At 45.0% G+C, this 68,331-nt stretch overlaps 9 protein-coding genes and 1 pseudogene across 12 annotated transcripts; 8 read left to right on the plus strand and 2 right to left on the minus strand.

Annotated features, from left to right (window-relative positions):
- Window positions 1–12,000: 12,000 nt before the first annotated feature.
- Window positions 12,001–16,055, plus strand: LOC120663866 (probable carboxylesterase 16). The gene is made up of 2 exons (XM_039942808.1): window positions 12,001–12,924; window positions 15,113–16,055. Exons 1-2 carry the CDS (start codon window positions 12,146–12,148, stop codon window positions 15,648–15,650), a joined length of 1,317 nt encoding a protein of 438 aa, XP_039798742.1. The 5' UTR covers window positions 12,001–12,145; the 3' UTR covers window positions 15,651–16,055.
- Window positions 16,056–16,639: 584 nt separating this feature from the next.
- On the plus strand, window positions 16,640–22,377 carry LOC120663867 (pre-mRNA-splicing factor CWC22 homolog). The gene is made up of 8 exons (XM_039942809.1): window positions 16,640–17,754; window positions 18,463–18,585; window positions 18,673–18,739; window positions 19,713–19,816; window positions 19,901–20,003; window positions 20,123–20,421; window positions 21,131–21,436; window positions 21,524–22,377. Exons 1-8 carry the CDS (start codon window positions 16,705–16,707, stop codon window positions 21,878–21,880), a joined length of 2,409 nt encoding a protein of 802 aa, XP_039798743.1. The 5' UTR covers window positions 16,640–16,704; the 3' UTR covers window positions 21,881–22,377.
- A 3,804-nt stretch (window positions 22,378–26,181) lies between these two features.
- Window positions 26,182–30,272, plus strand: LOC120667470 (dirigent protein 22-like). The gene is made up of 4 exons (XM_039947538.1): window positions 26,182–26,300; window positions 27,059–27,560; window positions 29,546–29,738; window positions 30,051–30,272. The coding sequence occupies exons 2-4, from the start codon at window positions 27,262–27,264 to the stop codon at window positions 30,099–30,101; spliced, it is 543 nt and encodes a 180-aa protein (XP_039803472.1). The 5' UTR covers window positions 26,182–26,300; window positions 27,059–27,261; the 3' UTR covers window positions 30,102–30,272.
- A 2,848-nt stretch (window positions 30,273–33,120) lies between these two features.
- LOC120663868 (pentatricopeptide repeat-containing protein At1g18485-like) lies at window positions 33,121–35,736 on the minus strand. The gene has a single exon (XM_039942810.1). The coding sequence runs from the start codon at window positions 35,734–35,736 to the stop codon at window positions 33,394–33,396; it is 2,343 nt and encodes a 780-aa protein (XP_039798744.1). The 3' UTR covers window positions 33,121–33,393.
- Window positions 35,737–38,133: 2,397 nt separating this feature from the next.
- Window positions 38,134–41,439, plus strand: LOC120663869 (trifunctional UDP-glucose 4,6-dehydratase/UDP-4-keto-6-deoxy-D-glucose 3,5-epimerase/UDP-4-keto-L-rhamnose-reductase RHM1-like). 2 transcript variants are annotated; one of them, XM_039942812.1, is made up of 3 exons: window positions 38,134–38,280; window positions 39,032–40,609; window positions 40,731–41,439. In XM_039942812.1, exons 2-3 carry the CDS (start codon window positions 39,062–39,064, stop codon window positions 41,181–41,183), a joined length of 2,001 nt encoding a protein of 666 aa, XP_039798746.1. In that variant the 5' UTR covers window positions 38,134–38,280; window positions 39,032–39,061; the 3' UTR covers window positions 41,184–41,439. The 2 variants fall into 2 exon arrangements, with proteins under 2 accessions (XP_039798746.1, XP_039798745.1); XM_039942811.1 differs by having other exon boundaries at window positions 38,159–38,280; window positions 39,035–40,609.
- A 1,773-nt stretch (window positions 41,440–43,212) lies between these two features.
- LOC120663871 (protein kish-like) lies at window positions 43,213–46,537 on the minus strand. The gene is made up of 4 exons (XM_039942815.1): window positions 46,312–46,537; window positions 46,123–46,229; window positions 45,206–45,240; window positions 43,213–43,603 (listed from the first exon to the last, which is right to left on the minus strand). Exons 1-4 carry the CDS (start codon window positions 46,312–46,314, stop codon window positions 43,536–43,538), a joined length of 213 nt encoding a protein of 70 aa, XP_039798749.1. The 5' UTR covers window positions 46,315–46,537; the 3' UTR covers window positions 43,213–43,535.
- A 2,337-nt stretch (window positions 46,538–48,874) lies between these two features.
- On the plus strand, window positions 48,875–53,281 carry LOC120663872 (protein NLP3-like). Its single transcript, XM_039942816.1, has 5 exons — window positions 48,875–49,207; window positions 50,052–50,608; window positions 50,753–50,800; window positions 50,890–51,844; window positions 52,036–53,281. The coding sequence occupies exons 1-5, from the start codon at window positions 49,027–49,029 to the stop codon at window positions 52,968–52,970; spliced, it is 2,676 nt and encodes an 891-aa protein (XP_039798750.1). The 5' UTR covers window positions 48,875–49,026; the 3' UTR covers window positions 52,971–53,281.
- Window positions 53,282–54,042: 761 nt separating this feature from the next.
- Window positions 54,043–55,371, plus strand: LOC120663873 (CASP-like protein 1C1). Its single transcript, XM_039942817.1, has 3 exons — window positions 54,043–54,504; window positions 54,658–54,760; window positions 54,869–55,371. Exons 1-3 carry the CDS (start codon window positions 54,350–54,352, stop codon window positions 55,097–55,099), a joined length of 489 nt encoding a protein of 162 aa, XP_039798751.1. The 5' UTR covers window positions 54,043–54,349; the 3' UTR covers window positions 55,100–55,371.
- A 1,909-nt stretch (window positions 55,372–57,280) lies between these two features.
- LOC120663876 lies at window positions 57,281–60,615 on the plus strand (annotated as a pseudogene).
- A 3,174-nt stretch (window positions 60,616–63,789) lies between these two features.
- On the plus strand, window positions 63,790–67,394 carry LOC120663877 (probable glucan 1,3-beta-glucosidase A). Of its 3 annotated transcripts, XM_039942820.1 has the most exons (9): window positions 63,891–63,923; window positions 63,962–64,220; window positions 64,357–64,476; window positions 64,591–64,782; window positions 64,947–65,108; window positions 65,883–66,052; window positions 66,209–66,364; window positions 66,472–66,821; window positions 66,962–67,394. In XM_039942820.1, exons 2-9 carry the CDS (start codon window positions 63,963–63,965, stop codon window positions 67,147–67,149), a joined length of 1,596 nt encoding a protein of 531 aa, XP_039798754.1. In that variant the 5' UTR covers window positions 63,891–63,923; window position 63,962; the 3' UTR covers window positions 67,150–67,394. The 3 variants fall into 3 exon arrangements, with proteins under 3 accessions (XP_039798753.1, XP_039798755.1, XP_039798754.1); XM_039942819.1 differs by having other exon boundaries at window positions 63,790–64,220; XM_039942821.1 differs by having other exon boundaries at window positions 63,837–64,220; window positions 66,977–67,394.
- The last annotated feature ends 937 nt before the right edge of the window (window positions 67,395–68,331 follow it).

The following is a 68,331-nucleotide window of genomic DNA, read 5'->3' on the forward strand; positions in this document are numbered from 1 at the left end:
ACACCTTGTCTTTTTTAGAGATATCCAAGTGAATACCAACCGTCAGTCATCTCACAAAAAAAAACTCGAAATACTTTTTAAATCTAGCAGTGATTGTCGAAATTGTTTGACATACAGGTGTGCTGATATCCAGCTGGTGGACCCTACTAATAACTGTCCTGTGCGCCCATCTTCATCCGATGCCACCGCTCGTCGGCGAGCAGTATCGTAGTCTATTATAGTTTTATTGATTATAAATATCTACCAGCTCTATTAGCTGAGCATGCTGGTTCACTCGTTAATAAAATTCATGATTCCTTCAACTCGTGTGTACTTGTCAATACCCTCTTCTGTCTATGTATACACATCTACATAATTTGCCATCAGTCTCCCAATTCCACAACGGTTCTTCGCGGGATAGAAGGATCAGTAGCTAGTAGGAACATTGGCAATCTGTCATTAATCATGCCCTGCTGACATTATCAACGTTGAAGCTTTGTCCATTAGATTTGTCCGGTACATATGCATGTATACACTTTTTTTTTGCTTTTGCTTTTGATTCGGAATGAGTGGCGTCGGGAAAGAGAGACACAGTACCTGGCCTATTCCACGCAGCAGTAGCATCTCGCTCACGCGTGGCAGCATCAGGCGGAGCGCAAACTGCAGTGATGTTAATTAGTACCAAGTCCTGAAAACCATGTGCCACGACCAAAGGCGAGCATGCTATGCGTGGAGCAATGCGCGGTGCCTCGTGTGACACATGAAGTTACCAAGAAAGTCAAGAGGAGCGCCTTGTTCTATCTTGTGACAAGTGAGCCTAATAAATGCAGTGCCGATCAGCGGAGACGGGAAAGTTTGGAGCTACCAGGAATCAAAGACGGGTGTGTTGCCAAGAAAACTGAACGTTTTCTGAATGAAACCCGTACGATTCACTAATTTCACTCATTCCAAAAACATTTTTGATTATGTGTGGTATTATGTGGTTATGCCAAAATTCACCTTATGCTAGGTAAACAGTGTAAAACTTTTTTATTATAATGCAGGCCGCTAGAAGCCACAATGAAATGAATCAGGTGGGATGCTCTCCCCCATTGACCCTAAAAAAAATAGAATCGATGCTCCACCTTAAGATATGTTCCCTTTTTCTCATTATTACGTGGAAATTGAGCTGCCTCTCATAGAAAATTCTGGCATTCCAAGTAGCTTAAATTCATTTTAGTTTGTCCAGTCAAATTTATAAAGCATACTTTATTTAATGTCCTATAAATCTCTCGATATGAGATTTTCAATTTTCTTTTCTTCGCACCTTAATCTGCTTAATTAGGTTCGGCTTTGATTTGGTACTGGCAGAGAAACAGTAATGTTGATTTTAATCCAATAAACTAGTGCCAAGTTGATGTAAAACTCCAACAACCGCACATGAGAACTTGTCGAGAAATTGATTTACTGTCAGGCAAAGCACCATTATTGCACAGGATACAGTACTAAGTCGGATTCACTCCACTGTACCACGCATGGCATTGTTGATGACTTGATGATGTCCTCACATTTTATCTACCATATCTGTTTCATTCATGTGTGTTTGTTGTTTCATTCACATAATATATATGCTCTAGCTAGCTGCACCTGTGTATATATACACATCGCCATCTGCTATCAACCTTATTCACCTTCACATTGCGTTGGTCCGTCTCGATCTTATTTTCCAATCAAAAGCATATATACTCACAAACAAATTAAATCTAGTCCTGTCAATTCATTTGAGCCTCAGTTATGAAACCATATCCATTAGATTCATATGACAACACTTCAGGAATGAGTGGCATCAGGAACAACGACATGGGTTTCAACCGATGCTTTAGCAGCGTAAATCATGGTTCTTGCACAACTGCGACCAGCCCATCCCAGGACATTGGTGATCATAGGACTAAATTGCATTGACTTGGTACGACAGGCCATGGGGATGGGGCACCTTGCTCAATGAGCGAGGACAAGCGAGAGGACGGATTGGCGTGGCGCGGCGACTGAAATTGGCATTCACTCTGCGGCTGCCGCGTGTGAGCTGAACACCTTGGAAACCCTGCTGCTCCCTGTCCGGCTCAACCAAACGCGCGACGCCAGCAGCCTCAAGAGTGCTCCCGCCGAGCAGTTCAGTTTCTGGCAGGCGTATGTTGATCTCCACATGCCTACCGTGCTCAATCCCACCTCGGCTGCGATCTGGGCTACCCGCCTTCCTACTAAAATTAAGTTTTTCGGGTGGCTCGTGAGCAAAGGCAGTCTCAACTCTCGTGCTAACCTCCTCTACAAAAACATTCGTTCTCGCAGTGAATCCAACTGTGAGTGTTGTCCTGGGATCCTTGAAACCGAAGACCTAGACTGCCTGCTTGTTGTCTCCCTTTGGACAAGGCTGCAGATCACTTGGAACGGGGGCGACATCCGGGTTCCTTGGAGTGCCAAGCATCCAGACTCCCTCCCAGCCAGTGTCTGGAAAGATGTAATTCTGATCGTTCTTTGGCAAGTTTGGAAGGCGTGGAACAGTCTGATTTTTGAATTAGTGGATCGCTCCCTGAGCAATGTAATTCGACTTATTGTCCATGAGATTGATTGTTGGAGCCACCGCTATGTAAAACACCGCCAGCAGATGTGGGCTTGGCGTGATTTCTTTGGCTCCTGTCTATGACTCATGTAATCTCTCCCCGGTATGCCGGGTTTGTAATGTAATCGCTTTCACCAATGCGATTTGCAAAATATATTGAGTAGGTGGTGATACCACCCCCCCCCCCCCCGAATTCCTCAAAAAAAAAATTGGCATTCACCTATACCAATGTCGATGCATTGTAGCAGAACTTGGGGCTGTCTTTGCTTTACAAGAAAATGCAAAGATGACTCAGAATTGTTGCGGATTGTGTCGATGTCACAATCGATCGATATATAGTTGAGTTAGGTTGAGCATATATTGATGTCACAATCCAACCTGCTTGTATTTTTTTTTCTTCCATTTGTTGTTTTGCCCACCTGAGTTTCATCTTTTTTTATTATAATCGGTAGTTCTCCTGCCTGGTTTGTTTCAAAAAAAATCAGACCAAACACCCCAAAAAAGACTCAAATAAAACTAGTTATGCTGAAATCGAAAAGATATAAAAACCTAAGCATCATATCCGTCGCTCTCCTGCCTGGTTGTTCCATGGCAGTTCTCCCCGACATGGAAGAAGTGGAGTGACTCGTCGGTGCCAGGAGGGGTCACATTGTTTCAATTAACTGGTAGACAGGAAGTGAATAAGTGATGAACCGTGGTGAAGTAGGCCGCTGTTAACCTATGTGCAAATTTGGCGATGCCGTTTTTATAATAAGTAAACTATCCATCAGGACACCATCAAGAGGTGTGCTAATAAGTACTCAGTATAGATCGTATAGGATTGTACAGTCCTATGATGGTGACGACTCCTGCCTGAGTTTTGCTGGCGCATCATCAGGTGGAAAAAAAACTTTTCAGGACAGGTGTTTGCTGGCTTCATCTTGGAAGACATTATGCTTTGCGCAAAGAGGTCTGTGGTACTCCGGAGCTAGTTAGATGCCGTATTGCTGTTTTTGTTTTAATTTATCATGAGTTTCGAATTTACGCGGCTAGTATTGAAAATTCAAAAATTTGCATGTCATTGTATCCTTAATTAAAGATTATATTTTTTTAACCATACATCGCCCTATTCATTATCATAAATTATGTCTTATTGTTGGTTAAAATAATTCATATATGATCTACCTATAATAACAATTTGATTTGTTGAGCTTTATTAATATTATGCATATAACTATTCTTATTTTTGTTTTATTTTGATCGATTGTTGTTAACTTTAATTTTTATTAATAGTATATGTTTGTAACTGATACATAGCTAAATGATATTTTATATTTAATTTTTCATAATGTCATTGGTAGGTGATTTTTAATTAGTCACAGAGGTATTTTAGGCTAATTTTTATTATAATGGCAGTGGTGAGTATATATGTTTGTAACTGATACATAGCTAAATGATATTTTATATTTAATGTTTCATAATGCATTGGTGGGTGATTTTTAATTAGGCATAGGGGTATTTTGGGCTAATTTTATTATAATGGCAGTGGTGGGTAATTTTAATTTTTCTATTTTTCTCCGATTACCGTGGGAATTTCTAGGCTTGAGAGCGAACGTGGAGGCTCCGTTTGTTGGCCAAATAATAAGATAATAGATTTATCATGAGTTTTATCATGTGGTACTCAGGACAACTTTCACACAACTATTGTAAGACTTGCTTGCTTCCTTATATGATCTAGTAGTGCTCCTGCTTTCCTTTAATATTCCTCTAATTAATTTTCTGATCGTCCTCCCTCCCATTAATATTTCGCACGTTTCCTTTACATGTCATGCGTGTGTCATGCTGCTGCTATGAAATGTGTCCAATATATACACACATCCATATGGGATAGGAGGATCCGTGTAGGCACAGCACAGAATATTCAACATATAATCAGCCAATTTGATGCTGATCTCGTTCTATATATTCTCAACCGGCTGCTAGCTATATATCCAGCTAGTTAATCAGATATCCATGATGAAATTCCTAGGGAAAATTCCCTGGAAGGCCCTGGAACAAATCACGCTCCCTTCTATGGCCCTGAAGAGTTGAAACTTCCATCTTTGACCTGGTTTTTATGTTGCATCCCTTGTATGGCCTTGTCGTGACCTCCGTGACTGCTCCGTTAGGCGGCACGCCAACGCCGTCCTTCCAACGCGGCCACAGGGCTCTCGGCGCCCAACTGACAGGTGGGACCCGCCCCTTTCCCAACCTCCGGCCAGGGGAGCCCCGGCCCCGTGCCGCGCGCCGGCCCCGGCGAGCTCGCTCCCGCTTTGCTCACGCGCGCCCGGCGGAGGGGCCACTACGGGCTGGCGGAGCGGCCACGGCGGCAGCGAGCAGCAGACCGAGTGCGCCGCGAGCTGTGGCGGTGGGCTGGCTGAGCGGCCCTGGCACTCGACGACGCGCGGGCCGGCGACGGTGGCGGGCGGCCGCGCGCAAGGGAGCCATGCCGGCGGTGGCTCGGCGAGGCAGAGCGCGTACCACACTCGGTCTGCTCAGCCAGCCCACCGCCACAGCTCGCGGCGCACTCGGTCTGCTGCTCGCTGCCGCCGTGGCCGCTCCGCCAGCCCGTAGTGGCCCCTCCGCCGGGCGCGCGTGAGCAAAGCGGGAGCGAGCTCGCCGGGGCCGGCGCGCGGCACGGGGCCGGGGCTCCCCTGGCGGGAGGTTGGGAAAGGGGCGGGTCCCACCTGTCAGTTGGGCGCCGAGAGCCCTGTGGCCGCGTTGGAAGGACGGCGTTGGCGTGCCGCCTAACGGAGTAGTCACGGAGGTCACGGCAAGGCCATACAAGGGATGCAACATAAAAACCAGGTCAAAGAGGGAAGTTTCAACTCTTCAGGGCCATAGAAGGGAGCGTGATTTGTTCCAGGGCCTTCCTGGGAATTTTCCCAAATTCCTACCCATTAGCATTAAGGTTTCTTTATACGACGTCCTTTTGCTTGCGAATGAGCGGCGTCAGGAACAAAGGCGCGGCGCGGCGCGCCGGTGCCTAGTGCTTTCTGAATACTGCAGTAGCTTCATTCGGGTGCTCCGTACCGCAGCAATAACACAAAGAGCAGCCTAGAGCACAACCTCATCGATCAGATCCGCACGCATGGATATGTACGGAGCCCCCTGATAACTTGAGCTACAACCAAGACCTATAGGCGATGGATCATGGTGGGTGGAGCTGGCAATGGGGTAAAACGATCTAGGATCTAGCAGAGCATAAATTAATGCTTGAGGCAGCGGTGGGCGCTGAGCCCGTCGATGAAGCCGCGTGCACTCTCTCCGAGCTAGCATGGTCGTCCTGTTGGTACGAACTCACATCGCTGTATCTCTTGCTTATATCAAGATGAGAATGGGCCGGGTCGCTGGCCCAACCCACAATAGCAATGTCAATGGGCCACCGGGTCGGCCTCAAATGAGAAACAGTCCATTTAGAGACGAAACCTATTGACCCGATGGGTGGATAGGGTCGACCCGTGGCGTAACACTTCCCCCACGCGACCCTATCCACAAGTGCGCCGCCAGACTCCGCTTTGGCACGGAGACGAGTGAGCAGGTGGCTGCGGGCGCGCTGTCCTCCCCTCGGCAGCTCGCTCACCCCTCCGGCGGATCACCCCTCCGATAAGCTTCTCGTCTCTCCACTAATAGTTTACTTACTAGTGCAAATTGGGCTTCACATGCTTTCTCCCACTTTGATTCAATAGTACGCTTTCTGTGGGACTTTTGTTTCTTAAATGCCACAATTGCACTCTTTTAGGGCGGACGGAAGGAAGGAGTACTCTCTTTTATTATCTACCAGCTCCATTAGGTGAGCAGGTTGACTCATTAAAATTTTTCATGTTTCATTCACAAGTCATATGTATTTCTGCTGATGAATATTCATGATGTATATATACATATATCTATTGCCTCAGTCTCCCAAAGAGTCCATACTGGTTCATCCCTCATATATATGTCCTATCTATGGAGTTTTATACTACGTGGAATAGAAGGATCAGTAGTAGGAACACTGTCAATCAGTCAGTAATCATGTTCTGTTGACATTTTTCTGGATGAAGCCTTGTCCCCTAGATTTGTGCATGCATACATAGTTACATACTGTGTTCTGCTGTAGAGTTGAGAATGAGCGGCGTCAGGAACAAAGGCAGGGTGCCTGGACCTTGCTGCAGTAGCAACAGTGGCCTACCCGGCGGCATCATCGGGTGCCAAAGTGCATCCATGCCATCCAGCACAGATAAGGGCTAGCACACCTAGACCTCCACCCATGACGATCGAGCTGCCGTTTTTCAACAACAGCTCAAGCTTTCTTTTCTTTTCCTTAGTATTTGAGATGCCCATGGGGCTAGGACCTTGTGATGAGTGATTGAACAACACGGTGTGTGTGACGTTTCTCTTGGTTGGTGTCGTTGCAAGTGATAGGTGGAGACTGAACATGCGGCGTTGCAGGTGATAGGTGGAGACTGAACATGCGGCGACGTGTGAAGAATGAAGATATGATGCCACGCCGATGGACTGAGAGCGGTGAAGGGTGGATCAAGACTTGCGTTCGAGGGATTTGAGATCGTGCGGTGTATGTCTACTGTACCTGACGACACAACGAGAGAATGTTGGTGGACGATTTCTTGGTTAAGCCACAAAACTAAGATCCCGGACGTTCGTTGCGGCGGACGTGGCCGAAGACGGGGACAATTGTCGATCGCGAGAAGATTCCGGATCGTCGTGCGGCGAGATCACGGGACGCCATGGTGCTAGATGGAAGGATTGCGGACATCGAGATTGTTTGCCGTGGAGGATGATATTGCGTGATACGCGCCGATTACGTTAATTTGATTTACGTAATGGCAAATTTGTAATTTAGGTAGTGCCACCCTATGGGTTATAAATATGTGGCACCTAGGATTAGCGGTACGCGGTTTTTGGGTTTTTGGGGGCGTTGCTACAGTAGTCACGGTGAACAGTTCCTCGCTGCAGTAGCCGCCTCCCTGAAGCTCTTCTTGCGTGCACTCCTCTCTCCAGTCTAGCCTAGGATTTAATTCCTAGTGAGGGATTTTTGTTGATCTCTCTAATCAAGAGAGGGAGGACGATCTGGCATAGGCTAGATGTAATTTTATAAGAACAAGTACTTGGTTTAATACTTTATCATTAAGTATTGTTCTTCGTTTCGTTGCATCGCGTTTTGTTCTTCGTCAGGTTTATCGTCAGTTTCAATCTAGGTTTTCTTGATCCGCATTTTATACTTAATTTCCTTGCATAATATTTTTGGAATAGCTTTCTAGTGATCTTGTGAACCTACCTTTCGAGTTTCGTCGCGTTTGGATCTAATTTGGGAGTTTGACCAGTTTGCTTCCGTGCGAATTTATTTTGAGTTGCTCCCATTCACCCCCTCTGGTCGCATTTTTCGGTCCTACACTATTGGATGGACAATTTAACAGCATGGTAAATAGGGAAAGAAAAAAATATAAATAATGGCAGCCAACGGAAGAGATGCATAGACATTCTAATAATTCTAATAGCATTGAGGAAATTTTCTCAAATGGATTGGTGCCCCATATTTTTTTCGTATCGAGGCTTTACTCCATTTTCATTTTACAACGGAAATACATGAGTTCAGTACTGCTCATCCGGGCATAGAAAAGAGCAAAAGGGTAACAAGAGGGGAAAACCTCGATCCGTGCCCCAGCCTAACCTGCTTAGCCAGACTACGAGGGCTGAACTGGACCCCGGGCTTTCCAAGGACCAGCCCAGAAAGCGAACACTTGCAAACATCAACAATCAGAGTCAAACTTAAAGTATCTACCAGAATAGGACTATCCAAACGACAGAAACTAAAAGGACAGTCCGCCAGAACCAGGTTGCATCTTCACTGCTCAGCATCCTCCTGATCGCTGGCTTCCTCCTCCATCGAAGATAGATGAACAAAGCTTGTGTGTTGCTCTCCAGAACCGTAGTTGTCACTTGAGTCTTGCAGTCGATGTATGACGGCATGGCGTGCCTGGTGAGCCAAAACACGATGAGCACAAGAGAGGATGATCTTCACGCCATCAATCAAGGCACCCTGGAGTTCAGGATTGTACAGACCTGCTCAAAATTCTATTAAAGCACAAGCATGAATTAAAATTTCAGCAGGGTTTTTATTATCTTTTTGTCAAAGCACGTCTTATTCCGGCTTTTCCAGATTGCCCAACAAATTTCCGCAAAACCCAAAGTGTGCACAAAGGCACCCTCAGAAAACCAAACACCAATCCAGGTTTTGTATTGCTCCAGAACTCTAGGGATATTATTAGCCCCAAATCATGTGGCAATGATACCCCACACGACCTTGGCTACAGAGCACTGGAAAAAAAAGATGACCAATGGTTTCAATATCATTACAGAAATAGCAGGTAGGATCACCAACCCAACGCCTCTTTATCATATTATCTTTGGTAAGAATGGCTTTTTCTTCCAATAGCCAGCAAAAGATTTTGATTTTGTATGGAATCTTAGCTTTCTAGATGTGGTTAAAACAAAAAATTTCACCTGTATCAGTTAAACGGTCATAGACTGACTTAGATGTAAAACCCATTTTGCCCCATTTCCAAAGAATGTCATCAGATTGATTATTGAAAGTGTACGAATAGATGGAATCAATTACCCCAACCATTCCTCAAAAAGAAAGGGTGAGAGCCATCTAGAGAAATTGAGTTGTCCATTCTTAGCTAGGAACTATAGGACAGTGCATTTTTTGTTTTCGCATAGATCAAAAAGAACAAAGTGTAGGACATATAAAGGTTGTTGTGTGAGCTAGGCATCCTGCCATAGAAAGAGTTTTGTCTCCTTTTTGGATTTTAACTCCCCCCCTTCAAGTAAATATGCCTTACTTGTAGCAGATCTTTTCAAATGGGAGAATCATCAATTCTTCCTTTAACATTAGAAGGCAAATCATTCATGACATATTTCTTATGAACTAATGATGCCACAGACCATCTTCATTTTCCAACTTCCACCATCATTTGCATCGTTCCATATTGATTGAGATGGCGGTTATTACAAGCATCGTTCCAAAAAGGCAAAAGCACTTGTTTTTGTTTTTGAGATTTCCAAAAAAAAATCTCTCTTTCCAAAAACTCAGAGAATCGGAGAAGGCCCAAGATGCCCAGAAACACAAATAAATTCAGTATCAGAACGAACCAATGGCAGTGGGCCACATGCCCCTCCCCAACCCTGTTGGTGGCAGTGGGCTCACGCGCGCGCGGTTCCCCGTTCGTCCCCGACACGGGCCGGCTCGTCGGTGACAGGGCCTGCCTAGCATCGAAGTAATTAACCTTTGTGCAAATTTAGTTCATTAATACTATCCTATCAACGCCCAACAAAGCCCACGGACGCGATCATGTGGCACTGTGGCAGCATCCAGGGTGTACTCATCGTGCTGTCTGAGGACCATGGAACCACCGCAAAGTGCACAGACGAAAGCTACCCAGAGGTGTCACTGTCCGGTGCCTGTGCAAGATCCCTTTCTTGAATGGTGACTAGACCATTGCGCGGCAACGCCGCGCAGAAATATACCCTCCAGTTCAGTTTTATTTTAAAAATTGAACTACAAAAAGTCCGAGGGGATTTTCGTAAAATTGGTAGACTGCGGGGGCTATTTGGTAAATTTGGCGTCGACGGAGTACCGGTCGATTACTGAAAAGTTCAAGAGGTTTTTCATAAAATTGATGGACTTCATAATCATTTTAACAAAGTCTAGGGTTTTTTTACAAAATTCACGGAGTACGGCACGATTACTAAAAGTTTAGGGTTTTTTTGTAAAGTAAGGTTCCACAAAGTTCGAGGGGTTTTCCATTAATTTGATAGACTCCGTGTTCATTTTAATAAAGCTCGGGATTTTTTTTGCAAAATTTATGTCCCTATCTATTTCTGACCGTCGGATCGCGATCCGACGGCCGATATTTTCCGGCCTATGTGGCCCATCTCCCTGGCCAGGACCGCGATGCGGTTTCAGTAAAGAAAGATTTGTCAGGTTTTTCTTGGCACAATCGCATGTTTATCCTTTAGATTTGGTGTTGGAAGATAAATAAATCAAAGAGACCGGTGGAGAAATCTTCTTTGAGAAAAGTTTATCTTTAGTGTAAGAATACACAAGATGTAAAACACAAACAACCACACATGGAATTTTTTTACAATTAATATATATTGTCAAGCAATGTTGCACTATTGCACCTTTTAATGTGAGCCAACTCCTTCATATAACTTGCTATCATTTTTCGTGGCAAATGATGCACATCGTTTCCTTAAGATCATGGAAGCCATTTTATATAGTCTGGCCTTGTTAGCTCTTAAATGTAAAGGGCTCCTTTGATTAGAGATATATTCATACATTATTGTGTTATTATGTGGAAAAGGAACCGCATCTATTAAACTTCACATGTCCGGTGTCCCACCTACTAGCTTAAACTCATTCTGATGTATGTAGTTAAATTTATAGTCTATTAGCCAGTCATTGATTAGTGCCCTTTTCACTTATCATAATATGAGAACTTAATTATAAGAATGGCTCAATTTAGCAAAATACCTTAAATTAGGTAGAAAATACAATGCCTTGTTACAGTCAAGTTAAATTAACAGCTTGCATAATTTTGGCGGTAGTACAATATACAAATGTCATATTTTGGCAAGTTTAGAGGATAAATTTGAGCTCCTCATATAACTCTTTTCTAAAAGAATTTGCTCATATAGTCTGCCATAGACTTTAAGAGGGTGTCAACCCCAAGAAGCTTACCTTTTGTGCAAAAAATAAACATGAGAAGACATAGTAATGAAAGCAGAATTGCACACAAAGAGAAGGATGCATAAAGGAAAAGGGAGATAATTTTTTCTTCAATTATCCTACTAGCTTACCAAGATATTGTATCGTCGTGTCATGCCAACCCGATCCAAAGTTTTTTGTGTCATGCCATACATGTGAAAAGACCGCCCCTCAAGCGAATTGAAACAACATAGCCCAACTATCATCTATAGGAAAACGGATGGCAATGATACCTTAGAAGAACCTTCTGGTTGCTTGTATCCTAAGCATGTTGATTGTTCTTTCACATATGTACCATGTAAACTCTCATGATCTCAGCGGAAAAGGCTGAGCTTTTTGTCATTTAGAAATCCAAATAAAATAATTTTGCTTATTTGCTTTCAAACTTTTATTTTTTCTTCTTAAATAGCCTTTACAAAAAAAACACCATTTTACCCACATTTAACTCCAATGCCATGCTCATAAAAAGAATCCCAACTATGAAGCCTCTTCTTTGGTACACTCACTAGTACACCAAGCAAGGCCGTACAGTATTATCTACTTCCACTCCTCTATCCTGCCTAGCTAATCATCCCTATCAACACACCAAATCCCAAAAAAGGACAGAAAGAAAAAGGCGAAAAAGAAAGCCAAGCCACCATCCAAACTCCAAAGCAAATGCCACCTCCCCTCCTGCCAGCCATCCATGGCAGCAAGGCCTCCCCCTGACACTCATCACTGATCTGGCCCACCACCACCACCACCTTCCCTTCCTCCCCCCCGGCGAGGCGCCGACGGCCATGCCCCCCGTCGCCGTCCAGCTCCACAGCCTCCTCTTCAAGTTCCTCCTCCGCCGCCGCCTCTCCACCCTCTCCGCGCCCGCGCCCGCCCCCGCGGCGCCGTTCGGCGTCTCCTCCCGCCCCGCCGACCAGCGCCCCTCGCCGCCCTCCAACCCGTCCTTCTCGCCCGCCTCCCCCGACGGCGTCGCCACCAAGGACCTCCACCCGGACCCACTCTCCTCCCTCCACCTCCGCCTTTTCCTCCCCAACCCCAACCACCACGCCGCCGCCCCTGTTCCGCGCCCCCTCCGCCGCAACTCATTCCCCCAGCGCGATCCCGCGCCGGGCCCGGACCAGCTCTCCCGACGTGCCAGCGCCAGCTTCCACGCCGTCGGCGTCTCGCCCGAGCCCGAGCCCGCGCCCGCGACGCGCGACTACGGCGGGTACCTACCGACCGCCGGCGCCGCGCGGTCCGCCGTGAGGCGGAGGCTGCCGGTGATCGTGCAGTTCCACGGGGGCGCATTCGTGACGGGCGCCGCGGACAGCGCAGCCAACGACGCCTTCTGCCGCCGCGTCGCCCGACTCTGCGACGCCATCGTGGTGGCCGTCGGGTACCGCCTCGCGCCCGAGAGCAGGTACCCCGCGGCGTTCGAGGACGGGGTCGCCGTGCTGCGATGGATCGCCAAGCAGGCCAACCTTGCCGCGTGCGGGCGGACGATGATGGGTAAGGGTACCGGCGCCGACTCGTTCGGCGCCGCGATGGTCGAACCGTGGCTCGCCGCGCACGCCGATCCGTCCAGGTGCGGTTTCTTCTTTCATGGTCCTCATCTGTTTACTGTTTTCCAGGATTTTCGTCAAGAGATTATAAATGCAGTAATTGGATGCTGAGAATCGAGCATTCGTCCTAAGCATTGTACGATGTGTTTGTTCTATGCCTTATTGATGCGTCGCGTTTGGTAGCCTGGTTGGTGATGATGTTGACTGTGTTCAATGAATTTTTGAAATAAGCTGTGTTCAATGAATGAGTGGGCGCAATATAGCTTATGCCTTTTTTTTTGGGGCTGTTGCATTTGGGAACCTTCAATGCGTGAGATCAACTTCAGGAAATACCTTGTCTTTTGGTGGAGCAATGAATGCATGGATCTGCTTATTTTAAGATATGTTTTGCTTCAAGTTGATATGGCACTCTCGGCCAACCTTGGCATTTTGTCTGAATTAGTTGAACTACTTGAACATGACCAGCTCAATTGCATGGTGCTGCATTCCTGCATTCTCATTGGATTCTAGAGTGTAGAGACATCAATAACATGGCCAACTCATCTATGATTGAATATAATAAGATGTGTGGTCCATCAAACCATCTGAATGTAGGTGTGAGCAATACAAACTTATGAATGATCCTGACCAAATTTAAAATATTCTTTAAACTGGTAATGGTTTATTTCGATATCATAACAAGTTGGTATTGTTAAACCACAGATTTTACATTTGAATCCTGTTCTAATGTGAAAATTTGATTGTTCTAAATCTATGCATTTGAAATCATTATATACAGCAATTTGATCACTGTGGTGCACATTTTTCAAATATTTTCCGCATCAATGCCACAGAGTCTCAGGGTCATTGCAGATGCAGGCTGGCTAAGGTGATTTCGATCTTGATACAATTGGTGTTCGTGCATGTGCGACATTGGCAACAACCAAAGAACATGGATGCAGTAGGTTTATGGGAAGGCCATCAGGCCGCTTTCGATATGGCTGCTGCTCTTGTAGAGATCTGGAAAGCCATCAGGTTTAGATAGGGTTGTAGGAAAGGAAGTGGGCCCTTGCCAGATGTGACATGTGGTTTGATATGATCATATGAGGGAGTAAGAAATGTGAGTTGGATGTGTGAGGAAAATAATACACTGAAGCTTGAAAAGACAGTGAGAAAGAAGGGGGGTTGTAGGACGGGGATATGCATTATCGAGAAGCATGCGAGCTAAGAAGGGAGGAGATGAGATTTATTCAACCCCTTTCTAACCATGTGACTGCCTTATTAATTGTGTCATGTGTCTTCTGTGTCTGCATTGTTGAATGCCTGATCTTTAGTGTGCTTGAATTTATTTTTCTGAACTTATTTTTTAGTTAGGAAACATAATTTCGTAATGTAAAGTTTTTCTGGTAACTGAAGCTCATGCCATAAATTTTAGATCCAGCGGGAAACAGCTGATGTCTGCATTGTAGGACATGGTGCCAAATATATATTCTGTCATGACATTAACAAAGGTAGACATGAATGGATGAACCATAATTTTCTTAGAAGGAAAATTTACTCGCACAAGCTGAAAGCAAAATTTCATTGTCACCCAATCCATTTGTGAAAAGAAAAGCTTCAACAAAGTAGTCCCTATATTTAGCAACCTATTTAGTTGCATTGAGAAAGGTTATATATATCACATTTTAATTCTCATTTTTTTGGCTGCCAGCATATAAGGTCAATGCTGTTTGCTAGTATTCATCAAATTATTCATTTGTAATCTCTTCTATCTAATGCATCCATCCCTCATCCAATGATCCACATGCATAGCATTGTTGTATTGTTTTTAGATAAAGGAGTAAAATGTTCCGGCCTCTGCACTCACACGTGAGTGTATATAGCCAAACGATACAGAACACAAGGCACTTAGGCCACCGGACAGCCTATGGTGGGAAAGTTCAAAACACATAGTAAAAGGAGAGATAGCTAAGCTCCAATCCTGTTACTAAGCTTCCAACCAAGACGATTAAAGAGATTCATGATGGTAGTCTCCATTTTCATGCAACCCTGACTTCAACACCTCTCTCTCTTCCTCTTTAAATAGCAGCCACCAACTTCTTATCCAATAGGCCCCCCTAATAGATGTTGCTGTCATCAGGTTCCACTCCATGTATTTCATCTTTTTAAACTACATCAGCAGCTGATGCTACTAAGCTAGTACTTTACATGTATGTCCTTTTGTGGTAACAGGTGTGTTCTACTTGGCGTCAGTTGTGGAGCAAATATTGCTGACTATGTGGCCCGAAAAGCTGTTGAGGCTGGGAAACTCCTGGACCCTGTGAAAGTTGTTGCACAAGTTCTGATGTACCCATTCTTCATGGGAAGTGCACCCACTCGATCAGAACTGAAGCTGGCAAACTCCTACTTCTATGACAAGTCATCGTGTTTACTGGCCTGGAAACTCTTCTTACCTGAGGGTGAATTCAGCTTGGATCACCCAGCTGCAAACCCTCTTGTGCCTGGAAGAGGCCCTCCGTTGAAGCTTATGCCTCCAACCCTGACAGTCGTTGCAGAGCTTGACTGGATGAAGGATCGTGCAATCGCGTACTCAGAGGAGCTCCGCAAGGTAAATGTGGATGCCCCTGTTCTTGAGTACAAGGATGCAGTCCATGAGTTCGCCACGCTAGACGTCCTGCTGAAGACCCCGCAGGCTCAGGCTTGTGCTGAGGATATAGCTATCTGGATTAAGAAGTACATATCACTGCGCGGCCATGAATTATCATATTGACCCACAGCATGGTGTTTTCATCTGGCCTCGCATACATCAAGTCATCAAGCTGCTACTACATGCTCTTCACCAGGCTGTACGGAGGTAACCATTTGATGATCATGCCTTGATGGGTGATAGTCGATTGGCCGGCTGTAACATAGCGGGAAGCGGAAGAGAGGGAGAATCACTCGTTGAAGCAGGCTTCGACAGTTGTGAGGTCCGCGACTCTGTCTTTGTTCCGTGGCAATTCAAGCTGTCCGGGGTAATCTGCAACCAGTCTGAGATTGTACATTTCCACGTCAGATGTCAATTGATGCTTTTGTGTGTTCAATTCCGCAGCTTTGTACAAAACTTAGTACAAAACTAGTACAAAACTTTGTCCACGTCAGATCTCATCTTGAAAAGTTACCACAAAATTTTAAACTAAAGAAGGTTGGAGGTGCAGTCACCGATTAACATCCCTATGTGCTGGTGGCGCAAACAATATGAATTATGGTCGAAAATTTGCTTAAAAACTTCAAAAATTAAAATCTGTAAGGAAAATTTAATTTAGAAGATTCAAACTGTAATACGATAGGAATTTTATAGCAGTCACCTATGTACCGGGACCTCTACAAGATCCACAAGAAAGAAATTGGCTATGTGAGTGTTTGGTGCGTGAATTATCTGGCCCCTAATATTTCGATGCTAGCTCTGTCCCTGCAGTGATGGTTCAAAACTAGTAGGAATTTCAAATTCAGTTGTAACATTCAACTAGAGTTTCAAATCATCGGTTTATACGGAACCAACCGAACCGACTTCAATTTGAATTTGGGTCAGTTGGATCCATGCCACTCCAATTTCTTGAAATTGGATCTCATGTTGAAAATCATGCCATTAAGTGGCATGATTTTCAACATTAATGGCATGATTTTCAACATGACACCTAATTTCACGGAGTTGTGGTGGCATGAATCGAATTTTGCCAATGAATTTTGCTATCCATCTTCCCTTCACTCTCTCACGGAGACAACCCCGCTTCCACCGAAATATCCCCCACAGAACCCGCAACCCCTCCACCTCTCGCGGCTCGATGGCCGCCTCCGCCTCTCCTGCCGCATCCCCGCCCCGCCGCCGCCACAGCCACCGCGACGACGACTCCCCGCGCCGCCGCAAGCGCCGCGCGTCCCCATCCCCGCCCCGCTCGCCATCCCCAGGCGCCGACGTGGATCGCCGCCGCAGATCTAGAGCTTCACCGCCCGGTCCCGACCGCCGCGGCGGCGGCGGCGGCGACGCCAAGCCCTCCGAGGAGAAGGAGAACGGCCACGCCAAGCCCGGAAGGGATGAGGAGAGCGACGACCGCCCTCCCCAGCGTGCTAGGGTTTCGGATGGGGAAGAGGATGGCGACCACCGGAGGCGGCGCGCTAGGGTTTCCGACGACGAGAAGGAGGATGGCCGGCGGCGGAGGCGGGCTAGGGATTCGGATGAGGAGAGGGACGACCGCCGCGGCAAGCGCGACCGGGAGAGGGACAGCCGGCGCCACCGCCGCCGGAGCCCCAGCACGGAGTCGGGATCCTCACCCGACGAGCGCCGCCGGCGCCGCCACCGACGAGATGAGGGCTCTAGGCGGCGGGATGACCGAAGGCGCCGGGATGACGACCGTGGCGAGCGCCGGAGGAGCCCTGAGAAGAGGGAGCGGAGAAGCCCTGAGAAGAGGGAGCCGACGCCACCCCTGCCCCCACCTCCGCCGCTGCTGCCGGAGATGATCCCTGGGCGCACGGGAGGGATCTACATCCCGCCATTCCGCATGGCCCAGATGCTGCGGGAGGTAGAGGACAAGTCGAGCCCTGAGTACCAGCGGCTCACATGGGATGCTCTCAAGAAGAGCATAAACGGGTTGGTCAATAAGGTCAATGCTACCAATATCAAGAATATAGTGCCAGAGCTCTTTGCTGAGAACCTTGTTCGCGGGCGGGGGCTCTTCTGCCAATCGTGCATAAAGTCACAGATGGCCTCACCTGGGTTCACCGACGTTTTTGCTGCACTTGTTGCGGTCGTCAATACCAAGTTCCCTGAGATCGGACGGTTGCTTCTTGTTCGTGTTGTGCTCCAGCTCAAGAGGGCGTATAAGCGAAATGACAAGGTTCGCTTCTCTCCACTGTCCTTCAACCAGTATCGGTAAAAGAATCCTTTTCAGGTTAAGTGTGACTCATTTAGAAACTGTAAATGCTTAGTGTCAATTTGCATCTCATGGTGATTGCACAGAAATATTTTGTAGTAATATATTGTAGTTTACCTGATCCTAAATTCCTAATCAAAATATATGCTATTGTTTGAATTTATCTACTTACAAAATGGGTTATCCTATTTCGAGAAATATGATTTTGAGCAGTACTCCAATACTTCTACTGAGTCTGGAAAATGAAATTGGCTAATGCAGTCCGCAACTGAAGCAGAACTACGAATGAAACGATGGCTCAAACCCATATGTTAGATGTTTAATAGCAAAGGGCTAACTTTACTTTGTAAAACACTTGAATATAACATTGACTGCCATTTGTAGCTGGGTTCATGAATTCGAATCTATACAAGTTTGGAAGTTTATATAGGCTATACCTTTGCTTGGATTCAGAAATTCAAGGATACAAAATTACAAACTAAAAATGCTGTTTGTACGGGGGGGGGGGGGGGGGCACTGGGTTATGTACCCCATTCTTTTGCTGGTTATATGTACGTCTTAGGTTGAATTTTTAATTTGCATATCGAATTATTAAGATATTTGAGTACAAAGAATTGCATGTGCATGATTGTCTGTTTCTGCATACATATCTTACTTGCTTCTTCATTGCAGCCCCAATTGCTTGCAGCAACCAAGTTTATAGCACACTTGGTAAATCAGGTGGTGGCACATGAGCTTGTGGCACTGGAGCTTCTTACAGTACTCCTTGAAAATCCAACTGATGATAGTGTTGAGGTAAATAACTTGGACCTTATTTACTTACTTTGTTAAAAACATATTCATGTTATTCTGAACTATATGCATATGTTCCTCAAACAACAGGTGGCTGTTGGTTTCGTCAAAGAGTGTGGGGCAATGCTACAGGACCTATCCCCACAAGGGCTTCATGGTAAGCTATTCGAGGCAGTGCTTATTTGAATGTCTTTCTAAGCTTGATAGTTTCCAGTAGTTCAATACCATTTTCCCCATGCGCTGACCAAATCGTCAGCCATGTGATTATCTGGGTTTTGGCAAAACCTGGACTTGGAAATTATATAGGTTTTATACTTTGTAAGATGCATTGCTGTGTTCCTGACAAATGCAACTAGATGATTGTGGATTCCTTGATATTCAGCTTTGATAATGTTCTTGGTTTTGGATGCTCAGGATGACACACATTCTGATGTATATGTACAACTATTTATGCTATCATATGACGAAGGACGTACCCAGTGCCGTAGGCTCCCGCACTGTGCGGGGTCTGGGGGAGGTTATTAGCGGGAGGTCTTTCCCACACACCGTGCAATGTGTAGAGGCCACCGCTCGAACATGTGACCTCTCGGTTCACAGGCGGCAAGCACTACCACTTGCACCAGGCCGTGCCATCATATGAACGAAAGTAAATATGGCAACATTGTTCTCTAACTAAAATGGTAAATTAACTGTGTAACATAGTTTTCATATGTGGCGTGAGGATTTCTTTTAGAGGATTATTAATGTGGTGCATGCTGCTGTAGCTACTAAAGTGAAGTCGAAATGTTTCAGAATCTCTTTCTTCCGCTTTTTGGTAGTTCTTGCACTCAGTTGCAGTGTTGACGATTAAGGTTAGTGCCTCATGGTAGCCTTAAAAAAGTACTTGAGAGGAAGACAGGCTTAAAATACTGTGTACAGCTGCACAAGACTTATTTGTGATTTAGGGTAGTATATCATGTTTGCTGTTAAACGTGATTGTTATGTTTTTCTGTAAATACTTAAAACTTAATTCAACCTTGATTTGACCATTATGGATAATAATTTATTACCTTATGAATACTTATATCCCCCCCCTCCTCCCGTGTCTTTCTTAATCCAAAGAAGATTTACCTGTTCGTCAATCCATGCAGCTATTTTTGAAAGATTTCGGGGTATACTTCACGAAGGAGAAATAGACAAGAGAGTGCAATTTTTGATCGAAGGACTTTTTGCAATTAGAAAGGCTAAATTTCAGGTAAAATTATACTTGCTTTCACCTGGTGTTTTTCAATTACATGCTCATTCCATGTTCTGATGGCTGATTTTATTTCCTTTATAGGGATTCCCTGCCATCCGACCGGAGTTGGATCTTGTGGAGCAGGAGGACCAGTTTACACATGAGATATCCCTTGAAGATGACCTAGACCCTGAGACCAATCTAAGTAAGGTTTTGTTTGCTGAATGGATGTTCCTCTACACTACATTTTTTATATGCACCTTCTGAGTGCGAATGGGCATGCAGCTTTTGTGTACTATAAGGCTGACCTTTCTTCAATTGCAGATGTTTTCAGGGCAAACCCAAATTTTGTTGAAGACGAGAAGGCCTATGAGAACCTAAAGAGAAGCATCCTGGGAGCAGAATCTTCTGAAGATGAAGAAGGATCAGATGCCGCTTCTGATGATGAGGAAGAGGAAGAATCTGATGAAGAGGAGGATGAGGAACAGATGGAGATAAGGGATAGAACAGAGACGAATCTTGTGAATCTTAGAAGAACAATATACTTGACTATTATGTCCAGTGTTGATTTTGAAGAAGCTGGTCACAAGCTTATGAAAATTAAACTCGAGCCTGGTCAAGAGGTAAGCACTACAATGGTTTTAGTTTGTTTGTTAAAGTTTCTTGATTGCCTTGTTTGTCTGGTTTCTTTTGTTTCTTTAATACTAATATGCCAGTTCATAAATGTACAGTCTGTATTTTCTACTAGTACAAATATAGTTTTTTTTATACTGATTTGAATTTTTGTAAGCGTGCCAAGTTTTCTTTATTTTTTTTGTTGGACTAATTTGTTTTAGCGAATTTTTACAATATTATTGCTTGAAGTAAAGCTTGTTTTAGATGAAACCTAAGATTTCAATCAATTGACAAATGTAGTGAATTGACATTATGCACAAGTTGATGCAAGCTAGTTGGTAGATGTACTGTAACAAAACTAATATTTTGTGCAGCAGCGGCGCATAAGCTACAGGAAGACTGGCTTTCAGGCTCAGTTATTTTGTTCGCGTATATTGTTGCTCCATCTATCACATAAAAATATTTTATCTACATGTGAACATCCAGAAAATTTTAATGAAAACAATTGTTTGTTGCAACTAAGCTTAGAACAAACTATATGCACGAAAGCAAACAATGCTCAAGAGTGTTTGCATTGTTTGGGTTTAGCCTTTTCATGTGAGCATTATATAGTCCAATTTGTCTTATCTTGATGGCTCAATAGAGAACCTGCAATCTATGTTTTAATCTGCAATGTTTGTTATGGTGCCCTAACTAAAATTGTTTGTTTTGTTACAGATGGAGCTGTGTATTATGCTTCTTGAGTGTTGCAGTCAAGAGAGAACATACCTTCGGTATTATGGGCTGCTAGGACAGCGATTTTGCATGATCAACAAAGTGTACCAAGAGAACTTTGAAAAATGTTTCGTCCAACAATATTCTATGATTCATCGCCTTGAAACAAACAAGTTGAGGAATGTTGCCAAGTTCTTTGCGCATTTGTTGGGGACTGATGCACTCCCTTGGCATGTTTTGGCTTACATCCGGCTGACAGAGGAAGACACAACATCCTCTTCCCGAATTTTCATAAAAATTCTATTCCAGGTATGTTGCAAAGATGCTGGTTTCTTATGTCATAGCTATTTATCATTCATTGTATTGTAGTACTGATGTACCTTTTTTGTGATGCAGGAGTTATCGGACCACCTGGGCATACGCCTACTCAATGAGAGACTGAATGATCCTAACATGCAAGGTTCCTTCGAGTCGATCTTCCCCAAGGATCATCCAAAGAACACAAGGTTCTCCATCAATTTCTTCACCTCCATTGGTCTTGGCGGTATCACAGAGAGCCTGAGGGAATACTTGAAGAACATGCCACGCCTCATAATGCAGCAGCAGAAACCGGAGTCATCTGAATCAGAATCAATCGGATCAGAATCTGGTTCAGAAAGCTCCAGCTCAGGGTCCAGTTCTGAGTCAGAGTCGGAACCAAGCTCTGATGAGGGCGACAGAAGGCGAAGTAAGAAGAGAAGGAAGAAGACTTGAGTGCACCTCCAACTGTGCTTATTGGATTTTCCATCTTCGGTTCTGTTCAAATGAACTGATTCACTTGGATAGTGCTACATCGGGTATCCATGTGCAGTAAGTAGTCTAGCTCCTGATATGTTGAGTCATAATTGGAAAGCTGTGTAACGTGTAAAATACTATCCGAACTTGTCTGGGCTGGTACCTTTGTACTCTAGTGAGTAGTCAAAGCAACACAAGGCTACCAGAGTTTTCTTGATCACAATTTTTTTTTGGCTGAACAAGTTTTGAATGTCTGGAATTTGTACCATCACAACATCACACTTATAGTTTCCATGTTCAAAACCTTGGAAGTGGTAAGCACCCAATATGAAGCCGTCTAGAGCTAGAGCGCCTTGCCCATGTGCGGCATTTTGAGTTATTTTTCCTCTATTTTTTTTATGATTGTAGTAAATAATCAAGCCATGTAAACTCGAGATATTTTGAAGTTCTTTTTGCTCCTTATGCATTTATTAACACATGTGGCATGTAAAAGCACTATGATATATGGCTTTCTTATAGGCAAAATACAAAGTTGTCTGCTTTCCCAAAAAAACAAGATGCTGGTCCGAGTGGATCCGAGATGTGTAGGGTGAACCTGCACAGATTATATGTTCATACAGATGAGACGGTGTGGACCTGCACAGATTGATGTTCATACTCCATCCGTTCCAAATTATAAGTCATTCTAAGAATTTTGGAGAGTCAAACCATTTCAATGTTTGACCAAAATTATAGAGAAACACAAAGATTTATGATATCAAATAGGTATATTATGAAAATATAGCTAACAAAGAATCTATTGATATTTAATTGATATTATAAATGTTATTATTTTGTTATATAAATTTGGTCAAATTTGAAAAATTTTGACTCTCCAAAATTCTTATAATGACTTATAATTTGAAACGGATGGAGTATTTCTGTTCCCGATTCTCTTACATAGGCACTGCACCACATGTTTGACAACATTAAGCCTGGGTTGCCTGGCCTTAGGATGGTTGCAATGTGGCGGTGAACTTCCCTGTTTGTGAATTTGCGGTGTGTTGGAACGCACGGCAATTTCTGAATGGAGTCGAACAGCACTTGCAATTGCAAAGTAGGATTTAAAGGAATCCTAGTAGACGTTCGATGACTTCTTTCCTCGTGGATACTGGAGATATATCCCTGATAGATATTTATTGACATTTTATCCACACATGTGAGATAATAGATAATGAGAAATTAATTTTACAATGATTGAAAAAATATTCTAGCCGTTGATCTATGAAAAGTATTTATAAAAATTAAATAAATTAGTATTCGGACCCACTTTTTGTACTTGGTCCCACAATTTGGAATTACCAGATACTTTATACTATGTATTTTCTACCTATACCTAGAGCCGGCCTTGTGTGTTCAGGGGCCCAGCGGGACGAACCTAAAGTATGAGGCCCCTACTAAAATAAATATAAAACTTATTTTGTATTATTTGGCAAAACTGTTCTATTTTTGCATTATTTGGCGAAACTATTGTATGAAATAGTAGATATATAATACTATAACAACGAGCCAGGATTAGTAGCCATTTTAAAGAATCAACAATAAAATTGTATTCGAAACCAGAAGGTAAGAATGAAGCAAACGTATCATAAGGAATTAAAGGCTAATCAATTGGAGACTAACCTATTTTCTTAGCCATAAGGGGGTGCACACGTGTTAAGTGGGAAATTGGGAAAAGCACACAGACAAAGCATGATGGAAGAAAAACAATGGATTAGTAGTGATATGGATAATAGAAAGGGTGATTGGGTGAACTTGTACCGGCTATTTGCTTGGTTAAGTTGGATGCTTAGTATATGAAATATGTATGTATATGCACTAGTAGAAGTGTACCGGGTTGGGGCCCTTGGCATCAGGGGGCCTGGGCGGTTGCCCCGGATGGTTATACTACAGGGCTGGCCCTATTTTCAGGGCCGTAGAATTTTATGATTTGGACGGTTTCTATTTTTTCGATCATTGTAAAATTTCTCAATTAATTAATGTTCAATATTTGAACCAAGGAATTGACATGTTAATATTTTTTTCAGATGTCCTCATCTAGACCATTAAGTGATGAATAATGATGTGGTGAAAATAGCCATATAAAAATTTAAAAACAATCTGTTTGAGATGGCAGAGTCTACGGAATTTTTGATGGCTAACATGATGCGATTTCCTTTTATGAATCTGTCTGTTCTCTTGAAGTTCCCTAACTCAAAGATAAATTAAAAACAATGGAGTGAAATTATGTGAGTCGATAATTTAAAATATGACTGAAACATTCAGTCAATTGAAAGAGGGATGATGATAAATAAAAAGATGGCCACTGGAGAGCACGGTCCAATATATATGTCCAAGTTTCATTGCTGTAGATCTGCCCTATATATTATTATATATTATTTCGTGCTGTGTGGCTCTTTCCATATTCGAAAAGCTAATCTCAAGCTTTACTAGGGCCGTCGTCTCATGACTATGACATGTACGACTGGAAACTGCAAGAATATAAATGATAGACTGAGCATAGTAGACGATGTCGTATAATGTGTTTAGGTGATGTTTAGAAATTGACGACGACTATAGGAAGGTACATTTATTAGGTTCTTAGTGTTGACGTGGTTTGTCTTTTCAGGCATACAGTCTGGATTTGATGGATATCTGCATGGGCATGTATATATGGTGCTATAGAATATACTCATACTACGTTAATGAAGACAATGACACACACCATTAACTAAGGGCATGCTTATTAGGAGTTTAGGAGTGCTCATACCGGTTCCAGAGCTTCGAATGTTTTATTTGTGTAAATCGAGATACTGTAGTATGAAGCTATTTGCAATCCAAATAAATTTAAAAAAAATAAAAGCTGCAAAGCGAGGACCGAAGATTTATGAATTAGCTATATTTGTCAGTATTTGTCACCAATAATGAAGCTACAAACAAGAGAAACAACCGGCTCCTAATGCGTATGGGCTGGGTTTACCGATCGTATAGCTGCTAGCGACGACCGAAGACCCTGCATTCTTATCCTTTTCTATTTCTTCTACCATCGCGTCCCTCCTGCCGCCCCACCGCCGTCGCCTTCACGGCGTGGTCTCCGGCGACCTTGCGCCATGCCGCTCTTCCGACCTCCTTCCTGGCCCCGCCCTTCCGAACAACTTCCTCTTCTCTGCCCCTTAATACTATGCTAAGTTGTAGATTATTATGTTGTCTACACGCTACGGGGTTGTTGAGCATCTGAGCTGACTGAGTATGATGATCGCGTGTTGTTCATACGGCGTATATACAGAGTACAAACTCTGTGCAGTTGAGACAGAGCGAACCTGGGCTTGCGGTGCTTGGTGAGGTGAGAATTGTGAGTTCAGCTATTCTTACCTTCTAGTGTTACCCTGAAGTCTGATAATATTTCATGACCAACTACAGGTTAGTCTTCATCAATAAGAGTGAAGAAAATAACATGCGGAGCATATTCTCATCTCAGCGAAGGACATTGGATCGGCATAATTTTCTATCACAATCAGTTCAACGGAAGCATTACATAATTTTCTCATCTCAACTGCGATGGTACCAAACGAAGGACATAGGATGATGGCCTCGCAATAACAATGAGCATCCATGACAGACACATTTTATTTGGCATTGTTTTCTGATTTGTTTATATTAAGTACACCAATAATCTCCTGTTATTTTTAAGTTTTTTTTAAGCAAGAGAAGCAGTAGTAGTTTTCTGTACGAGGATATTTCAAAGGAGAATACATTTATTTAAGAGAAATGATTCAACACATCCTCAAGGACTACGTACACATCCGATCCTACACCATGTTTATCGACAACTAGGGGCAGGGTTAAGGTTTGGATGATTTTCTCGACCGGGAAGCCAGTTGCGCCTCTTAATGAAATACGGTGGGACCGTCATACCCCTCCGGTCGAGTTTGTTTATGCGTGACTAATAACAAAAACTAAGTTTGCTCCTTCGGGTGCCCCTAAATACCCTCCAACCAATTCCCTAATTAAACAAGCAGGGCACCTGTGGGAAATGATTAGCAACACATTATCCCATGTTAGCATATGTACAGTTCTATGCAGATAATATTACAAATGACATGGAGCACCGAACCAGTCATAGTTAACAACGTAGCTAATAATATTATTCTTGTACAGTGGACAATCTCTGCTTGACCAATGCGAACTGAGTATAACTCAGCTGGTAAGGTTCGTTGTGGTGGAAACTTGTCTATTTCGGCTCGAGTCTTCGACTCGACACTGGTACTTATATTTTGTCAATATAGCATTCATACTGCTGGGGTTTGGTACTCAACACGTGCCCCCTCAACAATATAGCAATTTTATCTATCTCGAAATCTGCCGGCTTAGGTACTCATAGGTGTATGGAGGGGTTTCGTGCGGTCGATTTTCCGACCGTTTATTTTTTTTCCTATTTTAGTAAGTTTTTTGTTGTTTTCTGATTTCAAGAAATTTTTTCAAGAAAAAAAATTTGAGGAAAAAAAGACAGAAGAGAAAAAATTTAGAGAAAAAATTTGAGAAAAAATTTAAGATGGAAAATCAAAGAAAAAAATTGGAGAGCAGAAATTTTTTTGAAAAAAAAGGAAACAGGGAACCTTCAAGAGAAAAAAATGTTGCAGTGGAAAAATTTTGCGACAAAAAAAAACTCGGGAGCTCCGCCTCCCAGCCGCCGCTGGCCCGCCCTGCCACCTCCCCGCCGCCGGAGCCACCGCGCCGCGCCTCCCCGCCGCATCCAGGGAGGCGGATCCGGCAGCGGCGGAGCCGGAGGAGCCCGCGGCGGCGGATCCGGCGGCACGCGCGTCGGTGGAGCGCGGATCCGGCGGCGCGCGGCGGCGGGGAGCTCGGATCCGGCGGCGGCGCTGCGCGGGAGGGGGCAGGGGGAGTGAAGGGGGAAGGGGAGGGTCGCCGGGATCCACTCGGAGGGGGCGGGGGGAAGGGGGAGTGAAGGGGGGAGGGGAGGCTCGCCGGGATCCACTCGGGAGGGGCGTGGGCGAGGGGGAGTGAAGGGGGAAGGGGAGGGATCAGGGGAGGGGCGGACGGACTCGGGTGGAGGCGGACGGGCCGGGGTGACCGTAAGTTTGGAAGCTTACGGTCACCCGCATATTCATCATCGCGTAGGTGTATGTGTGAGCGTCTGCATTCATACTATTTTTCTACAAAAAATATCTCCTCAGCCAATGTATTAAGTTGAACTGCATCTAGCTCAAACATTCTATAAATACAGCCCCCGACTGCCTATCTCCCACACAGTTCTCAAGCGAGAAGCTACAACAATCCTTTCCTTGGCAACTCTGCCCTCCTAAGAGCCAATAACCCTGGCCATGGCTACTCCCTACTTCACAATCGCTCCTTGCCAGTATGTCCTCTGCCAAAATGAGGTTACCATGAAGTTGTATTTGCACCAAGTCGTGCAAGGACAACCCAACCAAAACCAAGTAGCGATAGTTCCCTCCAACCAACCTGCTGGGTTTGGTACCATCGCAGTTAACGATTGGACTGTAATCGATGGACCTAACCCCAATGCAAAGATTGTGGCACGTGCAAAAGGCATGCATATCCAGGCTGATCAAGCCAATGCTGGGTGGTACACTTCTCTCCTCATAATATTTGAGGATGGCAGGTACTGATTTTCACGCTCACATATCTCAAAGGTTGCATGCATCTACCTATTTGTTCACAGCGCATGCAGCATGTTTCAAAAAAAAATTAGAGAAAAGGTTTCCCGCTTTATTTCACCGAAACAAAGCCATGCCTCATCATCATTTTCCTTATCATCATTATCCCCAGGTTCATCAGGATCACTTGGTATCTGACCAGAGTGATGCTCACCCTCAACTGTGAAAGCAATGATATACAGCTTCTTTTTCATTTCAAACAGTCTTTCTAAGGGGATTTTGGAAGGATTTCTACAGGAGATCTTAACTCTGACCACTTCATAAAAGGATTTAAAGATTGTGGGCCAGTCCACCTCCAGCAAGAGGCCAAATCCAGAAGAAATTTGAGCAAAGACAGACCAATCACACCATTTAGGAGGTATCCCTCTAATCTGCACCCAAACATCCTGCAATTCTTCCAAAGGGACTGCTTCACCTACCCACTCCAGGATTTCAATCTGAACACCAGGCTTTCTCAGACCAACAGAAGAATAATTCTTCATGTCAGCTACCTTTCTATGGGGAGGGAATCTAACCAAAAAGCTACCAGGCTCCAATTCTCTAATTTGCCATGGCCAATCCTTACAATATATATCAGCCAGTTCCTTTTCCAACTCAACCAAGGAGATTTGCCCAGAGAGAACATGAACCACACCGCAATTGGACAAATTTAGCCACTGACTAGGGCTGGATTCAGAGACTTCAACATGGTAAAAGCCTAACCCCTGACTAGCACTACCATAGTACTTGGCGATAGGATGAGACTCTGACCAGCGAGGACAGGCATCCATATGGTGGCCAGGGATTGCACATATGAAGCACACCTTAGGTTTACCGCAAATCCCAACGAAGTGACCAGGTTCTCCGCAATTAAAGCAGGTTAAGGAACGATATCTAGCATCGATCGTGGGAGGAGCATCCACAGCATTCCCCCCTGTTGTTGAATCTTCTGGGGTTTCCTTTGGAACCTTTGAGGGGGCCGAGATTGCTGGGGTACCTGATGCTGCCGACCTGGTGGAGGAGGTGGTGGTGGAGGCCCTGGATGTAGCCTCGCACCGTGAGCTTGAGCTTGCGGACGGTTTGGGGTGGAGGATGTGTTTGATGTTGTTGTTGCGGACGCCCTGGCGGATCCTGGCGTAGCTGCCGCACCGGCCGTTGGGGAGGATCTGGTTGCCACACCCACCTGTCTCTCTCCTCCGCCATCTTCCTCTTCTTCACCACATCCGCATAAGTATCCTTGCAGATCGGACCTCCCCAGATATCCCGTGAGAAGCTGAGTTGAAGGGGCTTGGAGTCCAATCGGTCGGATTTGCGGACAGGGAAGCACTCCTGAATGGTTATTCTCCGCTCGCGAACCAAATCCTTTCTGACCCAGAACAGCAGACCCTCGGGTGAAACCCTAGGTGGGTGGCGGCGGGGAGAAGAAGGAACAGCCCATAACTGACCGAAGAATGATTCGAGTTCTTCTTCCGGGTGGAGCTTCGCTTCCTGAGCCGTATGATCCTTGCTCACGCGCCCGGATCGCCCGCCAAGTGTCCCCCAATGAGAGAACGATCCCAGGGAAGACAACAACTCGCGGCGCGGTGGGGGCTCCTCCTTTAGTCCTTCATGGGAGCGCTGTGGAGCCCATGGAGGAGCCGGTCCACATGGCCGCGAGCGAGGGAGCGATCCCGAGGGAAGCGACGTCGTCAACGGCGCGAACCTCGTCGTCGCCGTCGGCGTAGTCGCCGGAGTGGGTCGGGAGGGAGGAGACATTTTCTAATAAAAACAACAAAAACAAAAGCGCAAAACAGAATAAGGGGACCTTGTTTATGAATGCTAAATGTTTCAAAAAAAATGTTTCAAAATTTTTTATTAGTCCATGTATATTATTCTTCACTTAAATGATGGAAGAACATATATATACCACTTTCAGGCGGCGACATGATATATCTTTATATAAATGAAACAGGTTTAAGGGATCCTCGCTTCAGGCTCTGGGAATCACAGCATCGACAGGTGAATTTGCAATTATTGGTGGTACTGGGGAATTTAAGATGGCCCGTGGTACTATCAAGTACAACATAGTCCTGAACACCCCCAACGTTGAGAGTATCAGGGAGCTCAATATTCAGGCATTCTATACTCCAGAAACTCCTCCAGCTGTAAGTGCTTATTGTTAGTTACTTTATTTGGTCTTGCAGCGGCAACGTGTGGATTTGTTAGTGACTTCATTTGCTAGTTGAGTGTGCTAATTATTGACCAGGTGAACATGATAACATAAAGGGACTTGCAAAACATGATTGATTGATAAGTGAATTGTGTGACATCAACAAAATGTCTGGCATGCATGTCTGGAAGGACAGTAGGCCGGGTTACATGAACCATCACAATTTCATTTTTCTCTGACCTATGTTGAGCTAGATATGGGTGCCTCCTCAACTTGCAGGTATCCTAATTTTTGTAAACTTTTGCAGGCCCAGGGTGCAATTACTATTGTGAATGCAACGGGCCAGGCTCCCGATTGAGCAAAATGGAAAACTCCTGCAAACATGAATACCTATGACTTGTGTTGCCATATCCTGGAAACTGTCTGCCACCCTTTCTCATTTTCCATTCACAATAATACTTGGACCTCCGGCGAGGGATTGTGAACATCCCACGTCCAAGTACTGCAGCCTGTCTGCTGTTGCTGTTTTGTGTAAGGCTGAACTCACCAGTGGGAGTGGGAGGGAGGTGGGAGGTTGACGTGGACGCTGACGTGGACGTTCTTTTCACTGTTTTGTACTGTAGCATGTACTATTTGCAGTGTGAAGTTTGAAATGGGAGGTGGGATGGGAGATGGAATGGGTAGGATGGTGAGTTCAGCCTAATGTTTGATTGCATGGTGTGGACCGTGTCATATAGATATATAAGAAGTTTATGTTTACATACTTGGCCCAGAGAATATAATAATAATGGGTGTGTTTGGATCCAAGGGCTAGAGCTATTTTTAGTCTAAAATAGCCCAAAATTCCCAAACATGAGGGCTAGTTCTTGGCTATTTGCAAATAACCTACCTCAAAAAACTATCCCACCCAAGGGGTGATTATTGGGGCTATTTAGGTGGAGCCCACCATAGCAAGAGAAGTAATATAACTCCAATGATTGGGAAAAGGTACTTTAAAGGCTAAATAGTTCTAGGATCCAAACATGTCAAAGGCTATTTTATTGGAGGACTATTTGCTTGAGCTAATTAGCTCTAACTCAAATAGCTCTAGCCATTGGATCCAAACACGGCCAATGTTTACATGTACTCGTGTGTACAAAACGATTTTTTATTGGTGTGGTACAACACGCGCACTGAAGAATTTTCACACGCGTGCGGCATTAAATGCACCAACTTCTGCACATGTACTAGGCTAGTGCTGTCAACAATTATCAATAAGTGCAATCATTTGCCGGTACCACTTCTTTCTCTATGGCTGTGTTTAGATGAGGGGAAGATGGGAAGAAAAAATCACATCAGTCACTGTAGCATACTATAGCACTTTTCGTTTGTTTGTGGTAAATATTGTCCTACCATGACCTAACTAGGTTCAAAAGATTCGTCTCGCAACGTACATCAAAACTATGCAATTAGTTTTTTTATTTAACTATATTTAGTACTCCATGCATGAATTATTTGCTATATTTAATGTTTCGATGTGATAGGAGATGTGATGAATGTGATGGAAAGTTTGGAAATTTTGTGGGAACTAAACACACCCTATGTTAATTGGTATTCCAGCACAACCCCAGTTACGACTTACGGGTGGTGCATCGCCGTTCTCAGGATCAAGTGAGATACGTGTAGGGATAAATTTGCACTCTCTTCCCCGTGTTAGACTGACTCCAACAATAATGTGTATTTTCTGAAGGCAAATTGCCGATTGCCTCGCGTGTACAGTGTTTTGCTTTTCTTTCCCCGAGCACCAGCTCCAACAGCCAACACGCAACAACAATCGCATTTCTTCCGCTCCCCCATCTCCTCTGCGCCTCGCGCTCGCGCCGCCTCCTCCCCCAGCGGCGACCGGCGGCGCCTCCCCTGCTCCCTCGCCGCGGTCGACGACGTGCTGCTCCTGGCGGAGGAGGACCCCCTCCCGCTCCCCGGGGCCTCGCCCGCGCGCCGCCGCCTGGACAGCGCCGTCGGCGCCGCCACGTTGCGCATGGTGGAGGAGTTCCTGCGCGTCAGGGTCTGGGACGCCTCCCCGCTGCGCGTCGCCGTCGACGGGCTCGCCCTGGCGTCTAGCGGCGCGTCGCTGCTGGTCTTCCCCAGCGCCGGCGACAGGACCAGCGACGCGAGCTCCGGCGGGGAGGTCGACGCGTCCGACGGGACCCGGTCGAGGGCCAGCTCCGGCGTGCCTGACGAGGTCGCGGCCCTATTGGAAGGCAAGGTCTGGCATGAGCTCGACCTCGTCCGCCCCGCGGGCATGTCCGTCCTCCACGAGATCGCCCTTCAGATGGTCCGCGCCGGCTGCACCAAGGAGCTCTTCCGGGCGTTCCTGAACACTCCCTGCGATGTGCTTGACAGGTGAAGCTTCTGGTTTCTGCTGGTCATCAATGGCCCTGCAGTTTCATTGGCCATGCTTGTCTGACGGATGGATCACGATCATGGATGTGCATCAGGTTCTTGTCCTCTCCGGCGGTGGCAGGTCGAGGCAGCGGCGGGGGAGGTGCACCTGCGGATCTGAGGGGCCGACGAGGCGGGGGGCCGTGGCCTCGCGGATCTCGACGGAGAAGGAGGATGCCGCTGACCGGTGGAGGCGAGGGTGCGGGAGCTGAGCAAGGCACGCACCGGCGACCGGGAACGGCGGCGGAGTCGGGAGGAAGAGGGCAACGGAGCGCAGTAGCGCGACAGAGCGGACACGACGGGGTGACCCCGTCCTCCTCCAGCGCTCTCCTCCGCCGAGCTCCCCTTCCGCCGCCGGCGGCGCATCGAGCGGCTCGGAGGCCCAAGCCGGCGGAGCTCCCCGCCCTCCCTCTCCCTCTCGCTCTCCCTCCCCTCCCCTGCGGCGGGCTCAAATGCATTCGAGGAGAGAGGGATTGCAATTTTACCTCTCCTCTCTCCTCGAAGGCAGTTTGCCTTCCGTGTTTGGCTCGTCTGTTGGAACGATTGCTTCGCGTGAACAGTGGCGATTGGAAAGGCAAAATGCGTTTGCCCACCGTTGTTGGACTCAGTCTTAGAAGGCAAACATTGCACTTCCTCTTGCTTACTTTCTTTTTTTGATCGGAGTCGTCTTGATTTGTGATCAGGACAACGAAACAAAATCAGTAAAAACTCCAGCAAGTAAATCTAAGGCACAAATCAAATACGTGGGGACTAATGCAATTCCTCAATCAAATACGCAGGGACTACTGCAATTCCTCTGAAAACAAATAAACCTCAGATACTACGCTGTATGATCATAGTCTGCAGTCTGCACCATCAACTCTAAGCTAAATTTACATTTTTACAGAGCATACCAACATAAATGTAAAAGTTTACCGTCACTTCTATTTATTGGTGAGAACTCGTGAACAAATATGTGACTCAATTGGAACCATCAAGAATAGCCATGCATTCCAACATAATACATCAAGCAGCACTTCTCCTTAGTTAGAGTCAGCCATTGGTAGCTAACTGAATTTCAGTCTTCAGCAAGTCATTGCAAACTCTTACCAGCAACGATGCTAGATTCTGTCATAACAGTCACAAACAATATTGCAAACAATGCTTTTTGTATACAATTAATTCGTACTGAAAGATTTCCTGCCACCATCTATTCTACAATCAATCAACACAAAATTGTCCCAGCACTACTATGCATCTCCAACAAGAGAAGTTTGAAGCTTATTGCCATTCTGTACCCAACTATAGGCTGGATTTTTCTGTACCTTCCTCAATTTCATTAATGTCCTAATCTCATGTGATTCACTCCACATCCCTGCCTCAGCATACATGTTCATCAGCAGAGTATAGTAGCCAGAGTGCTCTGGTTTCAACTCAAACAAATGCTCTGCTGCCCATCGTGCTAATTCAATGTTTCCATGTATACGGCAAGACCCAAGCAATGCTCCCCAAACATCAGAATTAGCACGAAAAGGCATGTTTCTGATTATTTCGGCAGATTCAGATAGTTGACCAGCACGCCCAAGAAGATCTACCATGCAAGCATAGTGCATTTGCTGTGGCTTAATATTTTGAGCAAGCATTTGATTGAAGTACTTCTTTCCTCTCTCAACGAGCCCACCATGGCTACACGCTGACAACACTGCAATGTAGGATACATGATCATAGTCGACACCATCATCCTTCATCAAATCAAACAATTCAAGTGCAACATCATGTTGACCGTGCATCCCATATCCCAAGATCATAGTGTTCCATGAAGCAACATCTTTTTGTGTAATCCTATTGAAGATCTTCAAGGCAGTATCCAGCATTCCTCCTTTAGTGTATAAGTCCAGTAGAGAATTAGCCAGAAAGGGGTGCGTACTTAACAATCTCCTCACTAAAACACCATGAATTTCTTTGCCGTGCTTAAATGCAGATAAATTAGCACATGCAGACAGGCAGCCCATGAAGGAAACAGCATCATACTCAACTCCGGCAGACTTCATCTGCTCAAATAGATGAAGAGATTCAAAACAACATGAACTCTGCGAGTAACCCACAATCAAAGTGTTGTACGACACATCGTCCTTCTCCGACCTGTCAAAAATATTTCGCGCCAAGCTCAGTTGCCCACACTTAGCATATGCATCAACCAGAGCATTTGATATAAACAAATCAGACATCAAGCTTCTGCGAATCGACCATGCATGTATCTGCTTCCCCATCTTTAGAGAGGCCACCCTTGAACAGGCTGGAAGCAGATTCACTATGGTGAATGCATTTGGGCATTCCCCATTCTTCTGCATCTCAATGAAAAGCCTGAAAGCCTCAGACTCGGCTCCATTTTGGGCAAGATTTGCAATCATTGCATTCCATGAAACCACATTGGGTGCATCAATTTTTTCAAAGATAGCTGATGCTTTCTCCAAAGAACCAAATTTGGCATACATATCCATCAGTGAGTTGGCAATGAAAATATCCGATTCCATTGCTCTCCGTATACTGTAACCATGGAGCTCCTTTCCCAAATGATAACAACCAAGATCAACCAAAGCAGGCAACAAACTTGATAATGTAACAGATCCTGGCGTGACCCCATGCTCCAACATTGCCCTAAACATCTCCAGCACATCTTCATAAATCCCTGTATGAACAAAGCAACCTATTGCAGAATTCCAAGAAACCTCATTCCTCTCCGGCATTCCATTAAACAGGCACATTGCTGCCTCCAAATCTCCAAATTTCCCGTACATATCTATCAATGCATTCCCTAGGTTCACCACAGAGTCAAGTCCAGATTTCAACACCAAACCATGTATACATAACCCAAATCCCTCCTCTCGCTCTGTGCCGCAGGCCGGCACAACTGACACCAAACTAGCCACATTTGCCGGGACCCCACTCCTCATCATCCCCACAACCACCCGCTGTGCGTCCTCCAACATACCGTTCGTCAACAATGCCGAGACGAGCGAGTTCCACGAGACGACATCCCGCGCGGGCATTTCGTCGAACACCCTGCGCGCGTCGGCCGCGCGGCCGCACGCCGAGTAGAACGTGACGAGCGTGTTGCCCGCGAAGACGTCCGCGAGGAGGAGGCCGCGCCGGAGAGCGGCAGCGTGGAGCTCGAGGCCCTTGTCCGGTCGCTCCCCCGCGGCAACGGCGGCGGCGGCGGCGTGGAGGGCGAAGGGGAAGGTGCGGTCGTCGGGGGCCACGCCGGAGCGCACCATGCGGTTGTACACCCGGAGGGCCTCGGCGGGGAGGGCCGCGGAGACGAGCGCGCGGGAGAGGGAGTTCCAGAGGAAGGCGGAGCAGAGGCGGAGCGGGTGGTGGCGGAGGACGAGGCGCGCCGAGGGGACGTCGCGGAGGGAGGCGTAGGAGAGGAGCAGCGTGCCGGCGAGCGGGAGCGAGGCGGCGAGGGCGCCGGAGGCGATGGCAGCCGCGTGCGCGCGGCGGAGGAGGCCGCCGCCGCCGCAGCATTGGTGGAGGCGGAGGACGAGCTCGTGGAGGGAAGCGGCCGTGTAGGGGCTGGCGGGAACGGGCGGCATCAAAATCGTCTGATTGGATCGCGATCCGAATATTTGCATATTTTCCTCCGCTTACTTTTATATGAATTCTAATTTAAATCACGATTAGTCAGTCATTTGCAAAATACCCCGTGCATTTACATTTAACCCTCTGCATTGACTGAAAGTCTGAAACCCCCCGATCGATTTTGCCAAGCAGTAAGCGAGTGTATCAATTCCACATTCTCCTCAAGGCTGCAGAGATCTGCTCCTTTCATTTCTTCATAATTGACCAAGGTCTCACAGTGACAATGCCACGCCTGTCCAGCTGCAGGCACTTGGCCTTGTTTGGTTAGGCGCGTGCCTCTTCTAGTCTCTGCATCAATGAAAGATCAAATGAAGTTTATTTACAAAAATTTTTTAAGAATAAGTGTAATTTTTCGCGACGAATCTAACGACGATAATCAATCGATGATTTGCTACAGTGGTGCTACAGTAATCATCGTTTACTCGCGCGTTCAAATGCCTCATTAGATTCTTTAGGGTCACTAGGGGGGTTCTGAAGTTGGTTTTGTAAACTGGCTTTGTTTGACACCGTAATTAGTGGTCAAACTGTCACTATTAACTAGCACGCTGCAAACCAAACGGGGCCATTAGCATCCTCAAAATGTCATTTACAGTGACCATGCATGACCTTCTCTGGAAACAGTATACCGGCAAACCATTGACACGAGTACACGACCGACCAAATTGTTTCAGACAAAACAATGGTGATACTCTCACAACCTTTGCTCAACTCAGGATCAGCGTGAGTTCCATCATATAAGCTAGGAGCTATAGAGGAACTTAGCTAGAGACTCCCGTATTAGGTGCTGATCCGTCATTGTAGCTGAGTCTTGTGCTGAGCATCTCCACCAGTCTCTCAATCTCCAATCCAACTACCGTATTAGAAGAGTAGCTAGAAAATTGTGCTCCAACAGTCTCCCAAAACCTTCCTCATTCCCCAATAGTTATTGGGACATCCTAATAATTCACCTCATCTCTCCCTAAATAAAGGGGAAGTTGTGACTCTCCCAATAAAGTAGTTGAATTGGGAGAAAATTATTGGGAGACTGCAAAAGCAACTCCCCCAATAATCGTAAAACTACTATTAGGACATCTCCCAATACCAATTATTAGAAAAAAATTATTAGAAGACCGGTGGAGATGCTCTTAACATTCATGTTCACATGGTTCTTGCCATCACCGAAAAAGAAATATTACATTGGTGGCGCGACACTGCAACCTCATATATTATCCACCTGTTTCAAAATGACAGAAAATACAACTATGAAACAACCTAGTGGGGACTTTCAATTACATCATAATACAACTGTTGATTAAGGTTCCAAATAACTTTGCTTTAAGTTCAAAGGATTTTGAATGGAATTCAATTTCTTCTAAAATGGTATGAAAAACTTTAAATTTAGGATTTAAAGACACATCCAAAACTAAGTAGTTAGTCTGGCTTAAATGGTGAAGCAAATTTTTTTTTTGCGGTTCAAATCTTTGGAGAAAAGTTTTTCAAAACGGCTTCTCAACCAATGTGAGTTATTCGATAAAAGGTAATGATTTTATTACGGATGGCCATACGTTTGCACTATTATACGGCAGTTTAAGTTGACCCTTCACTACCGCCAGACGGTGGCACACGCAAGCAATTTTAGAACTGAAAAAAGTTGTAGTTCTTAAACCACTCATCAAAATCAAAATCCGATTGCACAACTGTATCTTTTTCGAGGAGATTTTTAAAACAAGACCCCACTTGAATATATTTTGACGATAATTCTCAAAACACATAAATTGCTTTATGTACAATGAAAAAATGCCAAAGTCAATTAGTTAAAATGCTCAATAGATCTGGTAAAGTTGTCTATTATTAATCATGCGATCAACATTCACCTACTTAACAAAGTTGTTTACTCTTGTCCACTGTTGACGCTAAACATTCTATCTTCACAATATGAACACCAATATCCACTTAACTGAACTCGGACATGCAAAATCAACATGATGTAAACCCATAAATAATTTTTGCAAATATCATAAGCAAATTAGAATATTCGAAAAAAATATTTTCTCTCAAAAAAAATTATATCATTAAAACATATTTTGATTTCGATGCTCGATGTTAAAATTATAATCTTTTCTATTTTGGAATTATGTGTATGTGTGCGTTTTTTCTTTCTCTACTTGCCTCTCACATACGCATGCACACACCACTGACGGGAGCCGCCGTACTACTGATACAAAGTTAGGCGCGTCCTTAATAAAATATTTAATATTTAACGAAGGCTACAAATATAGGAAATCACGCACACGCGCGTGCGTCTTCTCCAGCGCAGCGCAGACCGACCACCACCGACCCCGCCGGTGCCGTGCATTGCGCCGACCCCTCCTCCCCCTCCTGCGCGCCCCCACCACCCCCACCGCCTGCATTTATTAGCCACCTCCTCCTCTCCTCCCCGGCTGTCGCGCCCTCCCTCTCTCTCGCCCATCAACCGACGCCATCCGCTCCCGCGCCGGCCGCGCCGCGCGTCGCATACGGTACGGACCGCCACCTCTCCATCTCTCTCTCCCCCCTCTCCGACCGACGCCGGCCCGCCGCGTCGCCTGAGGTGAGGCGCATGGCATACTCCTCCTCGCTGTTTGGGGGACCTCGCCGCGTCCTGCCGTCCTGCATTGCGTGCTGGGTGTTCGCCTGCTTCTCCGGCCCAGATCGTCTCCGAAGCCGAGGCCGGCAGGGAATTGAATAGTGACATCGCCCCTTCCGGATCACAGCCTCCGTTTTTTTTTTCTTTCCTTACCTTGTTTCATTTTTCATGCTAGATACTCCGTTTTGCGCTCCCTCGGTGCTAGATTGTGTGCGAATCCGAAGTTCGACTTGTGCTCTAATTAGCGCGACAAGAGATTTATTAGCTGGATTGAGCTTGCTGCAAGGAAAAAGAAAATATACCATGCTCAACAGATCAAATTCTGATCCTCTGCACGCAGAAGGGCAATGTCCTCTGCAAGTGAGATCTAAGTGCACCTTTGCTGATCTCCTTGTTTTGTCTATATTGTGTTTGGGGGTTTCATTAGTGCAAATCTTATCCCAATTTTCATACACGAATGTGCCCTCCTCTCCTGTTTTGCGTTATATTTCCCTTATTTGAATGCTATGACAATTCAGTCTTCATTGTGAACTGTGAAAATTAACTATATTTCCCCTGTTTGAATGCAAATCATATCTGCCGCTTCGTTTGATTTTTCAGCATGTTACCTATTCTGATCCTGTTTGTTTACCTTGCTTTTACAGCAGGATTTCAGAAACAATCATACAGGGGATATGGCGACAAATTATAAACCTAAGAACATCCTTATTACAGGAGCTGCTGGCTTTATCGCCTCCCATGTTGCGATCCGCATTACCAAGAAGTACCCCGATTACAAGATCGTCGTCCTTGACAAGCTTGACTACTGCTCTAATCTGAAGAACCTGCTTCCTGTGAGCTCATCGCCAAACTTCAAGTTTGTCAAGGGAGATATTGCAAGTGCTGATCTTGTCAATTTCCTTCTTGTCACGGAGAACATTGATACCATAATGCACTTCGCAGCCCAGACACACGTTGACAATTCATTTGGGAATTCCTTTGAATTTACCAAGAACAACATTTATGGTACCCATGTTCTTCTTGAGGCCTGCAAGATCACTGGCCAGATCAAGAGATTCATCCATGTCAGCACTGATGAGGTCTATGGGGAAACTGATGAGGATGCAGTTGTTGGAAATAAGGAGGCATCACAGCTGCTCCCCACAAATCCATATGCAGCCACCAAAGCTGGAGCAGAGATGCTTGTAATGGCATACGGGAGATCCTATGGCCTGCCGGTTATCACTACTCGGGGGAACAATGTCTATGGCCCTAATCAGTTTCCTGAGAAGCTTATCCCAAAGTTCATTCTCTTGGCCATGAGAGGGGAGCCCCTCCCTATCCATGGTGATGGAACCAATGTTCGTAGCTACCTCTATTGTGAGGATGTTGCGGAGGCATTTGAGGTAATTCTTCATCATGGAGAAGTTGGACATGTTTATAATATTGGAACAAAGAGAGAGAGGACGGTCATTGATGTAGCTAAAGATGTTTGCAAGCTGTTCAGTTTGGAAGCTGACAAAGTCATTATGTTTGTAGAGAACAGACCTTTCAATGATCAGAGGTATTTCTTGGATGATGAGAAGCTCAAAAGCCTTGGATGGGCTGAGCGCACCCCATGGGAGGAAGGCTTGAAGAAGACAATGGAATGGTATGTTGCAAATTCTGATTATTGGGGTGATGTTTCTGGTGCATTGCTGCCTCATCCGAGGATGTTAATGATGCCTGGGTATGAGGGCTCTGAGGAGATTAAAGGAATACTCAGTCAGTTTAATAACATTAGGACAAAGGTGGATTCAACATCAGATAGTGCTCCAGAAACGCATGCCTTCAAGTTCTTGATATATGGTAGGACAGGATGGATTGGTGGACTTCTTGGAAAAATATGTGAGAAGCAAGGAATTTCATGTGAATATGGAAAAGGTCGCTTGCAAGATCGTTCTTCGCTCATCCTGGATATTCAAACTATTAAGCCAACACATGTCTTCAATGCTGCTGGTGTTACTGGCAGACCCAATGTTGACTGGTGTGAATCACACAAGCCGGACACTATTCGTACCAATGTTGTTGGCACCTTGACTCTAGCTGATGTGTGTAGAGAGCATGGCTTATTGATGATGAATTATGCCACTGGGTGCATATTTGAATATGACGCACATCATCCAGAAGGGTCAGGTATCGGCTTCAAAGAGGAGGATACACCAAATTTTACTGGTTCGTTCTACTCGAAGACTAAGGCAATGGTAAGTTGGTAAATGCTCGATGGTTGATTTTTAACATTGTTTTTGTCTTAACTCGTCAGTTGGCATTTTTATGTTTCAAATAGTGAAAGAAACATGTGGTTATGCTCTCTGGAAAATACAGGTTGAGGAGCTATTGAAGGAGTATGAGAACGTCTGCACCCTACGAGTCCGGATGCCAATATCTTCTGACCTCAGCAACCCCCGAAACTTCGTGACAAAGATCAGCCGTTACAACAAGGTGGTGAACATCCCTAACAGCATGACAATATTGGACGAACTCCTTCCTATCTCAGTGGAGATGGCGAAAAGGAACCTGCGGGGCATCTATAATTTCACCAACCCTGGCGTTGTCAGCCACAACGAGATCCTGGAGATGTACAAGCAGTACATCGACCCCAGCTTCGAGTGGACAAACTTCACTCTTGAGGAGCAGGCCAAGGTCATCATCGCGCCCCGGAGCAACAACGAGATGGACGCGAGCAAGCTGAAGAAAGAGTTCCCTGAGCTGCTGTCGATCAAAGACTCATTGATCAAGTATGTGTTCGAGCCCAATAGGAAGGTGCCTGTAAACTGAAGAGCCAGCACAGCAGATACTATAGAAAATACAGCAACCCATTATAAGCAAGCATGTAGGAGCCATTTGTCGCAAATGATTCGTTAGAATGTTTATTCATCATACTTAGCAGCATATCTCCACTATAGGTTGATTCACAGCTGAATAGACAATATATATATATCTGGCAATCTGTTGATGGCAGTATGATGATTGCTCAATATGTTGTAGAGGCTTATCATCTATTTTACGGAGTTAAATGTTCAGTCTGCGTGTACCACCACTTTTTTTTGTCTGGAATGATCCTCCACTCTTTAATCTGCTGGCTCCTACTCCCTCCGTTCTGAAATGTAAGTCATTTTGTTTTGTCCTAAGTCAAAGTAGTCTAATTTGACCAAATTTATAGAGAAGAATACTAACATCTAACACATCAAATAAGTAAATTAAGAAAATATATTTCATTGTTGATCTAATTATTCTCATTTGACATTCAAAATGTTATTACTTTTTTCTATAAACTTGGTCAAACTTGGAACAATTTGACTTAGGACAAACAAAAATGACTTACATTTCAAGACAGAGGGAGTATCAATTTAACAGCTACATTCAGTTCTTTAGCTCAAGATTTTAATTTGTAGTACACTGAAAGCACTCGACTGTCCCTTTCCTTTTGTTCTCTTTAATTTATCCTCCCACCCAGCAGCTTATGGAACGTGATTATGCTGCCACTCTCTGTGTGCTGTGTGCCTGATGACAGTCCAGGGGTAGTTGCCCATCCATGGACATGATGATGTTTCAGAAGAGAAGGTTGCTAAAGGTGCAGAAGATACTTGGAGTGCAGGCAACATCTTGTTCCGTTCCATACGGCCTGTGCTGTTTTACTGGTAGCAACCTCATGCGGAGAAACATGTCCTGGATGGCATCTTGTTCCGAGGATGCCAACGGCCTTATTTAGATCCAAAGTTCAAAATTCCAAAAGATTTGTAAATCGCATGTATGGTGTACTAAATGTAGTTGAACAAAAATCGCATTACACAAATAGACTGTAAATCGCGAGACGAATCTAATGAGCATAATTAATCCATCATTAGCATATGTTACTGTAGTTTTACTGTAGCAATTTAGTGTCTAATCACGACCTAATTAGGTTCATTAGATTCGTCTGGTTCATTAGATTCGTCTCATAGTTTACAAATGAGTTTTGTAATTAGTTTTGTGATTAGTATATATTTAATACTTTAAATGTGAAAAGATTCTCTTTCAAAATTCCAAAACTAGGGAACTAAACACACCGCCTTGTTTAGATCCCAAAATTTTACACCAAAAAATATCACATCGAATGTATGAACACATAAATGAAGTATTAAATAAAATATATTTATAAAATTTTTTGCACTGATGGGTTGTAAATCGCGAGATGAATCTAATGAGCCTACTTAATCCATGTTTTGCAATATTAATACTACAGTAATCATCCGTTAATTATAGATTAATCATGGATTAGTTAGGCTCATTAGATTCGTCTTGAGATTTACAACTCATTCGTGCAAAAAGTTTTGTAAATAGATTTTATTTAATACTCCAAATCAGCAATATTCTCTTTCAAAATTTTGTGGCCAAATGATCTAAACACAGCCACAGGTGCTTGTAAGATGTAAGATAGCGTGATTGCACTAGTGCTTGTTGGTTGTACAAGTTGAATGTTGGGAAGGAGATTGCAGGTCCCTTCGGTGTTTGAACAAGAAGTGCACCCCTTCTTTTTACTTGTGAGAACGACCTATGCATATAACTGTGGTGGCTGCAAAGTTTAGCCGAATTTGCTATGACTGCTAGAGCCCATTTCTGGGCCGATATGACTACGATCTTTTACGTGAATTTTAGTTATGTTGTTGGTTCTTTCGTGTGTTCACTTAGTTCCAAACACCTCGCACAAAGATCTGATGCAGATTACAGTTCAGTGTACAATGTACTGAATTTATGCCCAGATACTAATACAGACAAAGACGTCAGACAAGGAAAAGGAACATTTAAACCGGATACAGCAACTGGCTTAGAAGAAAAACACACTCATATATTTAAGTTTTTTGGGTACAATATTTGATTACCAGAACCAATCGAAGTGTTCACCACAATAATAAATCAAACATTAGATGGTACAGTATGTTTCACCTTCGTTCAGTTCCCTCATTCTGCATCCCCACTGCCGACATAATATTGCCAGCTCTTACAAAGATCAGTGCTTGTCTCCATTAAAAATTGAAGCAAAATGCTTCAATAAAGACATGGGCTAAAATCAAATATTACAGTTCTTTCTACAGGTAAAACAGTGTTCTGCATACTAGACTAAAATTATGGAGATTTAACACTTTGGCCTTAGAAGAATAATGTGGATATTCCCATAGCCAAGCACCCGAAAGATACCCAAGGGCTCAATCGCTCACCTGATAAACAACACGAGAAATAATCAATTCAAAATTATTAACAAACAAATGGATGAATTAATAAAAACTATTGTGCTACACAGTTTCTTATTCACTAACATAAGCTCTGAATAATGTGTACCCTAAAATCGTTCCACAAAATGGATAAACTTCAACCATGCGTTGTGGTGCAACTAGCAACCAGGGTACTATCTACTATCCTTTACTTTCTGTATTGATGCGGACAAGTCCAATACATATGTTTTCTCATTATTTTTGATATTTACGATTTTTTTGGAAGAATACAAGTGCAAGAAAACTATTGTTACAAACTTTAAAATTCATCTTCGCAGGATAAATCCAAATACTTTTACATTTATCTAATTTGGCTTCAGTCAAGTCAACAGATAGCATTAGATATTCTTGACTTAAGCTATGATTATTAAAACTATGCCTGGAGTATATAGGATAAAATAAATTGATGCAAACGTATGCGTTTAGTCTAAAATAATAAAAATTGCTCAGCTAAAATACTTTCAATGCCAGCACCAGCAACTCGGCCCTAGCATATCAAAATTCAATCTATGGACAATTTATCAAAGAAATGAGTGCCAGCTTCACCAATGAAATTAGTGGATCTTAAGGCTATTTGATAAACTAATAATGTGTTTCCTTAGGAATGGGCAGGACCAAGCCGATGGTTGTAAATGTCTTGATTATTGGCCAAGGGTTTCTCGGCTGATTGAGTGTGGAGGGTTGGGCATCCATGATCTGTCAACCCTTGGTTGGGCTCTCCAATTACAATGGTTGCAGCTAAAAAGAAACAGAACCATCTAGACCTTGGGCTGGGCTACAAGTACAAGTGCATCCGAATGCCAAGGCATTATTTGCTATGGCTACAGTGATGCTGAGCGGCAACAGTTTTCAGACAAACTACATGAATCGGCACCACAACTAGATGCATTGGTTCCTTGCTGATCTATTTAGCCGCGGACTGTGAGACAAGTGCTGGCTGACAGTCATTCAGTGAGGACATCAAGATCACTTCATCGGTCAGGACTTTGGTTGAATATGTCCACGTTTGGGACGGATGGGACAGTCCGACAGCAAGGTGTACCTGATAGCATGTTTGGAAATTTTCAAGTTTCAGGAATTTACTGTCGCAAGTCTGCCTACAATGCCGTCTTCATTTAGTCGATCAGGCGTGCCCTGTGGATGCAAATTTGGAAATCTGGGGCACCCCTACGATGGAGAATTCTATGTGGTTCACTACAGCCAACAGGTTAGCCAAGCCCCAAACTTGCTGTCTGCTATGTAAGCAGGCCCAAGAAACCATCCAGCATTTATTAATATTTCTTAAGGTGGTGGCACCATTCCCTCAAGAGTGTTCACAAAAAGCATAGAAACGATTTGGAACAACTATCAAGATAAATGAAATGCAAGCAAACACCGAACATCTGCAATTAAAAATGTAAACTGCTACTTGGCACCAAATCTAGCAGCAAAGCACTGAATATGCACTACTAGGGGTTAAGTACTTATGTGGCAGGAAATTGCCATCGGAACAATGAAAAGGAGCTTATTTTGTCTGCGTTGGAGGCAGAAGCAGGACGAGATGCATACCTATCCTGGCAGCTTTCCAAAAGAAACCACGGAATCTGTCATTAGAGATTATGAGGTTAAGTTAGAATAAAAAACAAAATAATTACAATTAACAATGTAGACATGCTCCCTTCACTGTCTTATGTTTGCTCTGAATTGTTGGGATACAGATCTTTCAAAGCTAATGAAAAAATGAGAACTAAATTTTGAAAGTACAATGGGAAAACAAGATAATAAGTTAATAATAGGCAATATTTTGTTCATTATCAAGTTATAGATAAAATTATGAATGTGAAGTTAACCAACTCTGACGAAAATGAGGCCGGCCTTATTCACAAGTGTGAATAAACTGATGTTGGCTCAATCCGTGTGCAGAAATTGGTGTTATCAAGATGGGGCGAAATAGACAAAATGAAACACTTGCACAGATCTACTACATTCAACTCATTCTGACTCACCAAAAGGTAGTGCAAAATAGTATGATAACTTTTAGAACCAGTGCAGTCTGCAGTTATCCAAATACCTTAGGAGTATTATGAACTTCAGACCTCAATACCTGTGCTAGTACCAATCTAAATCAAAATAAATTAATTTCGCAGTCCTCTCATGGTAAGGTTCATCCTTATGATAGGTTTCAAGTAACTGTTTATCCTCAAGGTTGGGCATCTGGCGGCGTGTGCAGTTTGAAACTAGAATACCTGGACCCAACCCACAGCAGCCACACGGCTTCACACTGACTTTAACTGTCAAATTATTTGCCTTTACAACAAGAGAGATCTTGAAAGGGTCACGAATTGGATGTCAATTTTAGAAATTTCTCTCACAACAAAAAGAAGAAGAAGAAGAAACGACAATTGGGCCTACAGAGCGCACAAGAAAAGATTCCCCCAAAAATTCTTTGCGATTCGATATGCTAGCGGTGGAAGAAAGAAAATTACCCGGTGCGGTCGTTGAGGATGGCCGGGAACTGCATCTTGATGTAGGTGCAGGTGCAGATCACCAGCAGCACCACGGTCAGGAAGGAGTTGAAGTTGAACAGCGCCGACTTGCAAAATCAGACAGGGGAACGTGAGTTGGATCGCGGGAGATCCCTGGGAAGAGACGCGGAGCTCGGGATGGATCTTTACCATGGCGCTCGCCTGAGTCGCCTCCCTCCTTCCCTGTCGCGGGGGTTACTGCCGGCGAAGCGAGAGGTGGTGGTGAGGGGAGCAGGAATCTGGATCTACGGGCGAGAGACGGAACTGTGTGGGAAGCGGAAACGATAGCCAGCACTGGCACCGCCGCACCGTGTGTCCGTGTCTGCCCCCCAATTTTTTTTCAATCAAATAAAAATAGGTAAATAGCATGAAATTTAATTGAAATAATGAATAAAGCTACGATTCAGGCTATCAATCCTGTTAACATATCCCTTTTTTTTACTCCTCTTCGAGTTTACTTTGATCCCGGACTCAAAAGCTAGAAAAGTTTCACGATGAATATTTTAAACGGACAACTTTCGACTCTGAAGTAATTTATATCGTAGTTTGGTGAAAAGAGAGAAACTATTAAATTGGTTGACATTCAAGGTACCTGGGGCCTTATGCCTTTTGCTACTTTTAGTCACCTGGATTTGGGTCTTTGATGTAGAAGTCTCCCGGATTTGCATAAAGTTTATGGATGGTGATCACCAACTAGGCTCCGTTTGGTTGCGCGTTGTAAAATTTTTGAAAAGACATATTTCTACATTTGAAGTACTAAACATAGACTAATCACAAAAATAATTATAGAACTCGTCTGTAAATCGTGAGACGAATCTAATGAGCCTAATTAATCCATCATTAGAGGGTGTTACTGTAGCATTACTGTAGCAATTTAGTGTCTGATTACAGCCTAATTAAGTTCATTAGATTCGTCTCGCCATTTACAGACAGCAGTCGCAATGCGTTTTTTTTCATCTAGATTTAAGTGTTCATGCAGGTGCCGAAATTTTTTTTTGGAATTTTGAATTATGGAACTGAACACGGGCCTAAGGCCAAGCTTTGCTTCAACTTGATCTCGGTACTCTAATGTCTGCTCCAAATTGCAGACGTTGTCTTTGGTATTCCAATGTCATCACCAAATTGGTACTCCAATGCTTGCAGATATATGTATTCACTTTTCTGGACGGTGATGATGTATGTAATGCACTGCAGACTCGTCAAGAGCCTAGCTAAATTCACTCGGATCGGTGAAAACACGATCCAACAGTCTCTTCTTCTTCCTCTCTTCTATATCTGATTCGACATCTCCTCTTCGCTAGGCGTCTTTGCTGCGTCTTTGCTGAGCATGTCCGACTCACCATCGCCCTCCTCTCCCACGCGTTCCTCTTTCCCGTGCCATTTTCTCCACCCACACGCACTCATGCCCTCGTGCTCCCATTGTGTCTGAGGACGTCGTGGTCGTCACCGCCGGGGACGGGGAAGAGGATAGTGTGTTTGTGGTAGCCGTAGGTGAGGAGGGAGTGCCCGTTGCCGCTGGGATGGAAAGGGCGAGTCGTGGCCACTGCGGATGGAGAGGCCACGGTCTCGGCGACAGGAGGGTGATGCCATGGCCGCCATGGATGGAAAGGACGCGATTGTCGCCGCTAGGGATGGGGATGGCGTTGCCATGGTCGTCGCGTTTGGGGATGGTGTGGTCGTCACCGCGGGGGGATAGGGAGGGCGATGTTGTAGCCGCCACAGATGGAGAGAGTGTGGTCGTCGCTGCTGGGGATGGGGATGGTGTTGCCGTGGCACCGCGCATAGGGAGGGTGCGGTCGTTGGGGCTGTTCGGCTTGTCCAATTTCGGCTTGTCTTGGTTTGTCTTGGCTTATCTCCTCTCACATAATACTATTCATTCTGCCAGCCGAATACTATTTATTAGATCAGCCGAACAACCCCGTTGCCAAGAAAATGATCCAAGTGGAGATGTTTTAAATATGGATAGTCAAAATTTAAAGAGTCTGTTGGTTGATCCCCACTAATTAGGAAGTTTTTATTTTTTTACAATCCTTGTAACACTTTAAATTTAACTAGAACTATAGCTAGACTTTTGGAGGTGCTCCATTATTTTTACCCACAAGATATCGAAGGAATAGCGAGACATAGAGTGGCATCCAAGGAATAGCAAGACATAGAGGCATGGAGGGTATTTGCATTGTGTGGAAGTTTTACAACAGAACAGAAGGTAACATGTCGCAGTAACATGGGGCTTAATAATTCAAATATGACACCTTATGTACGGGTGTAGAACAGTTTCAGGTTACCGATGTAAAAAAAGGTTGTGTGCTGAGTGGCAGAAGCACTAACTACTGAGGCCGTATTTATATGTTTTGTAAAAAAAATTTGCGATGGAATCTTACTAATTTAAAGTACTAAATGAAGTTTATTTATAAAAAATTTTATACTGATGGGTTGTAAATCGCGAGACGAATCTAATGATGCTAATTAATTCATGATTAATTAATAATTAGCGGATGTTTATTGTAACATCACTGTTGCAAATTATGGATTAAGTAGGCTCATTAGATTCGTCTCGCGATTTACAGCCCATCTATGTAAAAAAATTTATAAATAGACTTTATTTAATATTCCATATATCAAAATATTTAATGTGATTTTTTTTTACGTTTACGAGATTTATAGGACGACCTGATTGATTGCAAGAGGACAAGCCTCTGAGCTCGCCCAGCTCCGCCTCCACCATATGCCCCTACTGGCTACTACTACTAGCCTCCTCGTCTCCCTCGTCGTGCGGCGCCAAACCTTCTAGCCCGCAAACCTCAAGCTCGCCTCTGCATTGCCACAGCCCACAGCCCACAGCCGCCGCGGCGCTTGATCCGGCTGATGGAGTTCGACTTCGACTCCCCCGACGGCGGCGACGCCTGGCTGCTCGACGCCATGGCCACGTCGCTCCACTTCTCGGCCGCGTCTCCGCCGCTGTGGCCGTGCGGCGACCCGCAGCATCCCTCCGTCGTGCCGCTGGACACGGCCGCCCCGCAAGACGACGCCCCAGGCGCGCGCGCCGGTGAGGTTTCCTCCACCATTGATTTCGCCGCCGTCCCTTCCTCACGGCGCCGTGCGGTACGGGGCGATCCGGTCGAGGATCCTGTGTGATCGCGACCGCAAATCTGAGGCCTTGGTTCGATTGCTCGTACGACATGCCGACGATTAGCGCAAGAATCTTGCGACAGCGACGGCATATTGGCAGTACATTGCCGAGCGCGGCTTTGATTACCATTTCGCATTGGCCGGTTGGTGCCAAGAAGGCAGCTTTTTTGTCGTTGACTTGGCGTGGTGCGGTGTGCTCTGGTTGGCGTTCGGAGTTTTCTACGCGCTTGTGGTCAAAATGGTTGGTTGCTAACTGGACTCCACTACGAGGCGTCCAGGTCCAGCTCTTATTTGCATCGTGGGTTCTGACGGGATCCCTTTTGTCTGCGCTAGAATCGGCCTATCTGGGGCAGTTATTTAACCCAGAATCGCTTGTGCGCATGAACTTGATTATCTTTCCGGGTAGGGCCCTGTACTTGATTTGTCAGTATATTGAACATGAAAGCAATTTGATCAACCGCTGTGTGCTGATAAAGGAAAACAGTCATGATATTTCTATTTCATGGTTGTGTTTGCTTGACGCCTTGACTTATAGGAGTATAGTACTAAAAAACTACTAATTGGTAGGATGAATATTTGAAGTCATTTGCATCTGTGGCATGCCGTGTCCACCATGAGAGTATAAGACAGACTATCGCCAGCAAGGGGTTATCTCTGTTACTATTAAAATCTGACATTTATGTAGCTGGCAGCAGCTGTTACTCTTGTTGCAGATGTTACTATTTAGTATTGACAAAATTCAATTATCCTCTGCCACGTAGGCAAATCTGAAATAACCAAGAAAGGTGAACCTATCAATGGTAAATGCCAGGTTCAGCTTTCCATGGTCGATGATTATTCTGATAGCTCTGATTTCTTGAAGGAAAGGCTCACACTAGCTCTCAGGTACTTCAAGGAGTCTACCAATCAGCACTTGTTGGTTCAGGTTTGGGTGCCCATCGGGCAAGGGGATCGCTACATGCTAAGCACTTCAGGGCAGCCCTTTGTGCTTGACCAACGGAGTATTGGACTTCTTCAGTATAGGGCTGTGTCCATGATGTATATGTTCTCTGTGGATGGAGACAATGTCAAAGAATTGGGACTACCTGGGCGCGTATACAAGCAGAAGGTGCCTGAATGGACACCCAATGTGCAGTACTACAGCAGTACTGAGTACGCACGGCTTAACCATGCAATAAGCTACAACGTTCATGGTACTGTTGCCTTGCCTGTGTTTGATCCTTACACGAAGTCATGTATCGCTGTTGTTGAACTTATAATGACATCAAAGAAAGTAAACTATGCAAGCAAGGTTGGTAAAGTCAGCAAAGCTCTTGAGGTTAGCTCACTTTTCTGTCTATGACAACAAATTGTCAACTTGTAAGGATTCAGATATAAGTGATATTGCTGAATTATGGCATAATTATTTTCCAAACTCATTTTCTCTGCTGCATCTGGGTAATTAATTTTCCATTATCTGCAGGCTGTGAATCTTAAAAGCACTGAAGTTGTCGAACATCCATATGTCCAGGTAAAAATAGTTTGACAACTCCAATTTGACTAGTACATTTCCTTGTTTTATTTTGAGTGCTAAAGTTCTGTTTCTTTTCTTCTAATCAGACTCAGATATTTAGTGAAGGCCATCAAGCTGCACTTGTAGAGATGTTGGAAGTCTTAACAGTAATTTGTGAAGAGCTGAAACTGCTCTTAGCTCAAACTTGGGTGCCTTGCAAATACCAAAATTTACTGGTACCTTGTGGTGGCGTGAAGAAGAGTAACTTCAATATTCATGGAAGTTGTGCCCAAGAATTATGCATGTCAACTAGTGATGTTGCATTTCATGTCATTGATGCTCATATGTGGGGATTCCGAGATGCTTGTGTAGAGCACCACCTGCAGAAAGGACAAGGAGTTTCTGGAAAGGCATGCATCCTTCATAGGCCATGCTTTTCCAAAGATGTGACTAGATTCTCTAAAATGGAGTATCCCCTTGTGCACTATGCTCATATGTTTGGATTAGCTGGTTGTTTTTCAGTATGCTTGCAAAGTGCTTATACTGGAAATGATGATTATGTACTAGAGTTTTTCTTGCCACCTGATTGCAGAGAAGATGATGAGCAAAAGGTTCTTTTGGAGTCCCTCTTAGCTCTGCTGAGACAGCATCTTCATAGTTTACATCCAACCACTGATGAAGGCTCAAATGAAGAACTTCAATTCGATGCTATTACTGTAATGGATAGCAATGAAACAAAGGATGAACATGCACAACATCTAAACTTTGAAGGTGGCATTCATGCACATGAGAGCAATACGCATGGAGTCCATGAGTCTGACAGCCAGAAAAGAATAGCTTCATCAGAATATGAAATGTGTCTATCACCTGAAAATAGCACCAAATGCAATGGCAAATTGTTTGTTGGACCAAATGGTGGTTGTACCTCAGATTCTTTGTTGCCTGACAACAATAGCAAACATCATGGAAGGAGACGAGGAAAAGCAGAAAAAACATTCAGTTTGGAAGTTATTCAAAATTATTTTACTGGAAGCTTGAAAAATGCAGCAAAAAGTCTAGGAGGTATGTACTATTTGAATTTCTGCAATCTTTTGAGAGATTGACTGCCACATTTCCTACATGCCTGCATGAAAAATTATAAATTTACGTATTGTTTATACATTCTGTAGCTCATGCATTGAGATTGTGAATTTCGGCATATTTTGTTAGCTTCTAAGTCTGAATATTGTTAATTGTTTATTTCTTTTTGACAGTATGTTCTACAACGATGAAGCGCATCTGCAGGCAACACGGGATTTCTCGCTGGCCATCTCGGCAAATCAGCAAGGTTAACCGTTCTATTTCAAAATTAAAGAAGGTGATCGAATCTGTTGAAGGCTCAGAGAGTGCATTTACTCTCACATCTATCACGGGTCCTCTCCCCATTCCTTTCAGTCAATCCAATCCTATTAATATAAAGAATGGAAGGAAAACCGAGGTTTCTGACCTTTCCATTTCTTCTGTTCAAGAAAACAGAGGTTCATCCTCGAAGATTAAGTTATTAGAAAATGATCGCCTAGGCATGCTCATTCCTCAGCGAAGCTTTCTGCCTAATATCAACAGACAGATCGAACGGGAGAAAGCTTTGTTTTTGAGAAGTTCGTCGGGAGAACCTAGCCCTAATTCAGGGACATCAGAAGACTCCTGCCTTGGTAGCCCTGCAAACAGGACATTTGTTTCAACGCTCATGGAACCACAACAAAACATGCACAAACCAGATAGGTTCACAAAAGAGCCATTTCAAACACAAGACCTGCTGCTTCCAGGGCTATTTGTTAACGGTGCAGGAAGCTCCAAAAATTGCAAGAATCACATCGCAGCTGCAGTCCCTCTGGGCAGTCTCATGTCTGTACATAATTCAGGGATAGTAACAGTGAAGGCACGCTACAAGGAAGATCTTTTAAGATTTCGGTTCCTGTGTTCTGCAAGCATTATTGATTTGAAAGATGAAGTGGCCAAACGGATACAACTAGATGTTGTTGTTTTTGATATGAAGTATCTTGATGATGATCATGAATGGGTGAAGCTGACATGTGATGCTGACTTAGAAGAGTGCATGGAAATCTCCCGGCTATCTGGTAGCAACATTTTGAGGCTGTTGGTCACTGACATTGCTCCAATCCTTGGGAGTTCTTGTGGGAGCACTTGATGATTTTTGAAAGTTTATGAATTAGCATAGTATAATGCAGTGGTCTAATATAGTTTATATTTAGGCTAGCTGCTTCAGTTCTTGGCTACACCACTATTTTCTTTCTTTTTACAGGTATTTCTCATTTTTTGTAGGGAAATCAAGGATACAAATCATTTTCTTTGAGGTAGTATGTACAAATATAAGGTTGGTGTAGCATAAATCTAATTGATGTTTAGACTTTCCTAGATGCTTGTATGGTATATACTGTTGATACCAGCCAAACAAAATCATGAAAAATATTATTGCTGGAATGCTTATTGGGAGACTTATTTCGGTGCTCATTTTCAAGTTTGTTTTGAATTCTAACTAGCTCATTGTTCAGTTTTACTTCATTCAATGATATAGCATTTTGTTTCAGTTCCCCAGGGAACTATGAAATATTAGTATTTTGGTTCACAAACAAGAGCATTTTTTTTAAAAAAAAAGGAAACAGGCTTAGACTAGCCCAAGTCCAGAATAAAACATTAAATTTATACTTTTAAAAAATTTCTGACACCTATTGATAAACAGATAGGATTTCATGGAATGGCGCTAGCAAAAATCAGCTGCACAGATGGCTAAAATTCAATGGCTTATTTGGACATCAGTGATCAGAAGCCATGTTAGCGCGGGTGAGAACTTGAAAAAATGCTGGTGATCACAAAGAGCAGCAATCCCTCTGGTTACAAAAGTAGGTCGTTGAGGACATCCACATGGTCTTTTTTCACTTAGGAATCGGAGAGGGTCACTGTGGATTGCTGCAAGAGACACTAGACGTCTCCTTCAGTGTCTAGATGAGAAACTTTTTCGCGGCTACCTTCGTTTTGCCCAGACGAAAACCAGTAGCTCGTTAGTCCCTTTCGTTCCAACAGCCTGGACAGCTGCATTCAGATGGGAAGAAACAAGCTCATATTCCTGGAATTCGTTTGCATCATAACTACTGAGAACAAAACTGCAGCAGGTCCTAAAATTCTTCTGATCTTCTCACGTTGCCCAACTGTCATGGCACCAAGACGTTGACACCTGCGACACAAGGAGGGCAAATGCAGCATTTTCTTTGGAGCAAAAGGGCAAATGCAGCATGGGCAGCACAACGCACAAGTTAAGGCAAGGTCGCTTACCGGCAAGACCTGCTCCAGATCAGAGGTTTCCTGCTGCTCCTGCCTTCCACGCAGCTGAACCACCAAAACTACTGGAAGAAACCGGTGCCGCTATTTAACCTCGCCGCACAAAATCTTCTTGAGGGATCCCCTTATTAGCAGTAAAGTAATTGTCAATTTGGAAAACACTAATAGTTATATAGCAGGCAGTGGCAGACACTCTTTCATACTTCAGATCAGTTCAGAGGAGGAGCAGAAATGGCGAAGCTGCACAGGCTCATCTCCGTCGTGCTCCGGCTCGCCGCGGCGGGGGCCGCGGCGGCGGCGGCGATAATCATGGTGACCAGCCACGAGACCACCAGCATCTTCGGCATAGAGATAGAGGCCAAGTACTCCTACACTCCATCATTCGTGTAAGCAAATTCTTCACACTCTGAACATGCTAATGGAACATGTTTTATTTGGCAGTGAATTTCTACTGCTGTTGAAGTGATTTCGCTACAGAGAAGAGATCGTTCGATAATTTGGTTCACACGAATCATGACAATGTGTTCGATCACACGCAGATTCTTCGTTGTGGCATTCGCAGTGACTTTCGCCTACAGCCTGCTCGTCCTCTTCGTGCGGCCGGGGAGCACCGCCTCCAGACTGGTTCTCCTGAGCGACGTGGTAAGCAGCACAGACCTTGATTGCTTCTAGTGCCAGCTCCCCCAACTCATGCAGTTGCATTGTCATCCTCATTCGATTTTCCTATGGTTGTCCATGAAACGCGCGCAGATCGTCGGGATGGTTCTCGTCGGCGCGGTGGCGGCCACCGGCGCGATAGCGCACATCGGGAGGAACGGCAACACGCACGCCGGGTGGCTGCCCATCTGCGGGCAGGTGCGGGCCTACTGCAGCCACGTGATGGGGGCGCTGATCGCCGGCTTCGTCTCGCTCATCGTCTACTTCCTCATCATCATGTACTCCCTCCACGCCGTCGCGGAGCCCCTGTGCTCCTGCCATTAGAAGTCCCCCCATCATCCTTGATGTGTCGTCGTCTCCAGATCGACCTGCCCAGTTATGAACTTATGATGCGTCCTCCGTTTCTTATAAGCTCTAGTAATTTTGTTTAGGCACTGTCAGAGACATGCATGCTCTGGTCATCTCCATTTCGCATGTTATCGTTCATTCCCCATTTCTCGTAGTATATTCAGGCATTCAGCTGGGACAAATTAAAATCCTTCTGTTTTCTCGAGTTGCATTGGAAATTTGAAGAGAAAATGTTCCAAGATGTTTCAGGGGACTGCGTGATCCACTGTTGTTGTGATACTGTCACTGTTGAGATTTTGGAAAAGTTGGTTTTTTTTTCTTTCCTTCTTTCAGTGTTTGATGCTGACATGCCGTACGTAGTGTTAGTGTTGAGTCAAGGGTTAGGTAATCAGAATCTGCTTACTCACAGTACGTGTTCAGTTGAGTCAAGGATCATTTGGTGCCACGAGCCCACAACACTGAGCTGGTCAACGCCAATTGCAAGCTTTGAGGCAGTTTGGTGAGCTAACTTATATCTACTTTCACCTAAACATATCTTAATGTAAAAGGAATAAACTGATTTTTTTATAATCAACAGGTAATGACTAATGACAACTTAAGTGTGCGATACCAATTCGAGTTTTGGTATATGTAACACCATGTAACCAAATGTCCAAATTCCAATATCTAACCTAAAATGGTGCAGGCAAATTTGGGCATGGGCCATCAGCGCTCTGATGGGCGAGAGATGCAGCCCGACTGACTTGGCCTACTTATACGTCATGAGCCCAATAAGGAGCAGACCATTACTCATACAGCCCCCTAAGTTAAATAACCAGCATAAGCTTGTGCTCATAACTTTGAGTTAATTCCCTGGATGCCATTGAAATTTTCGTCAATTCCTTAAATGTCACTAAATGGCATTGAAGGGACTTTTTTTTCTATGACATGTGGGGTCAATGGCAATCAAGAGATTGGCTAAAATTTTAATGGCATAGAGGGAATTGGCTCCGTAACTTTGTTGTACAAAATTCGAAATAAATCTATTTTTGGTTTGCCTACTGACCACACACCCCCTGTAAAACAGGCATCATACCTCTGAATTATTCGAAACCGTCGTCTAAGTGACTATCTACCTTGGCTATGGTGGTACCAGAAGCGCTTTGGCTGAGGCACCGAGTCATAAAACAAAGAGAAGGACAGGCGGACTCCTGTTTTAGATGCAAAATTCAAAATTCCAAAACTATCATATCGAATGAGAATCTTACATGCATGAGTATTAAATCTAGATGAAATAAAAAAACTACATAGTTTGCTTGTAAATTACGAGACGAATCTAATGAGCCTTATTAGACCATGATTAGATATTAAATTGCTATAGTAATTGCTACAGTAAATATATGCTAATAATGGATTAATTAGCTTCGTTAGATTTGTCTCACAATTTACGAACAGAGTCTGCAATTAATTTTATGATTAGTCTATATTTAATTCCTTTCAAAAAGTTTACGAGGTGCATCTGCATCTAAACGAGGGCCAAATCCAGAACACCCTAGCCGAGCGACTCTTTGCTGCGCGACTGGAACTTCGAAAGTTTGATCGGTAATTAGAAATATTAAATATAAATAATTAACAAAATGCATTTCATAACCTCCGGGTGGAATCGCGAGACGAATGTAATAAATCTAATTATGTAATGATTAGATAATATCATGGTACAGTAAACAACCTCTAATGATGGATTAATTAGGATTAATAGATTCATCTCGCTATTTCCGTCCATCCGAGTAATTAGTTTATGTTTAATACTTTTGATTAGTATTGTAAAAATTTCAATAAAATTTGCCTAAAATTTTTTGGGATACTCCTGTTTAATACTCCTGATTAGTGTCCATAATTGGGTGTGTTTAGTTGGTGAAAAAATTTGGATTTTGGTACTTAGCACATTTCGTTGTTATTTGACAAATAATATCTAATTATGGACTAATTAAAGTTAATAGATTCAGCTCGTGCTAATCAATTAGACTATATAATTAATTATTTAGTTCTTCATGTATGAGTCCGATACTATGTGAAATTTTTTGGGAACTAACACGGCCTAAATGCTCTCTTAAACTTTCCGTTCGGATGTCCTTCCGTGCCCAGGACACGCTGCGAGCCTGCCACCGGTCGGTCACCGCATTTCTTCGGAATAGAAAAACTAGCGCCGTCAGTTTCCAGCCGGCGCTCATCAGCGGCGGGAGTCCGCAACTCGTTTCTGTTTCTGCTCTCCCTCGGATGAGCTCCCGCCGCCGTATCCCTCTCGGCAACCCCCAGATTCTGACTCTGATCAGAGAGCTCGGCTCACAAAACCAAAGCAGAGCTGGACTCGTGCTCAGCTCCATCCCCTTGCCTTCGTGTTCGTGGTGGGCTGTCGACAGTGGACAGGATCACATGATGCAAGGTTTGCATCTTCGTATCATGGGCATGGCTTCCTCACGAGAATCGGGTCCTGTATTAGACGTCTCTGCTTGTGTTTTTCTTGGTTTCAGGGGAGGATCGCCAGGTGCCGGTGTACGCGTCGGGCATCCAGGTGAGCCTTGACCGTCCTCAACTCCTGATCTTCTTGTTCCGGTGTTGGTGGATTAGTTTACTTGTTGTTTGAAGATGGTCACCAAGATTCATGTAAAATTGACAAGTTATGCTGAAATCATTTGGGATTTTTGGGTGGTACCAATAATTCATAAGATGCAGTTGTTTCTGAAAAAAAACATACAGAAACATGAACTGCCTAGGCTGAAATAAAGCCTGAAACAACATGTAAAACTCTGAACATACTCAGGTACTCGAAAAGCTTCAAGAGAAATGGAAATCCACCCAGCGACGGTACCCGGCAATGTACTCCAGTGTCGTTGGTGGCATCATCCTTGATCCATCCATGATGGTGATCCCCATCGACGACCACATGGTCCACCGCGGCCATGGCGTCTTCGACACCGCCACCATTTCTGATGGGTTCACCATCCTCACCCTGACAGTTTTCTTTCCTACTTCTGGCTCCGATGATACGCTGTCTGAAACTCTGAATCTTTGTCACGTTTGTTCTCTGATCAGATGCTTGTACGAACTGGATTCACACCTGGATCGGCTGCTAGCATCTGCATCCAAAGCAAAGATCGACCCACCGTTCCCGCACGAGACGATGCGAGAAATCCTGATCCAGATGACCGCTGCCTCCGGATGCAAGGACGGGTCCATCAAGTACTGGCTGAGCGCCGGCCCGGCGACTTCCTGCTGTCCCCGAGGGGCTGCACGGGACCCGCGTTCTACGCCGTCGTCATCGCCGCCGCCGCCACCGCCACGCGCCGCTCTCAGCAGAACGACGGGGTCAAGGCGATCACCACCACCGTGCCCATGAAGCACCCGTTCTTCGCGGGGATCAAGAGCGTCAACTACCTCCCGAACGCGCTGGCGCTGGTGGAGGCCGAAGAGCGAGGCGCGTACGCGCCGGTGTGGGTCGACGAGGACGGGTGCGTCGCGGAGGGGCCCACGATGAACGTCGCGTTCGTCACGGCGGCCGGTGACCTGGTGCTGCCGGCGTTCGACAAGGTCCTCAGCGGGTGCACGGCCAAGCGGCTGCTCGCGCTGGCGCCGAGGCTGGTCGAGGCCGGCCTTCTCAGGGGTGCCGGAGACGCGAGGATCTCTGCCGACGAGGCCAGGCGGTGCGCCGAGATGATGTTCGTCGGGAGCGGGCTGCCGGTCGTCGAGTGGGACGGCCAGCCAATTGGGGATGGTAACTTTTTTGCAGTTCAGAATTTGTAAGGAATATGGCACTATTTATGCCATTTCAAGTGATTTTGGTGATCGAATAACAACACAACACTTGGACTAATATGATTGTTAAGATGATCATTCTCAGACTTTTAGGTTCAAGTGATGACAAAGAGAAAGAAAAGATAGGCGTAGCAAGGCCCGAAGGGCCGCCCCTACGGGGGTTCCGCTACCCGGGTAGCGGACGGGGGTCGAGGGGGAGCCGCCCCTCGCGGGTCTCAGGGCAGCGCCCTGAAAGCTCTCAGTCAGTAGCACCGGAAGAACCGACGCATGAAGCATCGGTGCATCCGATAGTTGTCGGAAGAACCGACGCCACGGCAGAAGAGAATCAAAGCCAAGTCAGATTATGGGCACCGGATGAACCGACGGGTCAAAAAGGGGCATCGGTGCATTGGGCGTCCTATGTTCCAGAGACGATGTCCAGAGCCCAGGAGAAGATTCTTCAGCACCGGTTCAACCGATGGTGCATCGGAGTATTGCGTCGGTGCAATGACGTCAGCGCCCAGGAGAAGATTCTTAAGCACCGGATGAACCGGTGATGCATCGGTACAAAACATCGGTTCAACCGGTGATCATTGCGTCAGCTGTCAGGAGTTCAACGGCTACTTCGGGTTATGAGTGACCGGAAGAACCGACGCTACCTCAGCCAAAGGCATCGGTTCTTCTGGTGATACGCAGATTTTCAGCTGACCGTTGGAGCAATGGCTACAAGACTTGGTGGCCTATATATACGCCTCACCCCGGCCATTTGAAGATTGCTGGAGTCCCAAGACACCTCATACACATTTAAGAACATCTCCAAGCCATACAAGAGCTCATAGATCATATCCTTAGCTTATAGCACTAACTTTGTAAAGTGTGAGTGCTAGATTAGCTCTTAGTGAGTGTGATTGCAAGGCCTTGAGCCTTTGTGCTGTGGTTCTCTAGTGAACCAAAACAAAAGCTTGGTGCGCCGGCACCTTGGAGCGTGAAGCTCACCGGCAACGTCATCGACCCTCCGACTTGGTGTGGAGCGGCGACGGCACTTTGTGCGGGGGACGTGGAGACCCCCATCCTTTGTGGAGAAGCTTCTTAGTGGAACCCGGGGCTAAGGTGACCGTGATTGTGTTCACAGAAGAGACTTGGTGGCCGAGTAGCAATACTCTTAGTGAGTGCTACAACAACGTGGATGTACGTGTGCCTTTGTGGCTAACCGAACCACGGGATAAACACACGCGTCAAGAGTTTGCTATCTCCTATCCCGCTCTTTAAGCTTCCGCATTTCATACTAGCAATTTGTGTGTCTTTATTTTCATAGAATAGTTTCTTGATAGAAAAGACTATAGGTTGCTAAACTCTTTTGGGATAGGAGTTTCACACTAGAACAACCTAGTTGCATATCTAGATAGCATGTTTTAGTTTAAGTTTTGTGCAAACTAGTTGGAGCCATAGGTCTAAATTTTTATTAGTGCCTAATTCACCCCCTCCCCCTCTTAGGCTAGAGCACCCGATCCTTTCAGAATTGCAGTGTCTGCAAGAATGAAATTGCAGCTCGACATTGGTAGATCAATGGTGTGGTAGAGTCGTAGAAATGAAATTTTTTTCATGATTTTTTTAATATTTTTTTTCATGATGCAGGGCGAGTTGGGAAGGTCAGTCTTGCTCTGTCTGAAATGCTCCGGGATGACATGAATTCCGGTCCAGATAGGATTCCCGTTCCTTAGGCTTGCTCCAAGGGCACATCGTATAACGCCCCCCACCCTACGTAGGGGGGGTTTTGGGGGAGCGAGCGCTCCAACGGCTCCCCCCTCAGCTCCCTCTATATACGGGGGAGTTGAAACTCCCCCCACGTATAGGGTGAGTTCCAACTCCCCCTATATCTCTAATCATACTGTTTCTTCGTGATATTAATTCCGTTTGAGCCCCGTAACACGATGATAATGCGTATTATGACAGTACAAATACTGTATGATTTTTTTTAAAATTCAAAAACTTTAAATAAATAGTTAGTTAATGAGTGATAGTATATATGGGGAATAGATATGGGGGGAATGGTTGGAGAGAAGGAGTTATAGGGGGAGGAATCTTTTGGAGGGAGGTAGTAAAATATAGTAAATAGTACATTTGGGGGGAGTTGGATGGGGGGAATGGTTGGAGAAAGCCTTAGGCTTGCTCCAAGGGGCACCGTAAACCGCCCCCCACCCTATGTAGGGGGGCTTTGGGGGGAGCGAGCGCTCCAACGGCTCCCCCTCCATACGGGGGGAGTTGAAACTCCCCCATATATAAGGTGAGTTTCAACTCCCCTTATATTTCTAATCACACTGTTTCTTCGCGATATTAATCTTGTTTGAGCCATGTAACATGATGATAATGCGTATTATGACAGTATAAATACTGTATAATTTTTTTAAAATTCAAAAACATTAAATAAATAGTTAGTTAATGAGTGATAGTATATAGGGGGAATAGATATGGGGGGAATGATTGGAGATAATGAGTTATAGGGGGAGGAATCTTTTGGAGGGATATGGTAAAATAGAGTAGAAGGTACATATAGGGGGAGTTGGATAGGGGGAATGGTTAGAGAAAGCCTACAGTTAAGGAGAGACGATGATTGCTCTGCATATCAGAGAAGAATGAACATCAGGGGTTTCTATGCTACTGTGTGTACATATTGCTCTAATAAGTACAAACAAGGCTGTTTTATATTTTCACTTCTGAGGTCCCAGATTTCTTGAAGGACAAAAAGGCACTCGTTTTTACATTTTGGAACTGAATAACGTTGATGCTTCTGCAGAATAGCAGAGCAGTCAGAACAGTTGCTTACAGTTGCAGTCAGAACAGTTGCTTACAGTTACAGTTTTAGCTTACATCTGCAGTGGACATGAATATTCGTCACCCTATGCTCGATTTTGTCTTCCCCTCTCCTTACACTCTTGTCTAATTGCCCACCCTCTGTAAAAAAAAAACGTAAGCACGACATGTTCCTCCATGTGCAGTGCACTGGACCTATCTCCAAGCCGTGAACAGAGCGATTTCACGGAACGTGAAAAGAACTGATATGCCCAAGGGGATCGCTGAGATTTACTCGCTGTGGACAAGTAGGGGCGCATGGAGGACACTGCTGCCACTGCTACGGTGCTACCTTGGCGGTGAAGCAAGACGTCAAGACGACAAATTTGTCCTCTGTCGAGTACTAGCTGGCTCCTCAAGATGTTCAGATGGCAGAGGATTCTTATCGATGCCTTCGTTCGTTTTTATCCGCGTGGGCTTGGTGCCCATGGATCGACCGGAAAACTGCGGCACACCTGCAGATTCTGATCTGAGACTGTAGCAATTTGGTTAGTTGTGCTAGGAATAGTAATATTTTGGCCGTCAATTACGGTGTCAAACAAAGTCAAACCAACTTCAAAACTCATGTGCTAGGAACCCTGAAGAATCTAATGAGGTCTTTGACCGCGTGATTAGAGGATAGTTACTGTAATATCACTGTAGTCAAGGCTTGTAAACTAACGAGCCTAATTAGAGGATGGTTACTGTAGTATCACTGTAGCATCAATTAGAAGATGGTTCAAAATAAATCGCATTACACAAATGGACTGTAAATCGCGAGACGAATCTAATGAGGCTAATTAGGACGTGATTAGACACAAAATTGCTACAGTAACAAACTCTAATGATAGATTCATTAGGCTCATTAGATTCGTCTCATAGTTTACAGACGAGATCTGTAATTAGTTTTGTGATTAGTCTACATTTAATACTTCAAATATTAAAGATTCTCTTCCAAAAATATAAAAATACAAAATACAAAGTGAACTAAACACACCCATAATTTCGCTTGAGGACAAGTCTTGTGACCGGAGTAAGTACACGTGCGATAGAGGCCAAGATTGATCTGCTCTGGCGAGCTTAGCAGGAAAGAAAGGGAATATCTCATGTTACTTAGAACCTGTAGAATGCAGATTAAATCATCAGGGTTCTCTTTTAAATTTGATCATCAGGGTTTCTTTGTGCTCATGCTGGGTCCACCGGTAATCACAGGCACACCCAGTGCTCCGTATATCCCAATCCGGACAAAGCTTTTTTAAAAAAAATTAAATCCGGACAAAGCTTCGGACACAAGATCGAGCTGAGCAGGCGAGCAGCCGCCCTCGTTAGAGTCTGAGAGATGATTGCCAGTTGCCACACCCCTTGTCCTTGGCCAGACGCGTCGGACACGGGCGCGCGGCCGCCGGACCTGGAAGCTGGAATATCCTGGACCACGCCACCGCATGCCCACTCCAGGACGCGACGCGAGGACGCGACCTCCCCGGCCGGCCGGTTCAGTCAGTGCGGTTCGCATCCTCCTCCTCCCGCCGCGGGCATGCGCGCGTGACTTTGGAGCTGTCGTCGGCTTGTTCCTTGGATTGGAGCAACGCCGCTCGGATCTACGTTGGCTACTCTGTAAAGGCCGGGCATGCTCCGGATGTCGTCGTGCGCTTCATTTACATTCGGAGGTCCCGACTCTTAAAAAAGATTATATTTTTTAAGTTTAAAGGAGGAAGGAAATTTAGAACCCTACTTGCCCCTCCTACCTTTCATTCCAATCGCTATATTCAAGTGACTTGTCAGACAGCCAGCCAACAGTGATTTCATCTTACACCAAATTAGTATCAGTCATCAGCCAACAGTAATTTTTCTTTAACAACAAATCAGCACCAGCTATCTTAGCATCAATACAAAGTTCAGGCCGGCTTCTTACCTGCCGTAGTTCCCATTTAAAAAAAATCAGAACCGACCGGCTCGGATCCATCCAGTATCCAGCCACTTGACTGAGGTCAGACTGATCAGTCCACCGGCAACGCAAGCATTGTAGCGTGTCGACGGAGGGAGCGCCGGTCGCCATCCGACAGGGACGCCCTCCTCATCTCCAATCACCCACGCGCGCACTAATCTTCAGGCTCGTCATAAGATAGAAGCGCGCGAGGGCCGGGCAGCTGGAGGTGCAGCACCGAGCCATGAGCCATCCGTCCCCGGCAGGCTAGCGGCTCAGACAAGAGGCCTGCCAGCCAGTGCCAGCCGCGAGCCAATGGGCTGCCGCGGGGGCGCTAGGCTGCTGCCGCTCGTGAGGCGCCTCTGCTTCGTCGTCGTGCTCCTGTGCGCCCCGTGCCTCTGCTCCGTCTCCGCTGCCAAGAGGACGCCGCGTCCCGCGGTGAAGCCACCGCCGTCGCCGGCGCCGGCGTACCCGGCTCTCCCCGTCCGAGCGGTGTGCCTGGGCGGGTGGCTCGTCACCGAGGGATGGATCCTGCCGCCCCTCTTCGACGGCATCCCCAACAAGGACCTCCTGGTGCTCTCGTGCCTCCCGCTGCATCTCGCCAGTCTTTGCATTGCTCAGGCCATCGATCGATCCCCTCTGCTTCATGGTTTGTTCTAAGTTGTAACCGCCAACCACTGCTTTGCTTTTGGGATGCACGCGCGTGCAGGACGGGACGCAGGTGCAGTTCAAGTCGGCGCTGCGGAAGACGTACATCACCGCCGACCAGGGCGGCGGCGGCGCCGTGCTGGCCAACCGGACGCTGGCCTCCGACTGGGAGACGTTCAAGGTTCGGCCCGCCGGCGCGATGCATACATAGCTGCCAGCTGAATTCTTTCTCGCTGGTTTCTGTCAGTCACGCAACTGATGATTACCTTCGATCGGACTTCTGAAAATGCTGCAGCTGTGGCGGATCAACGAGACGACCTTCAACTTCCGGGCGCCCGGCGGCCAGTTCGTCGGCATCGGCGCCAGCGACGGCATCATCGTCGCCACCGCCACCGCGCCGGCGCTGCCGGAGACGTTCCAGATCGTGCGCTGCCCTTTCGACAAGGACAGGGTCCGGATCAAGGCGGCAAACGGATACTTCGTCCAGGTAATTATCCGTTTCTTCCGTCCTAATTAACAAACACAAACTTGCATGAGAGAGCGCGCAGTAGAGGAGGAGGAGGAGGAGGAGGAGGAGAAGAAGGAGAAGGAGAAGAAGAAGGAGGAGAAGAAGAAGAAGAAGATGTTTCACTAGTGCTATCTTCTGAGCAGGCGATCGCTACCGGCGAGGTGATAGCGGACTACGGCGAGCCCACGCGGTGGTCGGACTGGGACGCGTCGGTCTTCCTCATGACCAAGGTCGGCCAGCAGCTGCAGGGGGAGTACCAGCTCTGCAATGGCTACGGCACCGACAAGGCCGCACCCGTGCTCAGGGTAAGAAACACTATACAGTTCATATACGTCCGCTGCTCTTTTCCGAGGCCCCACCTGTCAGCTGGCAGGCCGAGGACGAGCTGCCTCTGACAGGTGGGGCCTACTCGTCGTCTGCTGACTGGCTGGTGTTTCGACTCCGACTCTCAGAGTAGTAGAGCGTTGCTGTTTTCCCATATGAACGAACCATGCACTACGCTTCGAAAGATCCATATTCTATTGGTCTCTTCACAATTTAATATGAAAGTATATATTTTAAGCTTAAAATTATCTAAGATAAGAATCTAATCTATTCTTAGACTATCTAGACTAAATTTTATGATGCTTTTATCACCCCATGTGTGGATCGATCTCTTTGTCTCGTTCCATCTCGTGTCTGTCTCAATCAGGATATGGGAACAAAAGGATTTCGGCAAGTGCTGCATTGACTGGTCAGTTTGGCTTTGGGGTTTGGAAGCAAGCAAAACACCCAGCATGTGACTCTGTTTGGCGTGTGAGCAATCACATGTGTTTGCCATGTAGCTCATCTTTTTTCTGTACCTGAAATGGCAGCATTTTGCTGCATTATTAAGCGTTCTAGACCTATGTAAAGCAGTAGAGTAGGCTATATGGTTGAGATGTTTAAGAGCCTATGTTTTAGAGTCAAATATGAGTAAGTTTGTAGCTGTGGCTAGTTCCTTCAAATTTCACTCCTAGATCCTATGACTTAGAAAATTTTGGTTGATCTCAAAGGGTGGCTGTGGTTCAGATTCTGAACTTACATGCATGTGTTGGCAGGACCACTGGAACACCTACATAGTTGAGGACGATTTCAAGTTCATCGCGTCGAGCGGGCTGACAGCAGTGAGGATTCCAGTAGGCTGGTGGATCGCTAGTGACCCCAACCCTCCGGCTCCGTATGTTGGAGGCTCCCTGCAGGCCCTGGACAACGCCTTCAAATGGGCAGAGTAAGCCTTCAGAAACTAGAGAAAATCTCTGAGGCCGGCCATCACTCATGGAATTCATTCAGCCTATGAACCAACTGAAATTGTTCAGTTTATTTTTATTTGAAAAAAAAGTGTTCAGTTCATGATGGGATGGGTTCTTCCTCTCTGCTTGGACAGGAAGTACAAGCTGGGCGTCATCATCGACCTGCACGCAGCTCCCGGGTCCCAGAACCCCTGGGAGCACAGCTCCTCCAGAGACGGCACGCAGGAGTGGGGAACAACCGACGCCAACATCGCACAGACCGTGCAAGTGATCGAATTCCTCGCGTCCAGGTGACTCATTCACTTTCTGCATTCCGTCTGAATTTCAGAGAAAAACAGAGCAACATCGCAGCGAAACTGAATCTTTTTTTTTGTTTCCTCTGCAATTCTGCGCACAGGTACGCGACGAGCCCCAGCCTGTTCGCGGTGGAGCTGATGAACGAGCCGCTGGCGCCCCGGGCGACGCTGGAGAGCCTGACCAGGTACTACCGCGACGGCTACGACGCCGTGAGGAGGCACTCGCCGGCGGCGTACGTGGTGATGTCGAACCGGCTGTCGGGGAACAAGACGGAGCTCCTCCCGTTCGCCGCCGGGCTCCAGGGGGCGGTCATCGACGTGCACTACTACACCGTGTTCAACAGCATGTTCAGCAACTTCACCGTGCAGCAGAACATCGACTTCGTCAGGACCAACTTCTCCGGCGAGCTCGCCGCCGTCACCACCCAGAACGGGCCGCTCACCTTCGTAGGTAAGCGAGGAGCACCTCCAGATCCTTCAATCTACTACTACTACTACTACTATTTTTTAAGAGGGAAAAAAGAACGAAAAGGTTGGATAGCTGGCTTCTTGTTTTCTGTGAAATTCATGCGTTTTGTTTGGTAAATCAAGGAGAATGGGTTGCAGAGTGGAAGGTGCCGAACGCGACCAAGGAAGAGTACCAGAAGTACGCGGCGGCGCAGATGAGTGTGTACGGCCAGGCCACGTTTGGATGGTCCTACTGGACTGTCAAGAACGCCAACAACCACTGGGATCTGGAGTGGATGATCAAAAATGGATACATCTCGTTGAAAGGCTAGCTAGGGCTGAAATCAATACTAGTGTGCTTCTAGGCTACGAGATGATCGATCTTGATCTACAAGTGTGTGTCAAGGCGAATTAGTTCGTGTTACATTGGAGGGCAAAAGTTCAGTGCACATGGCTTTGTAAAATTGATCCTATGATACGATTGTGTATCTAAGGCTCTAAACCCTCGCGGCGCTATTTAACTACCCAATAGAAACCTTCATATCTGCATTCATTAAAATATATTAGTGAAGATGTATGTGCATGTGGCATGTATTTAATTTTACTTCCATTAAGCAAATATTTTTCTCTAAAAATAATACACGTCTTTTTTTAAAATAATGATATCAATTATTATTATCCTTCCAAAATAAATAATGACGTGAGTTATGGATAAATATATGTGCAAAGGAAAGTAAAGTGTGTGCCAAATAAAAATAACTAGGTGTATGACCCGCGCATTTACGCAGCTAGTATTGAAAATTCAAAAATTTGCATGTCGTTGTATTCTTACTATTTTTTAAAGATTATACTATTTGTTACCATACATCAGCCTGTTCATTATCGTAAATTATGTCTTATTATTGTTAAAACAATTCAAATATGATCTACCTATAATAACAATTTGATTGGTTGAGCTTTAATAATATTATGCATATCATTATTCTTATTATCTTTTCTTTTTATTTTGATTGATTGTTGTTAGTTTTAGTTTTTATTAATAGTATTTGTTTGTAATAGATACATAGCTAAATTATATTTTATATTTAATTTTTCATAATAGCATTGGTGGGTAATTTTTAATTAGGCACACGGGTATTTTAGGCTAATTTTATCGTAATGGCAATGGTGGGTAATTTTATTTTTTCTATTTTTCTCCGATTAACGTGGAAATTTCTAAACCTTGAGAGCAAACGTAGTGGCTCCGTTTGTTGGCCAAACAATAAGATAATAGATACGCGGTTAGAAAAAAATGGGTATAGAAAATTGTTGGTGCAAAAAGTATTAGCATTTCGGTGGTATCATTTTTCTTCTATCAAAAAATGAGTCACCACCTTCTTTCGCCAAACCTCTGGATCTGTCAAGTGGAACCTCCGTGAGGGTGTATGCTGGGTTTAATTTTGTTGAATTTTTTTTCCAATTATTTTAACTTTTATAGTATTGATTTATAGTATTGATATGTTCAAGACTCGCAC

The sequence above is a fragment of the Panicum virgatum genome, chromosome 3N (assembly GCF_016808335.1).
Source record: "Panicum virgatum strain AP13 chromosome 3N, P.virgatum_v5, whole genome shotgun sequence".
Lineage (NCBI taxonomy): Eukaryota > Viridiplantae > Streptophyta > Magnoliopsida > Poales > Poaceae > Panicum > Panicum virgatum.

Excerpts from the sequence above, each read along its gene's own strand:
- LOC120663871 (XM_039942815.1), bottom strand. Across the intron at positions 45,241-46,122 it reads ATCCTCAACGACCGCACCGG|ATTCCGTGGTTTCTTTTGGA; the intron begins GTAATTTTCTTT and ends CTCTAATGACAG. Across the intron at positions 43,604-45,205 it reads TTGGAAAGCTGCCAGGATAG|GTGAGCGATTGAGCCCTTGG; the intron begins GTATGCATCTCG and ends GTTGTTTATCAG.
- LOC120663877 (XM_039942819.1), top strand. The coding sequence starts at position 63,963 with ATGGGCTGCCGCGGGGGCGCTAGGCTGCTGCCGCTCGTGAGGCGCCTC. Across the intron at positions 64,221-64,356 it reads TCCCCAACAAGGACCTCCTG|GACGGGACGCAGGTGCAGTT; the intron begins GTGCTCTCGTGC and ends ACGCGCGTGCAG. Across the intron at positions 64,477-64,590 it reads CCGACTGGGAGACGTTCAAG|CTGTGGCGGATCAACGAGAC; the intron begins GTTCGGCCCGCC and ends AAAATGCTGCAG.
- LOC120663873 (XM_039942817.1), top strand. The coding sequence starts at position 54,350 with ATGGCGAAGCTGCACAGGCTCATCTCCGTCGTGCTCCGGCTCGCCGCG. Across the intron at positions 54,505-54,657 it reads TCCTACACTCCATCATTCGT|ATTCTTCGTTGTGGCATTCG; the intron begins GTAAGCAAATTC and ends GATCACACGCAG. Across the intron at positions 54,761-54,868 it reads TGGTTCTCCTGAGCGACGTG|ATCGTCGGGATGGTTCTCGT; the intron begins GTAAGCAGCACA and ends AAACGCGCGCAG.
- LOC120663872 (XM_039942816.1), top strand. The coding sequence starts at position 49,027 with ATGGAGTTCGACTTCGACTCCCCCGACGGCGGCGACGCCTGGCTGCTC. Across the intron at positions 50,801-50,889 it reads TCGAACATCCATATGTCCAG|ACTCAGATATTTAGTGAAGG; the intron begins GTAAAAATAGTT and ends TCTTCTAATCAG. Across the intron at positions 51,845-52,035 it reads TGCAGCAAAAAGTCTAGGAG|TATGTTCTACAACGATGAAG; the intron begins GTATGTACTATT and ends TCTTTTTGACAG.
- LOC120663868 (XM_039942810.1), bottom strand. The coding sequence starts at position 35,736 with ATGCCGCCCGTTCCCGCCAGCCCCTACACGGCCGCTTCCCTCCACGAG.
- LOC120663867 (XM_039942809.1), top strand. The coding sequence starts at position 16,705 with ATGGCCGCCTCCGCCTCTCCTGCCGCATCCCCGCCCCGCCGCCGCCAC. Across the intron at positions 17,755-18,462 it reads CGTATAAGCGAAATGACAAG|CCCCAATTGCTTGCAGCAAC; the intron begins GTTCGCTTCTCT and ends TCTTCATTGCAG. Across the intron at positions 21,437-21,523 it reads TCATAAAAATTCTATTCCAG|GAGTTATCGGACCACCTGGG; the intron begins GTATGTTGCAAA and ends TTTGTGATGCAG.
- LOC120663866 (XM_039942808.1), top strand. The coding sequence starts at position 12,146 with ATGCCCCCCGTCGCCGTCCAGCTCCACAGCCTCCTCTTCAAGTTCCTC. Across the intron at positions 12,925-15,112 it reads GCGCACGCCGATCCGTCCAG|GTGTGTTCTACTTGGCGTCA; the intron begins GTGCGGTTTCTT and ends TTGTGGTAACAG.
- LOC120667470 (XM_039947538.1), top strand. The coding sequence starts at position 27,262 with ATGGCTACTCCCTACTTCACAATCGCTCCTTGCCAGTATGTCCTCTGC. Across the intron at positions 27,561-29,545 it reads ATAATATTTGAGGATGGCAG|GTTTAAGGGATCCTCGCTTC; the intron begins GTACTGATTTTC and ends TAAATGAAACAG. Across the intron at positions 29,739-30,050 it reads CTCCAGAAACTCCTCCAGCT|GCCCAGGGTGCAATTACTAT; the intron begins GTAAGTGCTTAT and ends AAACTTTTGCAG.
- LOC120663869 (XM_039942812.1), top strand. The coding sequence starts at position 39,062 with ATGGCGACAAATTATAAACCTAAGAACATCCTTATTACAGGAGCTGCT. Across the intron at positions 40,610-40,730 it reads ACTCGAAGACTAAGGCAATG|GTTGAGGAGCTATTGAAGGA; the intron begins GTAAGTTGGTAA and ends TGGAAAATACAG.